This window comes from Benincasa hispida, chromosome 6 (genome assembly GCF_027475165.1).
Source record: "Benincasa hispida cultivar pf3 chromosome 6, pf3_genome.v1.1, whole genome shotgun sequence".
NCBI lineage: Eukaryota > Viridiplantae > Streptophyta > Magnoliopsida > Cucurbitales > Cucurbitaceae > Benincasa > Benincasa hispida.
This window is the reverse complement of record NC_143483.1, coordinates 56,667,829-56,739,917: the sequence shown is the minus strand read 5'-3', so window position 1 is coordinate 56,739,917 and position 72,089 is coordinate 56,667,829. Positions and strand designations below refer to the sequence as shown.

The 72,089-nt window shown below is 33.5% G+C and overlaps 3 protein-coding genes across 5 annotated transcripts; all 3 read left to right on the top strand.

Moving 5' to 3' along the window:
• The first annotated feature begins 38,137 nt into the window (after positions 1-38,137).
• LOC120080255 (uncharacterized) lies at positions 38,138-39,304 on the top strand. Of its 2 annotated transcripts, XM_090314493.1 has the most exons (3): positions 38,138-38,342; positions 38,641-38,777; positions 38,882-39,304. In XM_090314493.1, exons 2-3 carry the CDS (start codon positions 38,660-38,662, stop codon positions 39,142-39,144), a joined length of 381 nt encoding a protein of 126 aa, XP_090170619.1. In that variant the 5' UTR covers positions 38,138-38,342; positions 38,641-38,659; the 3' UTR covers positions 39,145-39,304. The 2 variants fall into 2 exon arrangements, with proteins under 2 accessions (XP_090170619.1, XP_038890799.1); XM_039034871.2 differs by lacking the exon at positions 38,138-38,342 and having other exon boundaries at positions 38,376-38,777.
• Positions 39,305-40,843: 1,539 nt separating this feature from the next.
• On the top strand, positions 40,844-44,203 carry LOC120079339 (uncharacterized). 2 transcript variants are annotated; one of them, XM_039033501.2, is made up of 5 exons: positions 40,844-41,499; positions 42,756-42,970; positions 43,157-43,247; positions 43,539-43,605; positions 43,690-44,203. In XM_039033501.2, the coding sequence occupies exons 1-5, from the start codon at positions 41,441-41,443 to the stop codon at positions 43,741-43,743; spliced, it is 486 nt and encodes a 161-aa protein (XP_038889429.2). In that variant the 5' UTR covers positions 40,844-41,440; the 3' UTR covers positions 43,744-44,203. The 2 variants fall into 2 exon arrangements, with proteins under 2 accessions (XP_038889429.2, XP_038889430.2); XM_039033502.2 differs by having other exon boundaries at positions 41,189-41,499; positions 43,937-44,203.
• Positions 44,204-55,145: 10,942 nt separating this feature from the next.
• On the top strand, positions 55,146-59,069 carry LOC120079691 (EIN3-binding F-box protein 1-like). Its single transcript, XM_039033997.2, has 2 exons — positions 55,146-55,670; positions 56,350-59,069. The coding sequence occupies exons 1-2, from the start codon at positions 55,646-55,648 to the stop codon at positions 58,308-58,310; spliced, it is 1,986 nt and encodes a 661-aa protein (XP_038889925.1). The 5' UTR covers positions 55,146-55,645; the 3' UTR covers positions 58,311-59,069.
• Positions 59,070-72,089: the final 13,020 nt, after the last annotated feature.

Below are 72,089 nucleotides of genomic sequence, written 5' to 3'. Positions count from 1 at the left end.
GATATTTGTTTCAATCAACTTATACGGGAAAAATTTTGAAAAGGTTCTATATGAACAAAGCATATCCATTGAACATTCTAATGGAAGTTCGTTCGCTTGATGTGAAGAAAGATATATTTTGACCTCGAGACGATAATGAAGAACTTCTTGGTCCTAAAGTACTGTATCTTATTATAATTGGTGCACTTATGTATCTTGCTAATAATACAAGACCAGATATTGCATTTTTAGTAAATTTATACTAAGAAATAGTCCTCCAACAAAAAGACATTAGAACGAAATTAAGCATATACTTCTTTATCTCCGAAGAACGATCAACGTGGGTTTATTTTATTCAAATAAATCAAATTTTGATCTAATTGGTTATGTAGATTATGGATATTTATCTGATCCACACAAAGCTAGATCTCAAACAGGTTATTTGTTCACATGTGGAGGAATGACTATATCATGGCAATCGGTGAAACAGACCATAACAGCCACTTCTTCAAATCATGCTGAAATTCTTGCAATTCACGAGGCTAGTCGAGAATATGTTTGGCTATGATCAATGACTCAGCACATTCATGGAACACGTGAATTGTCTCCTAGTAAAAATCTTCCAACAATATTATACGAAGGCAACACAACATGCATATCCCAAATCAAAAGGATATAATATAATAAAGGAGATAGAACAAAGCATATCTCACCAAGATTTTCTATACTCATGATCTTGAAGAAAATGGTGACATCACTGTACAACAAATTTGTTCGAATGATAACCTGACAGACTTATTTACAAAATCATTACCAACCATAATCTTTTAAGAATTGGTGCACAACATTGGAATGTGGCAACTCAGAGATTTCAAGTGATATTTCCACAAGGGGGAGTAAATATACTTTTAAGAGTATGTTATAGTGTCCATTAGTCATTTATCATTTATCCATTACCCTATATGTTGTCCACGTGTCTCAAGATTACACACTATTAATATCTATGTAATCCACCTCCTCCTTGCTGAATTGCCTATAAATAGTGGCATTTGGTGAGCTTTGGAAAACACATACACATTAGGCAAATTCCATGGAAATTGGAGAAAGCGGATGATTTCGAGAAATTTCTTATTTTATATTTTGTTAATTTACATATTATGTTTAATTTATTTTATCATTATATTACATTATATTTATTTTAATATTATATTTTATTGGTATCAGTGTTCCCGTTGTGCTTCTTAAGTTCACAATATAATTTAATTAATTAAAAAGATAACTCCTATATAGGGGAGTTATCTGAATCGTGGGTTCTTCTACGTTCATGCTCTCTCTTTCTTATTGGTTAAGTTTTGTAGGTGAATTGTGATTGATTTTAGAAAGCACATAAAGGTTCTGGGAAGCTTTTTCTCTCTAGAAACAAAATTATTCCCCTACTCTTCCCAATCAATTTTGGTTCCCACAAAACAAATTTTATCTAAAAAAATCTCAGAGGATAGGGAGGCAACTCTTGTGCTGTTGTTCGTGAAACCAATTGAAGATTTGAGTTTTGTTTGATTCTACAAAGGTAAGGTTTCCTTTCCCGTTCTCTATAGAATTAATTTGTGCATGTTTAACCTAGATTAGAATTATTTTACAGTAGGTTGTAATTTTGTTAGTCCCTGTAATTTTCCAGTGTGTGGGTATTTTAGAAATCCCAACTCAATAATGAGTTTAGTTCTGTGATTTTTGATTTGTTAGGGCTTTCATCCCTATAGTCTAAATATCAAATAAAATACCTCTTATTTTATTAAATAAATAATTTGTTATTTCAAAATACAAACTATAAGATATATGAGATTTAGGGCATTAAATCCAACATATAGTTAGTTTGCCCTCTTTCATGGTGTTCATGAAGTCATTTGTGGGATTTGTCAAGCTTGAAAGCAGATTAAAACCTCTCATAAACAGGTTCCTCATACTACCACTGAAAGAGTATTAGAGCTTCAACACATGGATCTCAGGAGTTCCTCATACATAAACAAGCTTGAAAGCAGATTAAAACCTCTCATAAACAGGTTCCTCATACTACCACTGAAAGAGTATTAGAGCTTCAACACATGGATCTCAAGGGTCTAATGCAATTTATAAGTTTTGGTGGGAAGCGTTATGTCTTTGTGTGTGTAAATGACTTCTCAAGGTACACTCGATTCAATTTGTTAAAGAAAATTCTGACACATTTTTTGTGTGTCAAACTTTGTGTATTCAACTTTAGAGAGAAAAAGAATTTAAAAATATGTTGTTTGTTAAATTTTGTTTTTCTGAAGGAATACATCATGAGTTTTCATGTCCTATTACTTCCCAACCAAATGGTATTGTTGAGCATAAAAATAGGATCCTCCAAGAGATGGCTTGTGTTATGTTACATGCCAAAGATCTTCCTCTTCAGTTCTAGGCTGAAGCTCTCAACACTGCATGTCATATTCTCAACTGGATTTTTCTTTGCCTAGGTACGACCTATACAAATTATAAAGTTTGGAGGGGGAGAAAGCCAAATGTCCAATATTTTTTATATCTTTGGGAGTCCATGTTATATTCCAACAAATCGAAAACCTAGGCAAATATGGGATTCAAATCGTGATGAAGGTATTTTCCTAGGGAACTCTATAAACAGTAGGGCTTATAGAGTGTTTAATAAACGATCTTGAAATGTAATGGAGTCAATCAATGTTGTGATCGATATTGTTATAAATCCATCAGCTTCTACTATTGAGGAAGATGAAGATTTCAGTATGCTTCCACTTTTCAATATAGATGTCCCTAATATCTCCTTTGACATGAATACTAAAACACCAATGGAGCATAACTAGTCGGTTTCTGAACAAGTTATGCATTCAGCAGAGTTCATAAAAATCATCATCTCTCTAGCAATATCATTGGTAATCTTGATGCATGAGTGACTACCAGAAAGAAGGATATGGTTGACTATCTCCAAATGATTAACAATAGTTTCTTTACATCTTCAATTGAAATTAAGAGTGTTAATAAAGCTCTAAGGACTACTTTAGACATATGCAAAATTTAAATTTAGCAATTAATGAAATTTTCTGTTTGGGTCATTTGCTGTTTGAAGCCATAACTGAAGTGGTTGGTGTGTCTGCCTTAATTGAGAAAATCAACCTTCCTTGTGTAGGTTGTGTTAACTTCTCTTGTGATCCCTGAAAATGTCATTGCATCTATCTTTGGCTCTGCTGATGATGTTTTTGAAGCAAGTTTTTTTAAGTTTGATATTAAATGGAAGAATCTTGAAAATAGTGTTGTGCTTGATATGTTTGTTGTTTGTCCAGAGAGTCCTATATTGAAAATATTGTTTTGTCTGATTTCAACCACTCCTAAAGTCTTGTTTTTTTTTTATTCCGTTGAAGTTGGCTTTAGTTGTTTTGTAAGTCAAACAAAAAGGGGAGAATAAGTTTGGCTCAGCGCGCTAGTCTCTCAACTCTTTATCTTTTACCGACGTGCTTTGTTATTTGGTTTGTTTTGCCTTAAAAATATCAGCCAAATGGGGAGTGATAACTTGTTGAAATACAAGTTATTTTACCTATTTTATCTAAAACAATAAGAAAAATTGTGGACAATGCAATTCAATTGGTAAGAAATTCATGATTTCATTATATTAAGCGATCGCATATGTACAACATCTAATAACCCTTAAAAGTTATAAAATTGTGCTTTTTGAAATGCAAAAATCCTATCATGCGATCAACAGTTTATCGCGGAGGAAATTCCTGACGCCAGCATTAAAACCTTATAGCTGGAGACACATAGACTCATACGATGCAAAAAAAAGGAAGATGACATGACACATAGGCGGTGGAAGTCAAATCAAAGATCAAGTTGGTAGCTGACAAGAAAGGTTCACGACAGAGCCAATGAACTTCTGATGCGAAGTAGACGGCGTGTCAAGATATGGAATTTAATGCATGCCATCATAATAATCATTAGTGAGAGATGGAAAAGCTACCTCGTGACACATATAAATACCCCACAAGATTTCCATGCAAAAGAGAGTAAGGAGACGTCGGAAAAACTCTGCAAAAATCTTCACTTCACATATTTCTTTTAAGCCCTCGTGAAATCTTGAATGAACGCTCAAGAGCTCTCTTGGAGTTGAAGGGAAGCCATCTCCTTCAACACAATTCTCAAGAAACAGTTGTTTAAAGAGTCGAAATGAGCAAGAAACTGTCACCTATGGTTTGACTTTCTATCTCTATCTCCATATCTTCTTTTTACTACAGTTGTTTATATTGTGTAAAACGTTGAAAACTCATTTTATCAATATGAATGCATTCATAGTTTATTATTCATCTATCTCTTCACCTTTATCCATGAGTAACAAATTTCTATATGGGTTGAGAATCATTGCAACTAGTGTGAACTAAGTAAATCCTGATCATGAGTTCAACATGTTTTATGCATGCTTTGTAAGCTATTTGAATCTGTTGAAAGATTGCTTTAAATAGACTGAATCTATACTTGAAAAAGTAAAGGATTTAGACTGCATAAAACAAGAAGAGATTACCTTTAGAAATAAAGAAATATCTCTTGCATTAAAAGCTCATTGCATGCATCCTAGAAATAGACTGAGAAATGTAGTTATGATTTGCGACTGATTTGTAAGTAATTTTCTTCAATGCATGGTTTGTGCATTTACTTAAGGAATGTTAGCGAATATATGCCTCAACCCTAATTCATTCCTTAGAAAACTCCATCGCATTGCATAAACTGCTTCCGTTACGATTCTGATTTCCAACGCATTCATCATCTTCCATTTCAACACTTAGGAACATAAACAAATCGCTTTTATTTTGTTAGGATTGGTGTCCTAATTCTCCTGGAGTCTCGTAGTTTGTAAACTTTGTACACATTGTTATAAATAAAATAAGAGTTATTTTATTTGCATTTACTCATATCCAATAAACAAAGATTTGTGGTTATTGTATGTAAACTTAAGTATGTATATGAGATATACAAGTGGATCATGCTTTAAGTAATAACCTAAAAGGTTTGTAGTATAAGGGTAAAGGAGGGATACTTTATCCTTGTGACACTACGAATACGACCCGTTTTGTAGAGGTTTACAAGTGTTGTGAATTACTACAGATGGTCTGATCCTGACCATTCATGTAGAGACATGTGAGCGGGGGTGTTCTATACAAAGAGTTTGTATAAAATCGGACCACGAGATGATTCGTCTCTTTATATAATGACGTTAATAATTAAGACTTACATCTCACTAAAATGACCATACGTGACATGACCTTAATCCTGAGTGTTTTGGGAACTTCTGCCGATGAGGGCAATCCTTTGACTAGTATGGGTGAAGGTGACCAGATTGCCAACTCAATAAGCCTACCTTTTCGGGGATTTATCTGATTGGGGAGCTGGGAACTCAATTACACAAGACGGAGTTCACTTCTTCCTCAAAGCAGGGGTAAGTAGATAGATTGTTCCCTTAAAGGCTGATTCCAGGTCTTGAACATAGTGGCCACATCATCTCTTTGTAAGAGAGGACCCAGTCATAGTAGGACTATGACTTATTGTTCATTAGACGATCAGTGGTATTTAAAGAATTAGATGTAACTACAGAGGCAAAATGGTAAATTGGCCCAGCTGTACTTACGGGCGATCTGTGAAGGGTTATCGCACTATTGTTTGGTTGATATGGATAAAGAAATATATCTGTAATGAGAAGAGTGCAGTGTAGGTCTTTAGTGGAGTGCCCAACAGTTAACGGATGGTGGATCTCGTGACTAAAGAGTTTAGTCAACTATTCACATCCCATTGGAGCTTCAAGCTACAAGTCCATAAGGTCCCCTTGGTAGCTCAATGGATTCAAGTTGAGAATAGATTTTGGGGTTGATTTGAAGTGTTCAAATTAACAAGAGGAAATTCGATTATATGTGATATAATTGGTGTGATGTATGAGATACATTATTTGGAGGAATTAATGTAAATATAATTTACATTAAGTACCATAAAATAGAAAAAGTACTATGGTTTATATGTTTCATGAGATGAAATATTAAAACTATAGGTTATAAATATAATATGATAAATTGGTTATCATATATATTTATAATATATTAATTATATGATAATTAATTTCCTTTTCTCTGATAACCAATTGAGTGGGAGGTTATTGGTGATTTTATGGTAACCATGAGATAAAAGGAAATTTGTTTTCCTAATTTTAGGAGTTTCCTCTTCGGAAAGTTCTCACAGAGACAAGCTATCAAGTGAAAGAATTTAACTAAGCGATAGCAATCAGAGACTAAACGATCGTGTAGAGTTGACTATACGATAGTCATTCAGCTGATCATAACTACAGGTTCGAGTTGCTAAGTCTATATGATAGGCTGCCGTTTACTAAACTATCGAGCACATCGTCTATACGATAGACAATGTCATACCTCCTACTTGCTCGATCGTCTACTCGATCGTAGACCTCTAATCTCTTCCTCAAGCCAAGATCAGACAGAGCCCACAACCCTTGGATTCTCACACCGAGAATACCAAGGTAACCATTGTGGTGGTGTTTTCAATCAGTTTGTGGATCGAGTTGGACTCGATTGGGTTTGAGGAGCTGTTGACCGTTCGTTGTGTTCGTATTTGTTGGTTGTATCAGTCGTTGCATTCGAGTGTGCTGTTCTTGGACGCTTGTAGATTGATCGAGGGATTCGTGAAGAATGGTTCTTCAAATGTATGCATCCTTTATCCCTTGTATCATCGTTTAACATGCTGTAATTTCTATGTTTGCATGATTTGTTAGTTTCCATTTAGACTGTAATTGTTTTGTATTCAATTTAAATGGAATTTGGAACGACCCCTTACGCTGCTCATGGAAATCCTCGTGTTTGATTTCCTTCAATTGGTATCACAGCCAAGTTGTTCTGATATTCCAAATACCATTTCTGTTTTGAACTTCTTCTAAAGTCGTGGTGGGTTTTAAGTTTCCTGCATTGCATTTAAGAGTTAAATGCGTTTGTGGATGTGTTGATGAATGTTTACAGGATGATTGCCTCTTTTTAAATTTATCTTTACGATTACAAAGTGTTAATTTGTAAGGGCCATTGCGTTTTTTGGGCATAATTAACAAGCAATCGAGTCAATATTCAAAGTGTTTGATGTTGTTGAGTCGTTCATGATGAAGTTTTAAAGCAAAGAGATGTGGTTCTCATCGAGGAAGAAGACCAAAGGTTGGTCGTATAGTGTAGCCTAAGGTAAACGATCGTTCAGATTTGGCTAAATGATCGTGTAAAAATGTTCTGCCCAATTGTGTAGTATTTACTAAACGATTGTTTAGCTAATGCTAAACGATGGGGTAAAGTGTTTACTCTATCGCATAGCATTGGTTGCTCGATTTCATGGACACTGGAGGTAAACGATCGCATAAAGTTTTTTAGACTCATCGTTTAATAAAAGACGCACACACTAAACGATCTTGTAGTTCAGCATGCCTCATCGCATAGTCACTGACTACACGATCACGCGGTATACGATAGCTTACATTTGCTCAGCATCGTTTAGACGATTGTGCTTCACCGCATCGTTGTCGTTTAATTGATCGCTTAAAGCTTCTGTTGCAACATGTACGCTGCATGATCGTGTGCTTTCATGCTTCATCACATAGGCAAAGGTACACGATCATTTAAGCTTAGGAAGCGTTGCTAAACGATTGAGTAAAGAGGTTACTCTCTCGTGTAGGCAATCACAAGGATTTGATACACGATTAAGGAAACGCGAGCTTCGCCCGGACGGTTCAAGACCCAGTTTGTCTGTTTGAACCGGAGACTCATTGCTCTTTGTAATACTTAGCTTGGTTTTTAAGGATTTTGAGGCTAATTATCCTGGTTCATCAACTTTTATTTAATATACATGAGATATATGTTGGCTTATGATAACTGGCAGAAATACTAGTTATTATAAGCCTTTTATTTAGAATCATGAGGGCTAATAAGTAGAAAATACGGTGATAATACTTAGCATTTACAAAAAATTGAGTTTTGCGTCGATTAGCACCTAAATCCTCACTGACCCCAAGATCATGCATTACTTCAAGCCAAAGTGTCTATTTTTGTAGCTATCGTAGGAATCAAATGCATACATTTTAAATAAGCAATCGCAAAGAAGAACGCATGCGCTGAAGCCAGGCGATTGCAAAGACAAACGCATGCGCTGAAAGTTGGATTGCATGTGTCCATCGCATGGAAGTTTTGGTGATCGAATGTGTCCATCACATGGAAGTTCCGATGATTAAGCAGATGCGGTGATCATTTGGGAATTGCGGCCATGGAGTGACAACTATAATAGAAGGACGATCGCAAGATGGGTAGGACGCGTTGATGCTTCAGCTAAATCAAGCACGGACGCATACCTTGGGAGTATCAACGAGATAAGACGATGTGACTTTGCCCATACCGCGACAAAAGCATCAGTGAGCCATAACGCAATCATGATAGCTATCGGCGTTTAAACTCTATAAATAGCCTTTGGACCTTCATTTCAAGACATTCGAACTTCTGCCTCAAGGCAGAGGTTTGCGATCACAGATGAGAGCTTGAGCAAGATTTTCAGTGAGAATTCTTCACCTCCACAAACCAGACCGAGTGACGATCGGAGCTTTCGCCGAAGTTAGAGCTCGAGAGAAACATCTCCACCATTCATCCATGGTACCACTGGCAGCCTTGACATAGAGTCCTTCATTTCTCTTCTAACCTCTGTATTATATTATATTTTAAGATATTAAGACATTTTGAAATCAATGTATCTCTTGATTCCTTCAATACCATCTTCTTCATCAGCTTTATATTTATCATCATTTACCTTCATCGTTTATTTATCAAAGGCGATCGCATACTTAATCGTGTAGCCTAGAGATAGGACGCATGTAGCAACCCACCGAGTTGTGTGCGTTGTGCGAGTATAGTGAGTTAATCATTTTTTCTTGATGAAAGGTTGTAGCAATGCTTGTCTATGGGTTGTTGCATTGCTTGTCTATAAGTTAAATAGCCGCGTCTAACTGCCTGAGAAGGTAAGAGATGGAACGTACTAAAGTAAAGTATGCATTGTTCCTAGAGATAGGCACAATCTTATACTCGACGCAACCATACACTATAGAGATATAGTCATGCGGCTGACTACCGAAAGGTGTGCGATGCATTAGTGCAATGAGCTGAGATTACTTGGGCGATTTAAGAAAATAAACATCACTATGCGTTAATGGTTGTTGTGTATCTATCTATTCTCATCACAAGTCTTCTATTGCTCAATCTGTTAAACATTAGTGTTTAACGCATGATTGCGTGCACAACCCCATCCGTCCCTAATAATAAAATTTTCCTGCCAACAGTTTATGTGCCGTAGTGTATGACATGTAGATTTGAAACCCACCTTAGGTTATACATTTTATTCATGCATCATATATTATAAGTGTTATAATATAGTTTCTGGCATGATGAAATTATCAGAAAGCATGCGCCTGCATCATGAAATATAAGAGTTATATTTATGCATGGATCATCTTTATATTATAAGAGTTATAGTATAAGGGTGTATAGAAGCATGTATGCTTGGTTCGTTGCTTTGATATATAAGTTTTATATAGTAGCAATGAATGAACAATACATGGAGCATGACACTTAGGCTTATTTATAAGAGTTATGAATTCCTTGTATATGTAGCTTCGCATCATGTTGGTTTTAGTTGTTTCCTGTTATAAGTGTTATAATGAAAATTAAACTAAAATCAATAGGCGAACTCATGTTTTAAAAGGGTTTAAAATTGGATTAAGATAGACCTAAGTTCAAGGTCCTAATGAGATTAGAAACCTACGTTTAATCCTTTTGAATCGGTTTAATATGATTAAATTGATTAATTTCCATAAAAGATTAAATTTGTATTAAATCTATCTAAAAGGGACCTTTTGTCTAAGGCGTGTTCTATCTAGGCTGGGGTATTTAAGCTGACGAAAACAGAACACCCCTACCTGGGAACCTACTTGGAAAGGTGAATTTGATAGATTTGCTACAAGCATACGACAGTTGATCAAAGACTTCGTTAAAGAGTTTAATGAATGATATTCAAAAGTTGTTCAATTTTCCAAAGTAAGCGTTACTTTGGCCAACCTAAAAAGTCACTTAGTTAAAATCCTTAGCCATGCTTTTTCTAAGTAAACTAAACCCTAGGTTATAAAATAATCAGTGGAAGGAAGAGATATATATAATATGTCAATGATTCCCCTCACGTTTCTCCCTAAATGTTCACGTCGTGATACTCATGCTTGGCCTCGTGGTACCTTGGGAGCATCCCCTTTCGGATGGTGTTTACATGAGTCAATATCAAGGTGACGAAGAGTCTTTATAGTAAGTGGATGAAGGATACGTGTCAACATGTTCTACGGTCTCCTTCATTGGTTCGCACCGTGAGATCTTCTTGCACTGACTCGTGGTGCCCTGGGAGTGTTCCCCTTCGAATGGCTTTTGTGTAGTTGGTCAATATCAAGGTAAACTCCAGAAATGGATAGAGTCACTTTAGTTGTTGCCCCAATCAGATTTTTCCCTTCGGATTGGCTGCTTGGGACGAAACTCTAGGGCCTAAAATGAAGGGTCACATTTATGGGAAATTGTTAAGCAAGTTAATGATTTCTTGACCAAATCAATGGTGGCTAGTCGTTATAGGAACACAAGTTGTTCTAGTATTACTGATTGGTTAAGAATGTCTCAATTCAGAGGAGGGATATATTGACTACCCTTTGGTGGATTTTGTCCTAAACCTTTGGAGCGTCATTGCAAAACTAGATGTCATACGGGGTTCATTTTAGTTTTGCGAAACCGTATTGGATGTTGCTTTTTTAATGAGTATTTGCTAAAACCTAATGTAGGTCAATGTGTTTGTTTTTTCAACACATGAATAATTGTCCATTAGTTGCCTCAAATTTGACCGATTACTAACATTGGAAAGAGTCCATTAAAACATATTTTGTGGTAAACGACCTCGAGTTTATCATGGTTGAGGAGTGTCCTTAAGTCTCGACCTTTGATACACCGCAAAATGTTCGTAATGTATATGAGGTGTGGATGAAGGCTAACTTGTTGGCTAGACTTCACATTTTGGTTAGCATACCTGATGCGTTGGCCAAAAGGGTTAAGAACATGGTCATTGCATATGAGATCATGGACTCATTGCAAGAATTGTTTAAACGTCAGTTCTCACTTTTCGAGAACAAAGGGATGGATGACAAAGAAACTAGTCATATCAGTTCCCAAAAATAGTCTCCAGTCTTTCTTGAATGTCAAGGTACTAAAAGAGAGAGCAATTTTTGCTGACTCAAGTGAAGTTCATCGACGAGAAATGTTCTCTAAAATGGAACTTGGAGAATATTTAGGTTCTAATACTGATCCCACTACTCTCAAGAAAAGAAAGAAGTCTAAAGACAGTAAATGTGACTTATTTGTCTTGGAGATGGGTTTGGTAGAAAAAGATGATTCGGCCTGAAAACTTGATTCAGGTGCTACTAACCACGTCAGTTTTTTCCTACCAAGGATTTAGTTCTTGGCAGATGTTGCAATAGGGAGAGTTGACTCTTCAAGTTGGTACTGGTGAGGTTGTTTTAGCTATTGTTGTGGGTAGGCTGGATTTGTTTTTGGACAAGAAATGTTATCTATTACTGGATAATGTTTTTGTAGTTCCTCATATCAAGAGGAATTTAATCTCAGTTTCTTATCTCATTGAATAAGGTTATACCGTCTTCTTTTCTGAAAGTAAAGTGTTTATTTTTAAGAATGGTTTGGAGATTGGATCAATGGAAAATAACTTGTATGTACTAAGGCCACTATTCATAAAAGCCTTGCTTAACACTGAAATGTTCAATATGGCGACAACTACTAAAAGACCAAAGGTTTCTACTAAGGAAAATGCCAATCTTTCGCATCTAAGGTTAGGTCACATCAACCTCAATAGGATTGAGAAGTTGGTGAAATGTGGACTTCTAAAGAGTTTAGAAGAAAACTCCTTGTCAGTCTGTGAATCATGCCTTGAAGGCAAGATGACCAAACGACCTTTTACTGGAAAAGGTTATAGAGTCAAGGAAACCTTGGAGCTTATACATTCAGACCTCTGTGGTCTGATGAGTGTTAGAGCTCAAAGTGGATATAAATATTTCATCTCTTTCATAGATGATTATTCAAGGTACGGGTATCTCTATCTAATGCAACGTAAGTTTGAAGCTCTTGACAAGTTTAAGAAGTATAAGGCTGAAGTTGAAACCTTGTTAGGTAAGAGGATAAAAACACTACGATCTGATCCTGGTGGAGAGTATATGGACCTCGAATTCCAAAACTATGTGATAGAACATGGAATCACATCCCAACTCTTGGCCCCAGGTACACCTCAACAGAATGGTGTATCAGAAAGGAGAAATAGAACCTTGTTGGACATGGTTCGATCTATGATGAGTTATACTCATCTTTCAAACTCATTTTGGGGATTTGCAGTGGAGACTACATGTTACATTTTCAACATTCACCCGAAAAGTTTTTCTAAAACACCTTTTGAGTTGTGAATAGGCCGTAAAGGTAGTTTACGCCACTTCAGCATTTGGGAATGTCTGGCCCACGTGCTTGTGGCTAACCCAAAGAAGTTGGAACCACGTTCGAAAGTTTGCCTCTTTGTAGGATACCCTAGGGAAACGAGGGGTGGATACTTCTATGATTCGAGTAAGAATAAAGTGTTTGTGTTGACAAATTCTATCTTCTTGGAAGAAGACCACATCCGGGATCATAAACCACGAAGCAAGCTTTTTTTACATGAGATTTCTAGAGAGACCACTGAGGGTTCAACAAGAGTTGTTGAACAGACTGATAGATCAATAAGAGTTGTTGACATCGGTTCATCTAGTCAACCATCTCAAAAGTTGAGACTGGCTTGACGTAGTGGGAGGGTTATAAACCCACTGAAACGCTACATGGGTTTAACTGAAGCCCAAAACATCATGTCCGATGATGGGGTCGAGGATCCTTAAGCAAGCAATGGAGGATGTTGACAAAGATGAGTGGATTAAAGCAATGAACCAGGAAATGGAGTCTATGTACTTCAATAATCTCTAGGAACTTATGGATCAGCTGATGAGGTAAAACCTATAGGGTGTAAGTGGATCTACAAGAGAAAATGAGGCATAAATGGAAAGGTGCAAACCTTTAAGGCTAGACTCGTGGCAAAGAGTTATACCCAGGTCGAGGGAGTGGACTATGAGGAAACTTTCTCACCTGTTGTCATGTTGAAGTCTATCAGGATACTCCTATCCATAGCCACATTTTATGATTATGAGATATGGCAAATGGATGTCAATACTACCTTTTTTAATGGTAATCTTGAGGAGACCATTGATGCGTGCAATTATGATGTGATTTTGTAGTGATGTGTGTTATGCGGTGATCATGCAAGTTTTCCTAACAATACCCAAGTATAAGCCTTATTAGGTTTCCTAGTAAGTCCAGGGTCGAACACAGGGACTACTAAGTAAATATGCGACAGTCACTTTGATTCTCTTGCGGTAGTAAAAACAAATGAAGTGGATAGTGTTTAAGAATTTTTCCTATGCGACAGAGTTTGAACGCAGAGTTGATGAACGCGTAGAGTTACAATGAGTATGCGATGAAGGGGTTGAGAATGGGTTTAGCTAGCATTTCCTAAGATTATGCACAATTTATGCGATCATGCTACACACAAATAACAACACGTCATCTCTCAATTCAAAATGCCATAACTCCTATTTCTAGAACGCATGCGATGTGTATACGAAAAAGTAGATAGGACTTATGTTTAAGCCTCTATTCTTGTCTATGCGATGATGAATAATGCACACATAAAACAAGGTGACCGCATACAATCATTCCTATTTCTAGGGTGCATGCGATGCGTTATAGCAATAGAACTTATGTCAAAGTTTCTATTTCTTGCTTATGCGATTTTAATCTGACTCTCTCCAGCCTAGATTCTAATCTGATTCTCTCAAGTCTAGATTCTATCTTTAGACTACTCTCTCAAGTATCTCTAAAGGGTGAATGACGCATACATAAGACAAGATGATCGCATAAAACGTAAATCTTAAGTCATGTTAGCTAAGTACTTCTCAACCCATTCATAAATTTAGCTACTCATGCGAAGTATCGAGAGATTGAACATAGAGTGAAATGAGATTTCCATTTTTTGTAAATAAAGTATTGAATACAAAATAACAAATGGATTTGAGAGATAAGAAGCCTGATAAGCATTGTCTTGCTTCTCATGGCCTTTTACACTGTTCTTTTTCACTCATACTCTGTTCTAGATATGTATTCTTGCTCTCGCAAGTATTGGCCCTCTCTACTTTGTAACACTTTCCGGTAGCCTCTTGATCTATCCGGGAATGATCTCTCGGCTTCCTCGTTACCTTGTTCGTCTTCGTCTTCTAAGTATATCTACGAGTATGTGCATGAACAGACTAACTAACTCTCTAATTTGTTGACTCTTTTATACTGGTGGCCTTCGGTATCTATAGAGCTCAAGGTGAAGTAGTCTTTCTTTCTAATGATTGCAATGATGGGCGATATTAATTTTTCTGCTCTGATGCGTCGATTAATGGTCACCGAAAGTTGAGTGTACTTGCTACAGTGTGGCTTTAACGACTTGTCAACTAAATTCGGATTCGACCGTTACCAGCTTTCCATCCCATCATGATTTATTATGTTGTCACCTTGATGCGCAGGCTTTATGCGGCCACCTTTGTAAGAAACTTCTCACGATCGCATACAATCGCATGACTTGTGATCGCAATCTTCAAGCGCGCTGACGCCGTGTTCCTTTGGATCGCAATTTCACTTGCTCATCGCATTTTTTCTGCACAAAATAGGTAAATTAACTGCTTTTATGAGATGGGCGCTTGCGATCGCAATTCTTATCAGTTTAGCACTTTCCGACATGATATTGCTTATTTTATCATCGCATTCTCTCATTGTTTTACTTATTTTAGCTATAATAACTTGTATTTCTACCAGTTATCAACCATCACTTGGCTCAACCAAAGGAGTTCATTGTTCTAGATCAAGAGCAAAGAGTTTGCAAGCTTAATAGGTCCATTTATGGGCTGAAACAAGTGCCTAGATCGTGGAACATTAGATTTGACAGTGCGATTAATCATTTGGATTTGATCAGAACGTTGATGAGCCTTGTGTTTACAAGAAAATCATCAATAGCTCATTAGCTTTTCGGGTACTGTATATGGATGATATCCTACTCATTAGGAATGATGTAGGTTTTTTTACTGACATTAAGAAATGGCTAGATGCCCAATTCCAAATGAAAAATTTAGGAGAGACGCTGTATGTTTTAGGGATCTAGATCATTCAGGATCGTAAGAACAAGAGGTTAGCTTTGTCTTAGGCATCGTATATTGATCAAATATTGATCAGATATAAGATGTAGAATTCCAATAGGGGTTTATTATCTTTCAGGCATGGAATTTCTTTGTCTAAGTAGCAATGTCCTAAGACACCTCAAGAGGTTGAGGAGATGAGACGGATTCCCTATGCTTCGGCTGTTGGAAGCTTAATGTATGCAATGTTATGTACTAGACCTGACATTTGCTATGCAGTAGGGATTATCAATTGTTATCAGTCCAATCTAGGATTAGATCACTGGACAGTAGTCAAAATGATCCTCAAGTATCTTTGGAGAATGAGGGACTACATGCTCGTGTATGAAGATAAAGATTTGACTCTTATAGGATACACAGACTTTGACTTTCAGACTGATAGAGATTCTCGGAAATCGACATTAGGGTCAATGTTCACTCTAAATGGAGGGACTGTAGTTTGGTGAAGCATCAAGCAAGGATGTGTCGCCGACTCCATTATGGAAGCCGAATACGTAGCCGCTTGTGAAACTGCTAAAGAGGCTATTTGGCTTAGGAAGTTCTTTACAAATTTGGAAGTTGTTCTAAATATGTCTTTGTTGATCACTCTCTATTGTGATAACAACAGGGTTGTGGCAAATTCGAAGGAACCTCGGAGTCATCGTAGAGGTAAGTATATCATTTGATCAGGGAGATTGTGCATTGCGATGATGTGATAGTCACGAAGATCGCATCGGAGCACAACGTTGCTGATCCATTTACAAAGGCCCTCACGGCTAAAGTGTTTGAGGGTCATTTGGAGAGTCTGGGTCTACGGGACATGCGGCATCTTGTCTAGGGAAAATGGGAGATGATACTGGGGTATAGAGTATGCCCTAATTTATTGTATATTATACTTGTTTTTCATGTATTGTACATTAGTCTCTCGAGGCATTAGGACAAGTAGGAGATTATTGGGATTGGTGTCCTAATTCTCCCGGAGTCTCATACTTTATAAACTTTGTACACATTGTTATGAATAAAATAAGAATTATTTTATTTGCATTTACTCATATCCAATAAACAAAGATCTGTGGTTATTGTATGTAAACTTAAGCATGTATATGAGATATACAAGTGGATCTGCCTTAAATAATAACCTAAAAGGTCTATAGTACAAGGATAAAGGAGAGATACCTTATTCTGGTGACACTATGGATACGACCCGCTTTATAGAGGTTTACAAGTGTTGTTAACTACTACAGATAGTCTGATTCTGACCATTCATGTGCAGACATGCGAGCGAGGATGTCCTATACAAGAGTTTGTATAAGATCGGACCACGAGATGATTCATCTCTTTATATAACGCCATTAATAATTAAGACTTACATCTCACTAAAATGACCATAGATGACATAATCTTAATCTTGAGTGTTTTGGGAACTCCTACCTATGAGGGTAGTCCTTTGATTAGTATGGGTGAGAGTGGCTAGATTGCCAACCCAACAAGCCTACCTTTTTGAAAATTTGTCTGATTGGGGAGCTGGGAACTCAGTTACACAAGACGAAATTCACTCCTTCCCCAAAACAGGGGTAAGTAGATAGATTGCTCCCTTAAGGGCTGATTCCGGGTCTTGAACATAATGGCCATATCCTGAAAGAAGGGACCCAGTCATAGTCGGACTATGACTTATTGTTCATTAGAGAAATCAGCGGTACTTAAAGAGTTAGATGTAACTATAGGGGCAAAACGATAAATTGGCCCAGCTGTGCTTACGAGCGATCTATGAAGGGTTATCGTGTTGTTGATTGGTTGATATGGACACATAAATATATCTGTAGTGAGAAGAGTGCAGTTGTCGGTCTTTAGGGGAGTGTTCAATAGTTAATGGGTGGTGGATCTCGTAGCTAAAGAGTTTAGTCAGCTATTCACATACCGTTGGAGCTTCAAGCTACAAGTCCATAAGGTCCCTTAGGTAGCTCAATGGATTCAAGTTGAGAATCAGATTTTGGGGTTGATTTAAAGTGTTCAAATTAACAAGAGGAAATTTGATTATATGTGATATAATTGGTGTGATGTATGAGATATATTACTTGGAGGAATTAATGCGAATATGATTTACATTAAGAACCATAAAATAGTAAAAGAACTATGGTTTATATGTTTTATGAGATAAAATATTAAAACTATAAGTTATAAGTATAATATGATAAGTTGGTTATCATATTTATTTATAATATATTAATTATATGATAATTAATTTCTTTTTCTCTAATAACCGATTGAGTGGGAGGTTATTGGTAGTGTTATGATAACCATGAGATAGAAGGAAAATTGTTTTCCTAATTTTAGGAGTTGCCTCATTCGGAAAGTTTTCACAGACACAAGCTATCAAGTGAAAGAGTTTCACTAAGCGATAGCTATCAAAGACTAAACGATCGTATAGAGTTGACTATACGATAGCCACTCAACTGATCGTAGCTACACGATCGAGTGGCTAAATCTATATGATAGGCTGTCATTTACTAAACGATCGAGCACATCGTCTATACGATAAACAATGTCATATCTCTTACTTACTCGATCATGACCTCCAGTCTCTTCGTCAAGCCAAGATTAGATAGAGCCTACAACTCCTAGATTCTCACATCGAGAATATCAAAGTAACCATTGTGGTGGTGTCCTCACTCAGTTTATGGATCGAGTTGGACTCGATTGGGTCGAGGAGCTGTTGGCCGTTCGTTGTGTTCGTGTTCGTTGGTTGTACCAGTCGTTGCGTTCGAGTGTGTTGTTCTTGGACGCTTGTAGACTGATCAAGGGAATTGTGAAGAATAGTTCTTCAAAGATATGCATCCTCTATCCTTTGTATCATCGTTTAGCATGTTGTAATTTCTAAGTTTTCATGTTATTTTGTGTTCAATTCGAATGGAATTTGGAACGATCCCTTGCGCTGCTCATGGAAATCCTCGTGTTTTATTTCCTTCATATTTAACAACAAATTAGCGTCAAGATCAAAACAATAGTGTCATCACATCAATAGCAAGCAATCCTTGTGTTTATTCTTGACTCACCAGGCACCTAGTTAGATTTATATTTGGATTTAATTAGGCAAAACAATGTGTTCTTAAAGACATCATAGAGCATCTAATCATCGCATATATCAAAACACATCAGGGATCTTGTTGGAAATTTGATTGGTTGGCTTTATATTTTTATAAGGCATTGATTTCTTCAGTTGTCTCAAATAAAATCTTAACATCTGTTTGTGACATCAGAGCATTTTCCTACAGAATATTTTTCTTATCTGGAAATATTAGGCTATATTATTCCATCTGACATTTTCCTTTACCGAGGCACAACTTTTCTTTTCCAAATGGGAATTTGTTTTCTTTCCTGATTCGATTATTAAAGGAGGATTATGTTAATCATTTAAGGTTGCCACTTTTGTTAATCAAGCAAGCCATTTTCTGTTTTGTGACCAAATTGTTCATCTTGGTGTTCTTGCTCTTTGCTCACTACATTCCACTGTGCAAGTTCTTCATCGTTGTGTGGACCGTCGTTGTGTGAATCGTTCAAGAACGTAAATATTATTATGTATTAGGGGGAGCCTAAAGCACAATTGAAGAGAAGGGATTCTCGGTCTTAGGGGGAGCCTAAGACTTAGTTTTGGAGAAGGAGTTCTCCATCTTAGAGGGATCCTAAGATTCATCAATGAAGGGAGTTTGCTGACTTTAGGAGTGTTGAGTTTTATGTTCTAAAACTCGTGGTTTATAAACAATAAAACTTATTCTAAAAATTTAATAAGTTGTTATTGAATATATGAATTACTTATTTCGTTTTAGAAATAAATCCAATAAACTAAAATATCCATGACTATTAAATGAATACTTGAACTTTATGTGGGGACATAAAAGTGGATCAGGTTTGAGTAAATAGTCAAAAAGATCTATAGTATATGAATAAGGTTGGGTGCCTTATTCTGGTAACATTATGGGATGTGGCCCACTATGTAGATGTTACAAGGAGTTGTAAAGTGCTACAGACAAAGTGATCCTGATTCGTACATGTTATGATATGAGGAGTTAGGGCATCCTGTGCAATGGGTTTGTACAAGATCGGACCACAAAATAAGTCACTCTTACTTTATAACGTTGTTTACTCTTTAAGATTGACTATTTCAAAGCAATGACCAAGGTAACTTGACCTTAATCCTGAGCTAACTATGAACTCCTATTTATTCTAGATTATCCTTAGATTTATATAGATGAGGTTTGGCTCAATAGCGTCGGCTCAATAAACCTCCATTTCAGGGGTAAGACTGGGTAGATAGTTGGGGACATAGGGTGCAATATGGAATTCACTCCTACCCGCTTTCAGAGATAGTAGAGAGATTGTGCTCTTAAGTACTGACTCCAGGTCTTGAATAAGGGGTCCACCTTCTCATTGGCTTGAGAGGAACTCGATTTGTTGATCGGATCATAAACCAATGGTTCATTAGAGGATCAGTGGGATTTAAGGAACAAGAGATAATCTTGGAGGTAAAACAGTCATTTGACCTAGCCGTTATTATGAACAACCTATGAAGGGTTAACTTACTAATCATGGTTATATCGAGTGGACATAATATATCCATAGCGAGGAGAGTGCAACTCTAGGCTTTAGTGGAGTGACCCAGTAGTTAATGAATGGGGGATAATTCGGTGTAAAGAGTTTAGTCAATTAATCTCGAATCGTTGGAGCCCATGATCTGTATGTCCATGAGGTCCCCCTACTAGCTCACAAATAGATTAGCTTTAAAGTAGCATGATAAGTTAATTTGAAACGTTCAAACTAGAATTAAGGGAATTAGTAAATATATGTGATATAATCACACGTTTAATTTTTTAATTTTGAAATTAAACGAAATTGGAGAATCAATTAATATTTGAATATGATTTAAATATTAAATTCATGAATAGGGATTCTTAATTGTGGAATTAGTGTTAAATTAATCTAATATTTGATATTGAATTAACTAGGATTAATTAAATTGTTTAATTATTTATTTATTATTAATTTTATTAAAAAATTAATTATTGAATTAATTTTGCAAAATTAATCAAGATTTCATTTTTGAAATTAAAAATTGATTTTAGAAATCAATAAGAAAATCAAATTTGAAAAAGATGGAAAATGAAAAATCTCAAAAGTGAGTTTTTTCCACTTTCCATTTCAAGTAGCTCACACACATTCCACCATAAACTTGAGTCAGTCTTCCAAGCATGAGTTGCAATACATGTAGCAATGGAGTTTGCATGATAGTCATGCAATAAATGAAGAAGATTGGGTTGAGAATCGAGCATGCATTTTGATAGTTTTTTTGTTGAAAAAACTTAAGGTTGAAGAAGGTCTTCAACCATGGTGATGCAATAACCTCATCTCCAAATTCCTTTAATCCAAGTTTATTTTGAGTCCCACAACTCAATCTAAAGCACCAAGAGGATAGTAGGGAAGGCCTTGAGGTGGTTCACAAGCTGATTTGGAGAAGATTTCCAGCTAGGTTCGAGCATCAAGTATTTCTTCAAAGGTATGTCATGAAACCCTCTTATTAGTTTATGAGCATGCTTAATTTAAAGCAAAAATTAATGAATTAGAATGTTTAGTGATCCGTTTTACTTCCGTTGTATGTTTTCTAATTCTAACAAGGAGAAGATAACAATGTTGACAGGAGTCTCACACACTGTCGAAAGTCGATATGTTCAATACTAATATTACCAAACTTAGGGGGGATCTAATTATATTTAAGAGAGAGTCTCACATCTAGGGGGAGCCTAGGTGATCAATGAGTTGAGCTCTGTGTAAGTCGTTGTAGTAGTTGTATATTGCACATAAGTGCAGCGTTGTAAACTGCTTAACTCTTTAATATTAGTGGATTATCTTTCCTAGGTACATTGTCCCCTAGATGTAGGTGGATTTCATCGAACTGGTTACTAACTCCCGTGTCTCTTTAACTGCTTACTTATTGTTGGTATTTTGTTGTTACATTTGTTGTTAGTGCTTTCCTTTTAACATCTGCGTTTGTGTGACAAGTCATCTCAGTGATTTTTCAAAAGAAAATATCTAATGGGTTTTTAAACCTTCATACTCATGTCTATCAATCCGTGGAATACTTTCACTTTTGTGTTTAGCAATTGATCGAATTCTTTTCAAAACTTGAGTATAATTCAATTAATTAAGACACTAATATTCTATTTTTAAAAATAAGAGGTTTAAATAAGCTAAATAAATTTCTAATATAGATGTGTGTGGTAGATATTTAATATTAATTAAAAGAAATTGTCAGTCCAATCGACATAATAAATATATTTAGAAAAGATATCAATCTTAACTATAACCTTGGTTAATAATTTTTATCCTAAACATTTTATTTGATTAAATTATACCTAAAATTTTAATAAGTATTGTAATCTTCATCTTAAACTTGTATATGCTGTAAAAAAATTCGTACAAGTAAACTTTCATCTAAAAAACTATTAATTAATAAAATATTCTCATGTGTATTCAATAAATATAAAACATATGTAAAATACGAAATTAATGTGAATTAACTTCAAATACAAGGATTAGTGTTTAATTTAATTTAATTGAATGTTTATGGTGAAAACAATATAAGATTAATAGTACAAGCTGGCACAAATTGAGTTAAGCTCTTTTTGCAAGCATAATCGAGTTTTATTTTAATACTTTTAGAAAAATGAATATTTTTAAATATTAGAGATTAAAATTTAAAAAAAAAAAATAGTTACCGACAAAAAGTTATAACCAGCCGACAATAAAGAGAGAGAAAGCTTTTCCAATTGACATGTAGACATTTTTTCCCCTTAATCTAGAAAGTATTAAAAAATATTTAATTATATTTAATCGCTAATTTTTCCTTTTATTATAACACTTGATTTGGTGTCCCTTTGTATTATTATTGAAATGTGATGATTAACTTTCAATAATGTTACCAAATTATTATAATCATGATATATAGGAACATGTGTATATATTGTCTAACATTCTTAGTTTAAATCTTAATTTCATATTTTAAGCTAGAAGTTAGACTTATATAGGCTAAAATAAGTGCAGTTTAATAGTTAAACTAGCTAGAGACATCTACTCGTAGTCAATTTTTTATGTTAATTGAACTATACTTATATTATCAATAACATGTAACTCTATTGATATTAAAAAATTTCTAAATAAAATTTTGAATCTTTAACTTTTTAGATTATAATATCATGAAGATGAAAAGAAAAATTGAACTTTTAATCAATAAGTGAATCAAGTTCTAAGCCTCCAATCATTTGAACTATCTCAAATCTACGTTATATTATAGATTTTGAATTATGAACAAAATTTATTAGGTGTTAAATTATAAATTTAGTCCTAAAATTCGTAATTTATATTTATTTGTGAAAAACAAAGATAGTTAAGTTATAACACCACAAGGCCAGTCATGAAACTGTTGACAAAACAGCCAACACAGAGAGATAAAGAGAGAGAAAACAACTACAAAGTGTTAACCCAGTTCGGAGTAACTTCACCTACATCTGGGGGGCTAAGAGCCCAATTGAAAAGGAGTATCAATGATGTTCAAAGGTTTACAAGTAAACTACTTATTTGATAGATACACTATCATGTGGTACAATGAACTGAAGACCAATATTCTATCTAGGCTCCCCTTAGAATTCGTATTGCTTGTCACAAAATATTGACCCACGTTAAGCTCCCCCTGAATACCAGGCTTCTCACTTGTTCGATCTTGTAAGTTTAGGCTCCCCCTAAACTCAATGTTCCTTATCAAAATTCACAAAGATAATGTCAACAATGATGATAGCGCTTTTCTCTTTTTCATAACCAAAAACATGATACGGTACCGCACATCAAAAGAACAGTCTCTCCAATAAAATTATAAAAAAAAAAAAAAAAAAAAACCTACCGCAACAACTTCAAACACTTCCTTTTATATCACAACCCAAAAAGGGAATAAACGGAAAAGGAAACTAGCGCCATAACCAAAAAGGTAAAAGAATAAAAACATTCCAAAAGAGCATCAATACACTGAAAACTGAAGTCATAAAGAAGAAGACCAATATTCCAATAAAAGAAAATTTACAGACCAACCAACTGCAATAACAAGCTCCCCCTTTAGCAAAAACATTTTCTTTTATTAGCAGACAAAAAGAACTGTAGAAGAAGCAACCAACCATACACAAACCAAAAGAAACTAGCAACAACCTAAACCCATTATAATGCAGCAACAGCCAGACACAAACCCAAAAGAAAAGAATCACAAGGGAGACAACCACATACACCATACAAGCAAAACCAACTCCCCCTTGGTTGTCATAAAAAGAAAATTATGAAGTAGGCTCCTAAGAGGTAGAGACACCATCAGATGTGAGAGAGTACAAGTTCAACAAATGCAGCAAATAGTCCACTATGGCACGACGATCAGTAAGAGAATGAATAATTCCACTCAAGGTTCTCGATTAAGAAGAAAGAACTTTAAGAATGTGATTTCCAAGATTAGGTGGAATCAAAAGACCACCCTTGGGTGCATGAAGATCAGTAGGTAACGACATGTCATCAACCTTGGGAGGTCGAATGTTGTAAATAATGTTAAACACATGTGACCCTTGAAAGAGCTTATAACTGAGATTTATACAACAAGCATTAGGACCAAGAGCCTCATTAATGGACAGAATCATGGGGCACTGGGACAACATGATACCATTCAAAAGATGAGGAAAGCAGATTGGGAACTTAATGGCATAGAAATCAACGTGGCGCAACAACTGGTTTTAGACAAACACTCTAAAATTAAACTGTGAGCCAATCCCAATTTGATACAGCAAGCTAGCACAAAAAGGAGACACTCTAGAGCTATGAGTAGAAGGGCACCAATTAGCAATACTGATCTTATGGAGAATAACATACTTCACACTCAAGGCAGCAGCGAGCAGTTGATTAGCTTTCAGCCAAGTAGAGCAAGTTCCTTCAATCAATTTAGACATTAGATCCTCGGTAGACGGGTGAGGCTTACTGAGAGAAGCACCATCTTCACGATCTAGAAAGCATTGATAATGGCAAGGAAAATAGTAAAGCAAAAGCCTCGAACATGCACCTTCCTGTACTCATCACTGTTTAGATTATCAAATGAAGAAAGAAGATTAACAAAAAAAAAACTCGTGAATAAGACGAGGATAGAAAGGACCAAGTTGGGTGACAGTCTTCAGCAAGCTAGCTTGATTAATGAGCTCCATTATAGCCAGACAAGGCTGAGTTTTATTAGAGACATTTTGTTCATCAACAATTCTTCATCGAACAACATATTTCCATTTGTACACATTTTCCTCCCGATGGAAGGATACCCAATCGATAGGAACGGAGGGAAAATTTTGAGGGATCTTACAGTGACTGGTTCTAGTATTAACCCTCGTTAGAGCCACTGCAATATCTTCTTCACCAGAGATTGAATGGAAAGATACAACTGAGTCAGGACAACCAGGATTTTTAGGGAAACGCGACTATCTAGAGCGAGTCTAAGTTGAAGAACCAAGATGCTAATGTTGGGATTGGTGTCCTAAATCTTCTTGTAATCTCGTAGTTTGTAAACTCTGTATAAACATATTGTTATTAATAAAATAAGTGTTATTTTATAAGCATATACTCAATTCAATAAACTAAGATTCGAGGTTATTTTATGTAAATTTAAATAAGTATGTTGAGACATACAGGTGGATCTTGTTTAAATGATAAACTAAATAGTCTGTAGTAGATGAATAAGGTTGGGTACCTTATCCTTATGACACTATGGATACAACTCGCTTTGTAGGTGTTACAAATGTTGTAAAGTGCTATAAATGATATGATCCTAATAATTCATGTGAAGATATGCGAGCGAGGGTATCCTATACAAAGAGTTTGTATAAGACTGGACCACGAGATGATTAGTCTCTTTATATAACACCATTGATAATAGAGACTTACATTTCACTAGGATGACCATAGGTGACATGACTTGAATCCTGAGTGAGTTGTGAACTCCTACTTATGAAGGTGACCTTCGATTTGTATGGGTGAGAGTGGCCAGATTTTCAACTCAAGAAGGCTATTATTTTCGGGATTCGTCTAATTGGGGAGCTGGGAACTCAGCTACATAAGATGGAATTCATTCCTTCCCCGATGCAGGGGTAAGTAGATAAATTGCTCTCTTAAGGGCTGATTCCAAGTTTTGAACATAGTGTTCACTCCCTCTTTTGGCCAGAGAGGACTTAGTCATAGTGGGACTATGACTTATTGTTCATTAGAGGAATCAATGGTACTTAAGAAGTTATATGTAACTACAAGAGAAAATGGTAATTTTGTCCAGCTGTACTTACAAGCAATTTATGAAGGGTCATCGCACTATTGATTGGTTATATCCAATGGACACGAAAATATATTTGTAGTGTGAAAAGTGCAACTATCAGTCTTTAGTAGAGTGCCTGACAGTTAATAGTGGATAATGTAATAAAAGAGTTTAATTAATTATTCACATACCGTTGGAGCTTCAAGCTACAGATCCATAAGGTCCCTTTGGTAGCTCAAAAGGATTATGTTGAGAATCAGTTTTTGGGTTAATTTGAATTGTTCAAATTAATAAAAGGGGATTTAATTATATATGATATAATTCAATTAATTCAATTATAGATGATATAATTGATATAATATATTTGTTACATTAATTGGAGGAATAAATATTTGAATGAGATTCAAATAGTTCTAAATTATATAAATATGATTTATATTAAATGCCATAAAATAGAGAAAAAGAACTATAATTTATGTTGTATGTGATGCAATATTAAAACTATAGGTTATAAATATAATATGATAAGTTGGTTATCATATTTATTTATATTATTTATTATTTTGAATAATAATCCCTTTTTCTCAAAAACTACCTTAGTGGGTGGTTATGAAAATTTTATGACAATTGTAATAAAATGAAAAAAAAAAAAGTTTTCCAATTTTACAACTAAAACTAAGAGAAAGAGAATTACTAAAAGATCTTAAAGAATAGACTATGCGGTAGTCTACATGACAAACATAGAGCATATATGATAGGCTCTCTTTGTTTATGTGATAGTCTATGTGATTGGAAGACTTTTGCTATGTGATAGCCTAAACGATTGAAGCAGTTAAAAAACCAAGCTCTTTAAAAACCGTAATAAAGTGGACGTCCATAAGGGTTGAGAAGTCGAACTGACGGCCCACATTCTCCAATATGTCATAACTAACACTAATTGCTATAAATTCAATTTATATAAACCAAGAGTAGTCCTCGAGGATTTAAATGTAATGGTATCAAGGGGTTTTGTAAAAATGTCGGAAATTTGGTTATTCGTCAAACATGTTCAAGAGAAATAACTTTATTGTCAATCAGTTCCTAGATAAAATGATGTTTTACGTCGATATGCTTGGTGCAACTATGTTGAACTGGATTTTTTGATATGTTGATGGCACTCATATTATCCCAGTATAATGGCATGACATCTTGGAAAACATTGTACTCAGCAAGCATCTGTTTCATCCAAAGTAATTGAGCATAACTACTCGCTGCAACAATATATTTAGCCTCGACAGTAGATAAAGATACACGATTCTGCTTCTTACTAAACCATGATATAAGATTATTTCCCAAGAAGAAATAGCCTATTGACGTGCTTTTTCTATCTTCTGTGCACCCCGCTCAGACAACATCACAATAGCCTACTAAAACAAGATTTGTATCCAAGGTATATAGAAGACCATAGTCATCTATCCCATACACATATTTAAGAATTCTTTTCACATTTATCATATGGTTGGTTCTAGGGTTGGATTGATATCATGCACAAACACCTACGACAAAAGCTATATTAGGTTGACTTGTGGTAAGATAGAGTAAGCTTCCAATCATACTCCTACAGAGACTCTCATCGACACGTTCAATATCGAAATCCAGTGTAAGTTTGGCATGAGTAGCAGTTGGGGTATGCTTAGGTTGAGCTTTATCCAGACCAAATTTTTTTACCATATTTTTAACATACTTATCTTGAGATAGGAAAATACCTTCTTCCATTTGCTTAATTTGTAACCCAAGGAAGTATGTAAGCTCTCCCACCATACGCATTTCAAACTCACCCTTCATTTGACCAACAAAGTTGTCTACCGTGCTCTAGGGAATTCCACCAAAAATGATGTCGTTAACATAAATCTGGGCAATAATGAATTTTTCAGATTTATGTTAACGACATCATTTTTGGTGGAATTCTATAAAGAATAGATAAGACTTTGTTTATAAAAAGGGTTGTTGAAAAATTCATTATTGCCCAGATTTATGTTAACGACATCATTTTTGGTGGAATTAGAAGTGAAAGTTGTCCCCACAAAAACCAACACGGGTCATTTCAACATGCTTTGTCCTTACTCACATGCATCCTAGGAAAATTCCCAGAAGGTCACCCAACATAAGATTACTCCAAGCTAAGCACGCTTAACTTTGGAGTTCTTATGATTGAATCATCGAAAAGAAAGGTACACCTTGTTAGTATAGGTAATAACTTTCAATTCTTTTAAGCTTTTCTTGACCATACTTTCATGTCCTCAGGATCCCTCTCATTCAGATGTGATATCGGTTCATTCATGTACCCCTCCTGAACTTGGGTCATTACAATAACCATTCTTAGTTAGAAAATTTGCTAATCTATCATAACGAGCCCGTGGAGCTTGTTTAAGACCACATAGAGTCTTCTGAAGTCGGTACACATGTTGCGGATAAGATGGATCAATGAATCCTTTGGGTTGTTCCACAAAAACTTGAGATGTAAAGCATATGTTACCAATCGTCTTCAAGTAGTCAACTCTATCTTTTTTACGAGTAGTAACCCAGAGTTCATATTTTTTATGATACTGATAGGAGTATGAGCCTTCTGTATTCTAATGGATGGGCTTGGTTTACAATATTCCACTCTAAACTTATTTGACTCACTATCTTCTAAGACACTAGGTACCAAAATGTTATTACTCATGTCAGAAGCATCTGCCAGGTCTGTTTCATCCTTATCATGATCTGATGACTCTGAGCTTTCACTTTCAACATTTTTTACACTCTTAGGAAATATTTGATTTTCATCATCAACATTTTCCTTTATTAGTGTTGAATCATTTACAACAACATTTATTGATTCTATCACGGTTTGTGTCCGTTTATGGAAGACCTTGTAGACTCTATTATTTGTTCAGTATCCAAGATAGATACCCTAATTTGACTTAGAGTCTCACTTCCTTCTTTCCTCACGATTAGATAGGATATAACAGATGCTACCGAAAATATAGAAATATTTCACATTTGGTTTCCTTCCTTTCCAAAGTTCATAGTTAGTGATATCAGTGTTTAGGCAAAGAGAAACCTTATTATGAATATAGCTGTATTCAAGGCTTTTGCCCATAAGTGTAGAGGAATCTTATTGACATGCAACATGGCATGGGCCATTTCTTGAAGCGTACGGTTCTTCCTTTCAACAACTCCATTCTGCTGAGGAGTAATAGGAGCTGAAAACTCATGTAAAATCCCTTCAGAGGCAAAAAAAAATTAGAAAATGAGAATTCTCAAATTCCTTCCCGTGGTCACTTCTAATTCAGATAATATTCTTCTCCTGTTTGCATTGAAGTTGTAGACATAATGTCTGACATACTTTGAAGGTGTCTAATCTTTCTCTAATAAATCTGACCCATGTAAGTTGAGAGAAGTCATCCACGGAGACAAAAACATACTACTTTCGACCCAAACTCTCAACTTGCATAGGACCCATCAAGTTCAAATGCAGTAATTCTAACACTCTCCTTGTACTGCACTGAGCAACTTTGTTATGCGAGGCTTTGACTTGTTTTCCGACTTGACATTCACCACAAAACGACTTAGCTTCAAGATTCAAAGGTGATATTCCACGAATGGCTTCCTCAGTGATGGTTCTTTTTATTGATCAAAGGCTTATGTGACCAAGATGTTTATGCCAAATTTTAGCTTCACTAGTTTTAGATGAATGACAAACATCTGTAGACCTATCAGAAATCCAACGATAACAATTTTCTAAAGATCGATCACCCCACACAGTCATACTTTTATCATCTTTTAGTAAGCATTTGTCTTTGGAGAAGCTCACTTGATACCCCTAATCGCTTAATTGACTAATGCTGGTTAAGTTTGCCGTTAATCCTTATACCAACATAACATCACGAAGAATAGGAAGGCCAAGTTTTGATAGATCCCCTTTACCCAAAAACTTTCCTTTTGCCCCATCTCTAAAGCATGTCAAGATCTGCAAGCCTTTAACTCACATATAAAAGATTTTTCACCTGTCACGTGTCGAGATCACCCACTATCAAAATACCAATCTTTCTAAGATGAAGTGTGAAGAGAAGTGATAAATGGCAGAAATGCAAGTTATTATAAGCCTTTTATTTAGAATTATGAGGGCTAACAAGTAGAAATGCGGTGATAATACTTAGAATTTGTGAAAATTTTAGTTTTTGCATCGATCAGAACCTAAATCCTCACTAACCCCAATATTATGCGTTATTCTGTGTCAAAGTGTCTATTTTTATAGCTATCGTAGAAATCAAACTCATGCACTGGAAATAAGCAATCGCAAAATCAAACGCATGCGCTGAAGCCAGGAGACCGCAAAGACAATTGCATTCAGTGAAGCCGAGCGATCATATAGATGAACGCATGCGGTGATCGCATGCGTATATCGCGTGGAAGTTACGGCCATCAACCAAATGCGTCCATCGCATAGAAGTTGCGGCCATCAACCGAATGCGTCCATCGCATAGAAGTTACAGCCATCAACCGAATGCGTCCATCGCATGGAAGTTGTGGCTATCGATCGAATGTGTTCATCACTTGGAGATTGCAGCCATGGAGTGATAACCTTAAATAGAAGGGTGATCGCAAGATGGGTGGAATGCATTGATACTTCAGTTGAATTAAGCTCGAACGCATACTTTGGGAGTATCAACAAGATAAGATGATGTGACATTGCCCATACCGCGACAAAGGCAGCAGTGAGACATAATGCAATCATGATTCATGTCGGCATTTGAACTCTATAAATAGCCCTTGAACCTTCACTTCAAATCATTCGAACTTCTACCTTAAGGCGAAGGTTTACGATCACAGATGAGAGCATGAGCGAGATTTTCTGTGAGGATTCTTCATCTCTATAAACCAGTTCGAGTGACGATCGGAGCTTTCGCTGGAGATAGAGCCCAAGAGAGATGTCTCCACCATCCATCCATGGCACCACCAGCAGCCTTGACACAGAGTCTTTCATTTCTTCTCTAATCTCTATATTGTATTACATTTTAGCTTTAGATATTAAGACATTTTGTAATCAATGCATATATTGATTCCTTCAATGTCATCCTCTTCATCATCTTTATCTTTATCATCGTTTACCTTCATCATTTATTTATCAAGGGTGATCGCATACTCAATCGTGTAGCCTAGAGATAGGACGCATGTAGCAACCCATCGAGAGGTGTGCGTTGTGCGAGTATAGTGAGTTAATCCTCTTTGCTTGGTGAAAGGCTGTAGCAACGCTTGTCGATGGGTTGTTGCAATGCTTGTCTATAAGTTTATTAGCCACATCTAACTACCTAAGAAGGTAAAAGATGGAATGAACTAAAACAAAGTATGCATTATTCCTAGAGATAGGCACGGTCTTATGCTCGACACAACCATGCACTATAGAGATATAGTCATGCGGCTGACCACCGAGAGGTGTGTGATGCGTTAGTGTGATGAGTTGGGATTGCTCGAGTGATTTAAGATAATAAACATTAATATGCGTTAACAGTTGTTGCGTATCTACCAATTCTCATCGCAAGTCTTCCATTGCTCAATCTGTTTAGTTAGGAGTAGGAGTAGTGTGTAATCCATTAACTTCTTCTTGTTACTTTAATTCATCACCTCAAATGCATTGCTTCACAAGCATTATTGAGTTACAAGTCCCTGTGTTCAACCTTGGATTACCCGAGAAACTTGCATTCCCGTTATACTTGGCGAGAGGGCAAGAAAACTTTTAATAGGAACGCATGGTCATTGCATACTAGATTAACGCATACTTTCCATTCCAACACATAACATCTGATGCATGGGCATAAATGCATAGTTTAAGACATGCAACACACATAATTGCGTTCAATAATTTTCATCAATAAGTTTTTGGCACCGTTGCCGGGGACTTGGCAGCTAATAGTTTGTTAAGTTTTGTGTTTTTGTAGGCACCCCTTTTAGTTTCAGGCGTATTGTAGCTTGTGCGACCAAGTTGCAAACAATAATTGAATGAAGGCAATGTGCCGAAAGTCAATGTTGACCCTGAGATAGAAAGGCTATCTGTCGCATAAGCTGGAAGCAATCTTAGGCACATGTCAGCCAACATGCGTTCAACAATTGTTGGAAGCTCCAATGGTCAGGATAACAAGTCTCGACCTAAGCAGTTGAAATCAATCTCCTGCATGGAAGACTCCTTGCGGTAGCTTCACTTCAATTTCTCCAGGGATGTCTTCTACTCTATCTTTACTTTGCTTTCCTAGTTAACTTTAGATTATTTATTTGATTATTGCCATTTTGGATTTGTGGCTGCTTTCTTGGATGAATGTGCGTTAGCTTTATGTAGGTGCGTTAATAATTCCACTCGATGCCATGGTTCTGAAGAAGAATCTTCTCCATCATTCAATGCATGGCTATTTCTCCACATGAGTTCTAAGTACCGACAAAATTGATATTCTAGTTAAGGTTCTTTTCTTGTTATCCTTTATGCATTATCCTTTTGAAATTCTCCTTGTCCGATTGCGGTTCTTTATGATGCATCTATGATGGTATATATAATTCACCGCATCCGCTAACTAAGCATCACAAGGCTCTCTATTCGCTTGTTATCGTGAGATGCTTCAGGAGTGTGTAAAGTAAAATAGATTGGAAGAATAAAGTCTAAGTGTTGCGTTCTGCCTTGATGCGTTTAAATGAATGCAACGCGTTGGGCGTTAGTATTATGCACAGAAGGCACACAACTCCTTATAATAACGTTCAAATTTTCCTAGATTAAACCCAAGTATAAATCTAATCTAAGTTCCTGGCAAGTCCAGGGTCGATCATAGGGATTTAGTTTCACTAACACAAATTATGCGTTGTACTTGCAGTAGGAGGTTTTTCCTAAATAAATGTGAAAGATGTATTATTTACACTAACATGCTAGGCCTGTGCAAGACAATACAAAAGATTTGAGTGGAAAATGAAGGATCATGTGAAAATGGAATTTAAGTAGGTGGACGCGCCGATTAATATAATTGCACACAACTGATGTATTGTGGATGAAATGGGATGGGTTGCTTATCTTTCTGTTCATGCATTAGACATCATTCAACACTTCTCAATGCGAATAATATACAAGTCTATCTCTAGGGTGCATGCGTCTAACCTAGAATGCAAGAAACACCAGTAAGTCTATCTCTAGTTGTACTAGACATTCTACTTAATGCGGCTTAGCTATTCTTTCGAACAACTAAGTAAAGAAGCTTTCACCAAGTTTTCACGTTGGTTTAGGCGTTGGAATAGAATTATGCATGAAGTTCTAATGCTTTCAACATAAACAGAAGATAAAAAATAGCAAAAGTGATGATCAAATATATGAATTTTATAAAGGATCAATGAGTCTTTACAAAGAACTATATTCAATCAAAATGAAATGAAAATGATATTAAGAGAGAGACTGAGTCAAGCCAAAGAATACAATCTCTTGTAGTTCTTTGGCTCAGTCTTGTTGTGTACAATCACTTTAAAGAACCGAGGACAGAGTATCTTTCTCAAGAATAAACTTTCTCCACTCCTTGGCCGGCGGTGGTGGTGGTTCTCAGCTCCTTCGATCATCTTATACCTCGGCACAACTTGTACAAACTAAAACTAAGTCTACAAATTTACAGAGAGTATGGAGCTTTTAATTGTCTGAACTCTTAATTCTGGAGGGTCTTCAAGTATTTATAGGCGTTGGTCTCATCCAATAGGAGGATGGGTTGCATTTAAGTCCATGCCTTGGTCAGCATTAAACTCCATGTCCTGTTGGTCGCCTGACCTCTGGAAGCTTTTCAGACGTTGCTTGCTGCTGGAAGCTTTTCAGACGCCGCCTATTGCAGGTGCCCATGCTTCCAAGTGGTGATGTGACACAATCATCCCGGAGCAACGAATCTTCTATGCGTTGAATTCCTCCGACGCATGGCTCATGCGTTAGCGAGTTTCCTGTGGCACTTGTCTAATGCGTTATTGTTAGTTCTTGCATTGAAATCCTACAAAGTAGTGCGTTAGCGCCGCGATTTTTAGTGATAAACTTCTTTTACATGAAATTGCTATTGTTTAAGTAAACCCATGCGTTTCTATTAAAAATGAGGAGAGTTTATCATTAAAAACCCTTATTGTTCTAACTTAAGAGCAAAGATAACTTGTATTTTTACAAGTTATCACTCTCCTTACTTTTAATGGCTTCTTCAAAAATTTGACAGTCTAAGTTTTGTTATATGCAAACCTTTGCTCAAACATTTGTTACCGCATTCCTATTGAGTTTGTTTTTAGCTTTGCGGTGAGAGTGCTGCCAACCTCTAAGTTTGGGAGTGGCAGCAATGCCAGAGATTTGTGTTCACTATATTGCGATCATTGTAAAAAAAAAATCAGAATAACAACTCCACTGTCAACGCAATGGGGAAACCCAAGTTATAAGAGTTAAGTTGTGAAAGACATTTACCCGTAGTTGGATTTCCGCATGACACCCGTGGAGGCAAACCAAAACGAAGATAACTTGCCAGGATCAACGCATAAGCACAACTCCTCTGTCTGGCGCAAGCCAAATTAAGCAAGACATGGGTTGAGTTGAATATAAAACAAAACCGAAGTTGGATGCTCGCATGACACACGTGGGGGCAAGCCAAAACGAAGAGCGTAACTAGGTTCAACGCCGCATTTGAATAAGTAATCGCAGTCTTGAGTTGTTTTGAACGAATACATTCTCAAGAGCTGAACGTAAAGTTGCGGAGAATGAATAAAAATTATTTGAGCAAAGGCTTGCCCAATTTAAACTTAGAAAAGATCTCTTTGAAGAAGCAGCCGAAGTGGAGGAGAGCATTGCGGCCATGGTTAGAGATACGAGTAAATTATATTCTAAGAGGTTGGTCATCGCAAAGAAACGCTGGAAGATGAGTTAAAAATTTCTTGAGTATAACGTATGCTTGAGGACAAGCATGATTCTAAGTTTGGGGGTGGATAAACACAACATTACAGGTATGTCTTCTCGGGATTTTTCTTTGATAAGCCATACAAGTTTATTTGAACGAACACTTCTACTTGGATGACTTATGGATTACATTCTAAAGAAGGAGTGTCCAGATGGTTTATATGTGTTTCTTCTATAGAGATACAAACAGAATGGGCAAATATGCCCAGCCCTTCCATAGTAGTGACAAACCCATTTCTTCTTAGTTCTACTGATCACAGGATTTGACATTGACATAGGGTCATTTGGTTCAAGTTCAGACTTATGCGGCTATTGGGCAAGAACAAAAATAATTTTTCAAGAGGAAGACTCAACTTTATGAACAGGATTCCCATGTCTACTGCAATTTTCTTTCCTATGGTAAGAATCTTGTTAAGATCATCAGTCCCTGAGTTTAACATGCGCACAAACTTGGACATTGACTCCAACTGTAGTTGAGAGGACTTTAACTCCTTCTTTAATTCAGAGATTGTGCTCAGAAGATGGTCGTTGTCCTCAATCAGTTTCTAAATTCTCTAAATTTGATCTTTATGATGCTCCAAGGCAAGTAGATCTTCCTCCCACCTTTCATAAACTTCTTCAAGAGATAGGTTTCCAAATTGAGAAACATTTGACTGGATTCGTAACATACTTCATTCATCTTCACGTTAGAGATACTGTCCACTGCAGATTCATCAACTAATGTGCAACCAATCAAAGCTCGAATCTCATCATCAAATTCATTACTTATGTCTGAATCATCATCTGATGTCATAGCAGAGTACCCTTTATTCTATCTCCTCAGATAAATGGGATATTTGACTTGAAAATACCCAAGCCTTCACATTCTCATCATCTGAAATTACGATCCCTACCAATTTGACTATTGTTCATTCCTCATTCATTTTCTCTTTTACTACCAATTGGTTTAGAACTTTTATGCATATTAGGATTAATGTTACCATTGTTGTCTCTGACACGAGGTGAGTTGTAATGACCAGGTAACTTATTCAACTGTTTTAGAACTTTGCCAAATAGTTTGGTTAACAATGAAAGTGTATCTGCAAGATTTTCTTCATTATCTTTCTCTTTGCCTTAAGATAATTCATCATTTGTAATCGTCTGCAGAGCTAAGCCTTTATCTTTCTTATTAGTTTTTTCATCAAGCGTCAATTCCAAAGTGCGTAGGGATCTAAATAGTTCGTCTAGTTCATAGTGGAAATATCATTTGCTTCTTCATTGAACATCACTTTCATGTCAAACCTCTTTGGTAAAGATCGAAGAATCTTCCGAACCAATTTTTCTTCAGATATTTCTCACTCAAAGCAAAAGATTCATTAGCAATATCCAGAATGAATACGTTAAAATTAGTTATTGCTTCTTCCTCCATCATCTTTAGATATTCAAACTTTAAAGTTAAGATTTGTAGGTGAGAAATTTTTACTTTAGAAGTCCCTTCATGGGCAACCTCCGGGATTTTCCAAGCCTCTTTGGCAGAGATACAAGTATTGATAAGACGAAAGATGTTCTTATTGACCCCATTAAAGATGGCGTTTAGAGCTTGCAGATTTCCTAAGAAGGCCTCATCCTCTGATTTGGTTCAGTCTTTCTCTAGTTTGTAAATGGCTTTGCCACTTTCATCCGTAGTTTGTGGATGTGTCCATCCGGTCACAACCGCTTTCCAAGTCTTATTATTAATAGACTTGAGGAAAGCTGTCATCTTCGCTTTCCAATAAGAATAGTTAGTCCCATATAGCACAGACGGTCTAGTCATAGATCCACCTTCTCTAATTGGTTCCATAGGAGAGAGCAAAAAGGACATAAAAAATGACAGTAGAACCCACTTTGATACCAATTGAAAAACACGGACAATTAAGTTATAAGACCACAATGTCAGTCATGAAACTGCTGACGAAAGAACCAACACATAGAGATAAAGGGAGAGAAAACAACACACAAAATGTTAACCCAATTTTCGATGTAACTTCACCTACATCTGGGGGGCTAAGAGCCCAATTAAAAAGGAGTATCAATGATGCTCAAAGGTTTATAGATAAACTAGTTATCTGATAGATACACTATCATGTGTTACAATGAACCGAAGACAAGTATTCTATCTAGGCTCCCCTAGACTTCGTATTGTTTGTCACATGATCTTGACCCATGTCATGCTCCCCCTGAACACCAGGCTTCTCGCTTTTTGATCTTGTAAGTTTAAGCTCCCCATAAACTTAATGCTCCTTGTCAAAAGTCACAAAGACAATGTCAATAGGGATGACAATGCTTTTCTCTTTTTTACAACAAAAAACATGATACGGTGTTGTACATCGAAAGAACAGTCTCTCCATAAAAAATAAAAAAAGACACCTACCGCAACAACTTCAAACACTTCCTTTTATATCACAACCCAAAAATGGAATAAACGAAAAAGGAAACCAGCGCCATAACAAAAAAGGTAAAAGAATAAAAACATTCCAAAAGAGCACCAAAGCACCAAAAAACTGAAGTCATAAAGAAGAAGGTCAACATTTCAATAAAAGAAAATTTGCAGGCCAACTAGCTGCAATAGCAAGCTCCCCCTTTGGTAGAAACATTTTATTTTATTAGCAAACAATAAATGACTCTACCAACTTCTTCAAAGTGAGAAAAAGAAGCACTAACAAAACAAAACCCCAAGAATCACAAAAAAATCGCAGCGCAGGCAGTGTGCCACTCCATTGGAAGAGTGCAGGCACCAAACAAAGGATAACACCTAGGCATCCTTTGATAAGAACTCGATCTCCTTCACAAACCTGCTTAACTTAGACAAATCCTGATACTTATGCAAGATGACATAAATAAGATCAAGACAATCAGATTCAACCAAGATAGAGGGAAAAGAAGAAGAACCACAACCAAATTTAAAATAACATCGTTCAACCTTTTAACCAAAGCTAAAGCTTCAAAAATCTTTATGGATCATTTCATTAGCACTTTTTCATCACAGCCCGCAAGAACTAGAGATCCAGAAGAGTCATGCACAATCCTGGGTGCGACTTAAGAATCAAACCACGAAGCGTTAAAATTAACGCACCATTAAATTAAGTACCAATCAACATAAAAACAAATATGAAAATTAGACAAAAGTGGAAAAAAAATATCTACATTATACCGTACTATATATAAAAATTTCAAAATCCTCCTTCAACTAATCTAAGCATAACACTCAATATTCATAAAAATACATTTTACAATAAAATGGACGGTTCAATTTTCAAACCTGCATTTTGTTATACTAAAATAATTCAAGTCACTACCAACTTAATTCTAGCTCAATTATAAGAGATAAGTTAAACTTGAATCTAGGTAAATGGTATCACTTTTTATAGTCATTTAGAACCAAATGGATGAGACTGGACATAAGTCAGCAAAGAAAACCAAACTAAATAATGGATGAGACCAGGGTCAAAGCTACACTCCATGACCTAAATGAGCCTGAGTAAGAGTGGGTTCTACTAAACATGCTCGCCATCGACTCTTTACCAAATGGGACATGAAAAATCATGCTCGGACTTGAGGGATCCAAGGGTTAGACGTGTCCGCAATCCACTTTCATTTAAGTAAATCCTTATGACTTCATTCGAATTAAGTTTATTCACCACTCTTAAATCCTTTTGATTATTGCATTTCTGGATCATTCTGTAATTTAAGCATCAAAGTGCACAAATCTTCTCCATTTACTTGTCACAATAAAATATACTAAAGAAAAAACAAAAAATCTTTCACAATATAATATTCAATTTTTCTCTCTCTCTAGAAAATTACACACCACCAACAAAGTTTCTTCTTTTCCAATTATCTCATTCATCCATTAAACTAATTTCTTCTCCTTTCCTTCTTTTTTTTTTCTCTCTTAAGCCAATAATCATTACAAATCATGTCTTCTTCAATCTTGAGCTCCCAATCCATGGCTATGGCTTTTGCAGCTCTCTCAGGAACCGTCATCGTTATCCTTTCCTTCTGCCTCCATAAATCCGACCCCTCAATTTCTTCTGGTAAGCAATTTCCATCTTTTTTTAATTAAAAAAACCCACACAAAATTTCTTCAAAAATTTTATTTTCTAATTATTTTTTTTTGGTTTTTTTCCCTTCTTTGAAGTGGTGAAGAAGAAAGAGATGGAGAAGAAGAAGAAAGGAAGGAAAAGAGTTCATTTTGCTGATGATTTGGCCATTTTTGGAACTGAAGAACTGCAGATAAAAAAAGGCTTAATTTTGGGTTCTTCGCCGCCGCCGGGAAGAGGTCCGGCGCGGCGTTTGACGAGCACCGGTGGAGGAGGCGGCGGAATGCCGGCAAATAGAGTGGCGCTGTATAATGGAATCTTAAGGGATCGTTTGGTTCACAGGATAGCATATTCTCTTTAATTATATATTCAACAACTTCTATTTTATTTATTTAATTTTCTCTTTCTTTTTCTTTTCTTAGTAAAAAAATGTCTATTGACATTTGATGTACATTCAGATTGTTTCTCCACTTGTGTACATTATCTCTTTGAGATAAGAAATTTGAACTTTTATTTCTCAAGTTGAATATTTTGTTTCTTAGAAAAAAAAAAGTTTTTAACATTTTTTTTTGGATTTTGACACTTCCAAAAAGGGTAGTTTTGTTTCTTCACGAAAATTTAAAAATTGATTTTAAATCAATAATTTTAAATTGATTATTTCATTTGAAACGAGAAAGATTTGAAATGAATATATTTAAAATTTTATGTTTGAATGATGATCGAAAATGAAAAGAAAGTTAAAATTATACTAATATTTTTAACTATGATGTGTTAATTGAAAATTAGAATAGGACAAAATTAAATTAGTAATTTACTATTCAATTCTATAATCTTGCAAAATTTGGTCATTATAGACATGACAAATTTCAAATAAAACAAGAAATTGAAATCACTCCAAGTTTTAAAAACCATTCACTTTCTTGCCGTAATCATTACCAATAAAATTCATTTGAAATTTATTTTGATTTAAAATCTCTAAAAAATCATCCAGTTCCAAATATACCGTAAATGAGGTTGAATAGTTAAAATTAAATATATATATATATATATATATATATATATATGTATGTATTTGGATTTTTTTTTGGGGGGGGTTTTATAGGATTTAAGGCTTTGCTAGTTGAAATTTTAATTTTCTAAAAAAAATTTTTATTAACAATAATGAAATAGATTTTAGAAACTAAAATATTTAAGTATAATAGTAAAAGAAACCAAACAAAACATTAGAAAACGTCAATGCAGGTAAATCTGAAACGCACTCAAAATGTATGGAATGAGATTTTTATTAAAAAAATATACTTTTGGTCATTTTAATCGTTTTATAATAATTTATTTTATACAACGAAACTTTTAAAATACTGAGATAAAACGAATTCAAAACCATATTCAAGTTGTAAAGCAATTGAATAATACAAAAGGGCAATTCCATTTAAAGAAAGCAATCACATTCACAACAAGTGGCAACAAAAATCCAACATTAAAAGATTATGTCTTTCTACTTTAAAATTTAATAAAATAAATTCTTTTAAAATATGAGCTAAAATGTAACATCAATTTGAAATATATGAAAGTCCCATCCTTTGTTTTTCTCACTTCATATTGAAGATGACGGTTTACTTATTTATTTATTTTTTCTTTTTCATTCTTTGTGTAGATTTTTTTACCATAAATTTATAGAATTTGGTATATTAATTAAATGGAAGATCGAATCATCAACATTCAAATTAACTTGTTCATTGCTTTATAATTTTCAAATAAAACATTAAAATTAGTTTATTCGTTGCTTTGTAATTTTCAAATAAAACATTATCAAGAGAAGTCTTATCACACTCGTTAAAAAAGAAAAAGAAGTTATATATATCATACTTTTAATAAAACTCCCACCTATATAATTCATTCATCACAATATCTTAATTACAACATGAATTACTTATCGTCCAAACAAAAAATAAAATTTATTGTTCCACTCACTCTAAGGCCTCTAGTGAGAGTACTCTTCTCCTTATGATTTTTTCCTATGACTTGTATTATTAATAATATTTTTATTTTTTGTTTGGTTTGGTGTGTATGTTGGGTCGTTTTAGTGTTCTAATTGTAACTATGATATTCTCTCTTTGTTTGTGCTTTAACCTCATACTCCTATACCTCTTTTTTATTTGTGATTTAAATTTTTGGTTGCTAACACATTAGTATATCTTGAGTTATACCCGTTTTTGTAGATATTAGATCAAATTTGTGATATCATTACTGACCTGAGTATAACTAAATTGACATAAAAAATTGACAATGTCCTTGTAATATAAGGTAATTTTTAAGTGACATTAAAAAACAAATAAATAAAGTTTTCAAAAGAAAATAATAAATAATTTATATGAAAAGGAGGAGGAGGAGAAGAAGAAAAAGATGAACACGGTTTCGGTTTGTTAATGTAAACTGCTATTAACGGTACGAAATTACTGATTATTAACTGGAGCTGGTAAAGTTTCAATGGAAGTCACAATCATAATAATTTCCTATCAAATCATACCTTGTTTATCCAATTCTATCCTGTATTAGGGATTTTTCGATTCGATTTCGATTTTCCCTTTTCCATTTTTCGATTTCGATTTCGGCATGTTTCTGTGTTTTGATGTTTGTAATTTGATTTTTCGCCGAATATGGTGACGCGAGAGAGCTGGATTTCTGTCTGGATCGATCGACTTCTCTCTTGTTTGGGGTAACTTCTCTCGTTGTGTTAATCACCTCATTTCTGTTCATATTAAGGTTTTTGTAATTGTTTGATAAATTTATAATCATTTTTATGCTACCTAATTGAAACGGGTAGAAATTTAAACGCTGTTCTGGATTTCCTGGAATTGATTAAACTTGTTCGTTTGGGGGAGTTTTTCTGCCTTGTTGCTTGGAAAATAGATGCAGTTGTATGAATCCATTATATATTGTTCTGATGATTGTCATTGTTATTTGAGTGGTTCTAATTTGGAGAGCTGTTTTAACTGATGATATGAAAGATGATATTTCCTTCCTTCATGGAGTGATGAGTGAGTTTGTTGTACAAATACTTTCAGCTTCTCTTATGAATAGGTAGGAGCTTTAATTATTTATCTTCTTTTGGAGATTCTTTTTTAATTGGGAGATTGTATCTATAGACAGAATTTCTTAATCTGCAATTAAGGAACCTTGGAAGTAAAAGAAATACCAGTTGGTTCTTAGTAAGTGTTCAGCTCTAAAAACAGAAGGGGATAATGGTAGCTTCATTTTCCTTCCATGAATTTAACCTCTATAATGATAGATTAATGTCAGAATGGACATATTTAAGTGAAAATTTGGATATTACAGGAAACAGAATCCATCATAATCCAAGCAAAAATATAACCGGAATTTTCTTCGTCTTGGCAATTTCCTGACCTATTGAAGATGGACGCTAGATATATCTCTAAGTATATGGTAGAAGCTCAAAGCTCTTAGATTAAAAGGATGAGTAGTTGTTTGCATCAATCCCAGTAGTAAGCTTCTTAGACCTGAGTAGTTCTGGATTTTGGAGTGCAAGTTTTCAGAGGGCCAAAAGAGTAGCTAGTGGTGAACATGGTCTATGCATATATCCTTAATTTATCAACTGATTGATTGTTTATCTTTCTTCAGTTCACTAAATTAGTTCATCTCTCTGTTATAATTTATGTTTCATTGTCATTGTTTGGGTCCATGACATCGAGGGTTCGTCTTCCAGAGTTATATATTGGAAAATGATCTGCATACTTGGTTTGTTTCAAACTTCACTGGGGTCCCAGAACTTAACCATGTTATTGAATTCTCGTCTCGACTTAAAAGTATGATGAGAGACAATTAGAAATGGCAGTATTGTGATGTTCATGTATGTGCATTTATCATTACTTAAGCTATTACTTGTCTGTTGTGGAGTTATTTTGTCCTTAGTTTTCAACATGCCTCTAAAAGAGGAAGTGTTTGTTTTGGTAGGGGCATCAAACCTGCACCTGCCATCCCCGGGAATAATCTGAATTCTAGGATGCCAAGCATGTCAGATGATTTTTGGAGTACAAGCACATGTGATCCAGACGAGATGCTTACGCTTCAATCTCGACAGAATTCATTTATCAGCACAACAAACCACAACTCTAATCATGGAGGTGGCACTGACAATTTAAGAAATCATTCTGACTTTGTAAATCATGGTAAGCTTAAAGTTCATTATTCACTGCTTGTTGGAAAGTAAAAGAGGCATTCCTTTGTGTACACGTCCATTCTTCATCAAGCGTTAGTATCAATACTTCTTTAGCTGCTTTAGTCTGGTTTAAACTAAATCCATTTATGTCCATGAAAAATTAAAGTTAGTTACAAGTTTTTATTTCAAATTGCAGGGTTTGTTCTTTGGACTCAGACCAGGCTTCGATGGGTTGGAAATTGTGTGCCTGCTAAACGAACTAAAAAAAATCACCTTACAGGATTAAGGTGAGTCTAATTTTTCCACAGATACGTACTTGTTCATGCCGTCAAACCTTGCTGTTATATGCGTCTACATGCTTGTAATGCAAATGAAATCCCTCTCTGCCAATATTTCAAGTAATCAATGAATATTTTTTTATTACATTCTTTAGTTGTCGGAAAATTTGGGTCATCAAAAATCAGGCAGAAGGTTTTTTGAATAGAAGCACACATGCATTTTGGAAACTCAAATTCCCTGAGGATTTAGTTGTTTTCAAATTTTTTATCCCTACCATATTGCTTGGTTTCTGTTTACAGTTGGTATATGACTAAAGAACTCTTGCTGGAAAGCAAAAAGCCTTACCATCGACGCATACCTTTATCCGTAAGTCTGCTCTTGTATTCTGATGTTTCAACTACACATTCGAATCCTCTGCTTTGAATATTTAAACCATGATATAATTAACAGGAAATGGTAGACTTTCTAGTAGAAGAATGGGAAGAAGAAGGGCTGTATTATTGAGCCAGTCAATTGGAAAAACCATCACCCTGTGCATACACTATCTTTGTGACTTTTTTTTTTTTCTTTTCGTGTTTCGGAGTTCAATTCAACGGCTTCCATCTTAACTTGGAATCAATTTGATACAAGTTAACATACAAAATGACACCATTGGTTTGCTAACGTTTTCGATGTTGGTCCATTGGAGATCTCTTAGGGGAAGGGCAAGTGTGAAGTAACACAAAATTGAAGATCTTCCGAGTGACCGGCGAGCTAAATGGTAAGGCCCCCATATACTTTATACATACATATCAAACTTTCTTCATCAGTAGTTTAATATATTCAGAAGCATCAACTTTGCAGTGTGTTTGATGCGATGTTGATGATTGACTTGTAATTGATTTCAAAGGATAGATATATTAATCTCTCTAAAACAAACTCTTCCTTTGTTTTGAATTCTGATAATATTGAGCTTGATTTTGTGGTGATATTGCTGTCAACTGTGTTGGATGATAGAGAGAAAATAATAGACAAATCTATCCCTCATTGTCTTTTTGTCTGGTGGTTGTGCCATTAAAAGACTATAAATTTTTAGGGGTTTATGGTTGGAGATGCAAAGATGCTTTTCAAACTCTTTTTCAGAAGAGAATACTTACTGTTTCAAGGATATGGACCCTACCTTTTGATTAGAAATTTTATCTCCCATTCTGATAATAGAGAATGTAGGTAGGAGAAAATAGAATAAATTTTTTGGTGGCATAACTATTATCACTAAAAATATGTTCTTGCTGAGTCATAATGAGGGAGAATGTTCTTTGATTTGACTTTCAATGGTTGATACTTGATATATATTATAATCTTGGGAAAATATTGCAAAAACTACCCTAAAATATGACGATAGTTGCAATTATGTCATAAAACTTTCAATTGTAAAAATTGAGCTCTTAAACTTATACAAATGTTAAAATTGGTATGTGAACTTATATAATTGTAGAAATTGTAACAATTGTATAAGTTTGAAGGTTCAATTTTTATCATTTAAAGGTCAATTTTTACAACTATTATAAGTTTGAGAGTCCAGTTTTAACATTTATATAAGTTTGAAGACTCAATTTTTACGATTGAAAGTGAGGGTGTATTTGCAATTGTCATTATACTTTAGGGGCGTGTTTTGCAATTTGTTCAATAATCTTAATGTATTGGGATGGGACAAATTTTTAAAAAGGAAAATATAAAGAATTTTAGGCAAGTTTAAATTTAAATTCACCATCTAGATATAATACAACTCATCATGCTTGTTTGAAAATATTAAAAAAAAAAAAAAAAAATCTATCAAGATGATGTAATTTATATTTTAAAAAACAATTCAAATTTCAATTGTTTGGTTAAAGATCATTCAAAGTGATTTGACTATTTTTCTTGTTCAATTCGAAAATCTCAATTGTTAATTATCATTTTTGTTTTCGCTTTACGAAATTTACCATTCAATTGAAAAAAAAGATGAATACATATCTTGGTGGTTGGTTTGGTACTAAAGAGAAATTTGGATGGTAGTTAAAAAAGCTATATCCACTAGTCAAATACAAAATTTAGAATAAAATCGATTTTATCTCTCAATTTGTTGAGCTATATCAAATTAATTAAATCATAAACTTTCAATTTCATCACTTATCTACTAATTTTAACCAAAAAAAAGTATAAAAATCTACCTAAACTCAGCCATTTTAATAAAATAAAGTTTTGCATAAAAATAACTTTGAGTGATATACAAATTATTCATTAAATAATTTTGTCAAAATTCATAAATTTCAAAAAAAGAAAAAAAAAAGAAAAGAAAAGAAAAGAAAAGGCATGCCTTATTACCAGTGAAAAAAAAAAAAAAAAACCTCTAGTGCCACTTTCCTTTTAAGTTTTATCAATTATAATTACGCATACCATACATATGTTAAATAATTTCATTGAACACATAATAGATAACTTTTCTTTTAACCATATTTCGAGCGAGAACTTATCATAAAGTTAAATTCGCAACAACTTGTTAAGTTCAAAGTGAAAATTGAAACAACTAAACAATGGATTTTTTTCCCTTCTAAAATTTAGTTTTATCCCTTTTTCTATATTCAATGGAAATTATAAAAAGAAGGCTGTTCTTCTTGACTTTTAGTGGCCATTAAACTAAAGAGATGAGACATCATTTAAACATGGTGTGAACTGATTTGAGAGCTTACTTTTTCTTCTCCTTCTTCAGGCATATAATTTTAGCTTCACAAGGGACACTTCTAAAGAGATGAACCCAAATTAAATGAATGAATAAAACTTTATGCTCTAAAGTTTGGTCTCCAATAATGTAGAGATTAGATTGTGCTCTTTCATATCAACTATACTTTTTCAAGAGAATTAGTTCATTTATAGTTTTGTTATAATTTGTCCCTTTTTACATATAAGATGCAACATTTTCCACAATATTACGATTGCTGAGTCTTTTTAATTAAAATTATATTCCAATAATGATAACCTTTAATAATATACTAACTTTTTTCTATAATGTAATAAAAATAAATTGTCTTGGATTAAGATGATCCTTCCTTATCTTAAAAAAAAATAATTTGTATGAGAATTTTGTCAAACTTTAGAAATGATCAACTCACATTCCCTAATTTTCCAATTTTATTTTCATATGAGAAAAATCAAAAGAAGCAAAATGGATAAGAAAGTTTATGCGGGGGGATTTTTAAAATAGAAAAATAAGGAAACTATTAGTGTCTAATAGTGATAGAAACCGATAGAAATCTATAATTGATAGACGCTGATAGAAGTCTATTAATATTTATCAATATTTTTTTTTTATTTGTGAAAATTTTCTTAACAATAATATATGATTCAAATGTGTGATCCTAACATGCTTTTTGTTGTCCAACTTTTACTTATGGATTTTTGTATTATAATAATTGGTTATGATGTCAAAACCAACCTTGGGATTCATTACAATGAACCTTGCCCTTTCCAAATTGTATTCAAACTTCAACAAACATATCCAAATTAAAGACCAAATAAAACCATGTGATTCTCTCTCTCCACATGAGAATTTGATTTTTTTTTTTGGAAGATTCAATGTGATATGTGGAGATTGTTTGTTGATTTGATGAATCTTGATCTTTGATATTATAATTTGTTGTTTATGGGTAGATTAGAAAAAAAAAAGTTAAAAGATAAGATAAGAAGATTGTGTTTGTAGGAATATATTGTTCACCTAAACTAAATTCAATGATTTTAATCAATTCTATAACATTGACACGTGCCTTCCTTCCCTAAAGAACTTCTTGCATAGATATTACATATATACATTAAATATACATGTTAATACATATACCTTATCGTGAGAAAAATGATTTTGGAATGACAAATGATAACGTATTTGTATAATACATATATGTATATACATGCATCATAGAATTTAATTTTAGTTATCTTTCAAAGAGATAGAAAGAGACTATGGTTGATATTAATACCTAGAGTTAGAACATTTTTAATCTTCATATTTTTTTTTTATATAATATGTTATATTTTAGAGAAAAAAAAAATCAATAGAAGAGAGAATAAAATTAGGCCACTAATAGTTTAAGGTAATTGAATGTACCCCATGTGACTTTGATTATATTCATATAAAAAGGAAGATGCCAAGGTTAACATTTAACTTTTGGATTTATTAATCAATCCTAACAAAAGAAAGTTTTATGTGGTGTTATACAATAAGTTAAATTTTAATAGGCAATAATGAAATGTATTGATCTTCACAAAAATAATAATAATAATAATAATAATAATTTTTTTGCTACACCTAGGGTCATTATGCTCATCAAACTGACTAAATTTACAAATTTACTACTTGTTTAGATTTTTTTTTAGTTCAATGACATGTGAAATTGAGAAAATTTGAACCTCTTTTGATGATCTTAGAAAATATGCATAAATCAAAAGTTATGCTCAAGTTTGACAAATTCACAAACCTATTATTAACATACATATGAATGAAAAAAATATATGATTTAATCTTAGCATTATGTAAATAATCCTCTTTTTTAGTTCAACAGTTTAAAAAATAGGAATTTGAGCATTTAACTTTTTAGATAAATATATAATATATGCCTTAACCAAGATTTAAAATATAATGTCAATGAAAATATCAAGTTCTTAATTTTACGAAAATTTTGATGGAGATATCAATAAAATATCAATATCTATAAATATTTCTAGAAAATTTATAGAAACAAAAAGTTCAAAAACTAAATTTAAATTAGTAATTAGACATTTTTATAGTTTTTAAACAAGTTAATGTGTCTAATATTTATATTATAAGTATATATTAGTGGCATTTTGATGCTTATTTTTATATGTTTTGTGGATCTTTTTTATGATATAGTGAAAATATCAATTCACCCTTGTGTCGATGTTGAATCCATGACAATATAAAAGTATTGATTAAAATATCAACATGTTAAATTTAATACTATTATCTCAATCACCTGAGGTAGGTTTGAAGTTGTCAACAAATTTTTTTTTTTTTTAAAAAAATAGTTATACCTATAATGTGTTTATTCATCAATTAGGTTTTCTTGAGACTTGAAAAAAAAATAAAAAAAGAACATGAAAGAAATATATATATATATATATGTATGTGTATGTGTCTATATATATATAAAGGATGACAGCTTGATAAAGGGTCTGTTTAACAGGTTCAACATGGTCTTTCCATGGCTCTCTCACGAGTGGCCATTTTCTTTTCATTCCCTATTGAATAATAATAATAATAATAATAATAATAATAATAATAATAACCAATTTAGTTTCGGGTAAAAATAAGCATGATTCAATTAGTATAAAACTTGTACGATTGTAAGATTAAAAGTCCAATTTCTCATCCATGTTTTTTTTTAAAAAAAAATAACTTAACTTATTTTGGTAAAAATAAGCATGATTCAACTGGTATGCAACTTAACTTATTTTATAAAAATAAGCATGATTCAACTAGTATGAAACTTATACTATCAACTATAAGACTAGAGGTTCGGTTTCTCATCCTATGTGTTTTTTTTTAAAAAAAAAAAAAAAATTAACTTATTTTGATAACACCAAACATGATGCAACTGGTATAAAACTTGTACTATCGATTATAAGATTAGAGGTTCGATTTCTCATCTTACAAGATTTTTTTTTTTGTAAAAAATAACTTAGTTTATTTTGGTAAAAATAAGCATGATTCAACTGGTATAAAGCTTCTACTATCAACTATAGGATTGGAGGTTGGATTTCTCATCCTATGTACTTTATTTAAAAAGAAAAAAATTCAACTTATTTTGGTAAAGATAAGCATGATTCAAGTGATATAAACTTGTACTATCGACTATAAGATTAGAGATTCGATTTCTGATCTTACATGTTTTTATTTCAAAAAAAAAAAAAAAAAAACTTAGCTTGTTTTTCATTATTGTTTTCCTGAATAAAAAAAAACCATATTTAGCATGCATATAAAGAATGCATTGTCATTTTCAAAGAAATACATCTAATAATAATAATGATAATGGTAATAAAGAGGTTTTAATATTATTTTAATCCTTATACTTTTGACTATTGTTTATTTTGGTCTCTATACTTTCAAAATGTTCATTCAATTCTTATACTTTCAACTTTTGTTCATTTTAATTCTTAATTTTTTTATTTTTTTTTTAAAAAAGACCATTTTGTTCCCTTACAAAGTAAAATAGAAATGAAAATGAAAGGTCTAAAATAGTCATTTTTTAAAAGTATAAAAATCAAAATAAATATTTTAAAAATACAGAATGTACTAAAATTAAAAGTAAAAGGACCAAAATGAATATATTAAAAATAGAGGGACTAAAATGAATCAAAGTTAAAAGTATAGAGACCAAAATAATATTTAAAATAAATAAAAAAAGAATTATTCATAAAAAAAAAGCCACTAAAAAATACACTCAAGTACAATTTTATTCACATATCACATTAATTTAGTGATATAAAGTCACAACAATAGCTATTATTGTGACAAAGTACTAGAAAGAGTGGGAGGTATAAAACTCGTTTTTAACACGGTTAGAGGTTCTCCTCCTATTTTTTCTTTCTTTTTTTTAATCCAATTATTATTAATATAAAGCTATTTCATTCCAAAATAAAATGCAAATATTAAGTAGAGAAAATTTCATAGTCAAATATGATATATTTTTACCCTATCACAATGAATAAAATCCAAAATAAAAAAAATGTAAAGTTTTTTTTATTAAAAAAATCAAATTAAAAGGATATATATTTGTATAACCTAACGTGGAATGTTATATTATCTACATGTGTATATCTCAATTAGTAAAATTATGTATTGTTACCTAAAAGTTCAGAGATTCAAGATCACATTCGAGATTCCTATAGCGCACTTGTTAAACTAAAAAATATATTAAAAAAAAGTGCTATATCATTTTTTTTTAACCATTATCTAGTTTATTGGAAAAAAAAATGTTAAAAAATGGTTAGATTACAAGTACTAAACTTTGAGATTTATATCTATTTAATCACTAAACTTTAAAATGTCTAATATATCTCTAAACTTTAAATTTTGTGTCTTTAGTATAACCATTATTTAAAAAAAAAAAAAAATAGTCTCATTTTGTAACCATTTGAATTTTGGTTTTTAATTTTTGAAATTAAGTCTATAAATACTTTTTCCACTACTAAATTTCTTGGTTTAATATCTACTTTTTATCCATGTTTTCAAAAACCAAGTAAAAAATTAAAAACTAAAAAAAGTAGGCTCCATTTGGTAATTATTTAGTTTTAAATTTTTTAATTTTTGAAAATTAAGCTTATAAACACCACTCTCATCCCCAAATTTCTTTATTTGTTATCTAGTTTTTATCGATTGTTTAAAAAACCAAACCAAGTTTTGAAAATTAAAAAACAAAGGCTTTTAAAGACTTGTTTTTATTTTTGGAATTTAACTAAGAATTCGATTATTGTAATTAAGAAATATATATATCATTATAAGAAATAAGAAGAAAATATGCTTAACTTCTAAAAATAAAATGGTTACTAAACGGGACCGTAGTTTTTAAAAATTCATTTTTATTTTTGAAATTTAGCTCAAAATTTATCTCTTTTACTTAAGATTGATAAAACCATGTAAGAAAATGGAATGAAATAATCTTAATTTTTTTTTTTTTAAAAAAAGTTACCATCAAATAAACACCAATAGACACAAATCTCAAAATTTGGAGATTAAATTTGTAATTTTTTTAAAGAATCGTATGGCAAAAAAAAATAATAATAAAAAAAGATAGATTACAATTCTCTTTTGATTGGTACAACAATTGTAAGGTGGGAAATTGAACCTCCAATCGCTTGAATCGAAGTGCATGTCAATATCATTGGACTAAGCTCACTTTGACTTCTCTTATGATATTTCAACCATTCACATACTTGATAAATGATATTTTTTTTCCTAATATTTTTATATCAATATCATTCTAAATTCAAATATATAATAATTCAGCGCCATTCTATTTTTTTTTAAAAAAAAATCAAAACCTAATATCCAATTCGTCAATAATTATTGAATGCTACATCTATATATAAATAAATAAACATATTCTCTAATTGATTGTTAATGGAAGGAGGCAAAAATTTTAAAAAAGAAAAGGGGAAAAAAAAAGCCTCCCTAATACCATAAATCTATGTGTGAATCACATGTAAATGATTGAAATGGAACAAAATAATGAATTAGAAAAAGAAGCTAAAAATTTGGATAACATGATAAAATTAAATATAATAACAAGTGGGGGCAGAGAGGAAAAATACATTGAACTTTTAACCTATTATTTCTTTAGTGTCCTCATTCTGACTGGAGTATATTATATTCTTCAGCTCAAAAATGGCCTAATTGGACCTACTAATTGAGAAGAAAAAAATAAACTATATAATAAAAAACTATATAATATCATATTCAGATTCATTGCACATTTAGACTATACAATTGTGACATTTATAATTAAGAGAGCCATCTTGGCTTGGAAATTAAGGCCATTCCCATATGACCTTTGTTCTTCCTCAAAACCCTACAACTTTTTCTTATGTTTTTATAAGTCAACTTCCTCAATTTATTTGTTCTTTGCTTAGTACAAACTGTGGCCAACATTGCTACTACTATTAATTGCTTGGCAAATAAGGATTCATGGCAACATTCATGAATATTCGTTATATAATAATAATATATTACACATACGTGTCATAAATGTTTATATAATAATAATATATTACACATACGTGTCATAAATGTTTTGTGAAAAAATTTATCAATCCAAACATAATTCAGTAGATATAATTACTAATTACAATCTCAAAGATCGATGGTTTGATCTCCCTAAGAGACAATAAGTTTGAGTTATCACATTATCTCTCATTTTAATAAGAATTTAACCTCAATAGATTATGCATCTATTATTATTAGGTTAAAATATCATTTGTCTCTCTCTATATATATTTTGAAGTTTATTCAATTTTAATCCATATATTTTCACTTGTTCAATTTAATCTCTATACTTTCACTAAATTTTAAATTTAGTTACTCGAAGTTAATTTTTATCAAATTTGGTTAAATAATAATAATGATAACAATGATTTTCATGCAAAAAAAAATATATATAATATGTGAAAATGTTATCAAAATTTATAATAAAGATGCTCATTTGTGACAAACAATTTTTTTTAAAAAAATATCAACAATAAACTAATAGTGAAGACTAAATTTATGACATATTAAAAAATATCGATAAAATTAAACAATTGAAAATACAGAAATTCTAACTTGAATAAAACGGAGGTTTGTTCAACTAATAATAACCGTTTCGAAATTTTGGTTAAGTAAATTTCCACTTTTTGAAATTAAAGAAGTTGAGTATTATGATTGATTAGTTCTAAGCTTTTTTTAATAGATGTTTGAAAGATCGTTGTCTATACTAGGCGTCATATGTCAATTTTTCATTAGGTACTTAACAATACTAATTAATGACAACTACGTTTAAAATTAGGTGAAGTCAAATATAAATCAAAAGTAGAATTTTCAAAAGTTACAAGAATGAAATTGACACAAATATATAAGTATGGAAAAAAAAAGGTATAATTTAACATATAATCCTATAAAATGTTTATATATACTAGTAAATATAGATAATGATATGGTTAAATGTGATTTTAGAGAGATAATACACACACATATATAAAATCAATCATTTTTACTCTTTGTATTTACCTTAATTAGTCAATTTTCACTTTAAAAGTTTAATTTTAGTAATTAATAATCACTACAAATTAAGTCAACATAATGAATCATGAAATTCCTTTTTTTCCTTTTTTTTTTTTTTGGAGCTCTTCAAAGTTTAGATTCTAATTCCTATCAACCATAAAATAAAATATGTTTCGATTTAATTAACGCTATCTATTTATGTGCTATTGAAGTCATTGAATGTATAATTTATGCTAAAAGTCGGTTTAATTTAATAAAGTTATTCCTGGTTAATAAAGTTTTTTATAATTAAATTAGATGCTCGTTAGTGATGAAAAGAAAACATCAATATAGATCCAAAAATGAAAACAAAATAAAATCATATCACTATTATCAGATAAAAAATGACTATTTTTAAATATAGGAAAATGAATAAAAATATTTATAAATATAGTAAAATTTCGTTATTTGTATGTGATAAACCGTAATAATTTATCATTATATATTATAAATATTTTCAACAGTTTTATCATTTAAAATAATTTTTCTTAAAAAATTCTAGACTTATTTTACTAGCAAATTGTTAAAGTAAAAGTAAGAAACACACTAGGATAGAATTTAAAAATTAGATAAAAAGTTATGCCTTTATTCTATATATAGATGTCCCCATGAAAAAAGTATTTCATAGATTCGTTTTTAACATTATAATATTTACCTAAATAATGTTCTATTATGGCATAAGTTATAGGAAAATTATTTCAAATGGTAAAATTGTTGAAAATATTTACAAGATAGAGCAAAATTTTAGAACTATCAATAATATATGCTGATGGACACGGATTGACTTCTATCAGTGTCTATCAATGTCACTGATAGACAGTGATAGAAGTCTATCAACGTCTATTATGGATAGTTCTAAATTTGTTATATTTTGTAAATATTTTGGTTTATTTTTCTATATTTGAAAACAACCCTAAGTTATAATCATAGTATTAATATTTTTTACGACATGTTTGATATTTCCAGCAATATTTTTACGTATTTATGAGTTCAACATCAACATAAATGATGCACTGATATTCCATTATATCGTTGGAAAATATACGAAAGGTAAAAAGAATAAGTAACATTATATCATCAATGTAAATACAATATAAATAATAGAAATATTTATATGTTTAAAAATCATAAAGTGATTATTTATTGATTTAAATTTATTTTTTTATTTTTTCGTTTTTATAATTTTTCAAGAAATATCTATCAATATCGATGTTTTATCAATATTTCTTTCAGCATTTCTATAAAATTAACACTTCGATGTTTTCATCCTTTTAGTGTGGAATTTGTATGTATTCAATTCTAATTTTCAAATTATCTTATAGACCCTAAAATTTTTAAGTTTATGTTTAATAAATCATTGAACTTAGAAAAGATTTAATAGGTCATTCATTAGATTTTCAATTATGTGTCTAATAGATAACTCATATGCATATTCAAAACTTTTAAAATTAATTAATCTATTAAATGTAAATGTGTATTTTAGGTTCAATGAAACCCAACTTAAATCAAATAGGTCAGTAATCCATTAGACACAAAATTAAAATTGTAAAGATTTATCGAACATAAAGTTGAAAGTTTAAAATCATTAGACACTAGGGATTCATAAGTAAGTGTTAAATAACCCAACTCCACCAATGTCAACTGTGTTCACTATTGAAGTTTGCACTTGCACATTTATCGAGAAATTTCATCTTATTTTCTCTCTCTCTAATGTTTCCCAACTCCAGACTAAACAATTCTACACTTTGAACATAGACTTCCTAACTCCAGACTTTAGAACTCAATTCAGCGCTTCAAACAACCCCATAAGTTGTAAGATGGAAGAAACACAAAGTTAAAAATTTGAGACACTTTTTAAAATTTAGAAACCAACTAAACTTAATATTTAACACCTTTTCACTCTATATACATATTTATATATGTGTGTATGTATATATGTACATGTATAGTATTTAGCATTTCCAAATTACCATCTACATCTATATTCTATCTACAACAGTCAACAGCTCATCATTCAACTTTTTGCTTGGGATTCATGCACTATTGAACCAAAAAAATATTATAAAAAGGGAGAAAATAAAATGGGGGAGAGAGAAAATAAAAGGAAAAAAGGGGGAAGTTCCGGTAGTCGGTAATGGGAAAATTGGTTGGGCAGTGGCAAAGGGGCAAAGAGCAAGAGGGGGGTCTGCTTGGAATTTGTGGTTTTTTGGAGAGATACATTGCACATTCACAATCCCACCTCAAATTCATATTCATTATATGAATTTTTTTCTCACCCACTATCACTGAGATTGACATCTTCCACCTCCCCTTTTCTTCTTCTTCTTCTTCCTTTTTTTTCCCCATTAATCAATTCTATTAATCCAAATATATATACTCTTTTCATTCCATTTCTTCTTCCCACTTCACAAATTCCCCTTCTTTCTTCCTTTTTTCCCCCTTTCTCTATTGGGGTTTTCAGCAAATGCTCCTCCTCTTCTTTCTCATACTTCTCATTTGCTTTGTGATTTCTGAGTTCGAGGTTTTCTTTGTGGGAAGTTCTTCTTTTCTATTCTTCTTCAGTGTTGCTCTGTTGCTGTCCCCATGCCTGCCCTCGTCAACTACGGTGGTGAGTTCTTTGATCTTTTCTATTTTGATCTTCGTTGATCTGGGTAGGATTTGAATCGGTTTAGCTTGATGGATTTTGAGGGTTTTTTTTTTGTTTATGAATCTGTTTCTGAGGTTTTGTGATCTGGGTTTGTTTGAGGATGCTTGATTTTGATGGAGAAATATGGAATTGTAGAAATCTTAAGCTAATTTGTTCTTTCGTGAGTGTAACTTGAAGATATCTAGTTTATGTATCATGTTGAATGTCGCTGAATTTGTTAGTTAGGTATGTAATGGATCTGTCTTAGAAGTAGCTTCTTTAGAGTGTTCTGAGGATGGAATTTAGTTAGTGATGAACTGAATAGGTGGAACTTTTTGGAGAGGAGGTGTGTGCAATTTGGATGAAGTTTTGTGATCTGGGTTTGATTGGATGTTTGATTTTGATGGAGAAATATGGTACTGTAGAAATCTTAAGCTAGTTTGTTCTTTCGTGAGTGTAATTTGAAGATATCTACTTTCTGCATCATGTTAAATGTCTCTGGATTTGTTAGTTAGGTTTGTAAGTGGATCTGTTTTAGACGTAGTTTCTTTGAGAGTGTTCCAAGGATGGAATTTATTTAGTGATGAACTTTTTGGAGAGAAGAGGCTTGCAATTTGGATGAGGTAGTTTTGGCTGATTTTTGTTGTTATTGGGTTTTCAGGTGATGACGAATATTACCCTGCGGGTTCCTTTTACTCAAACCCCATGGATTTGGATGCCTTGCTACCAACTAGCTCTCATGTTGATCTGTATTTTCGTCCTAGTAAGAGAGCTCGAATCGGTGCACCGGTTGTGTTTGGAGGAAGAGAATTTGAGCAGGAGTGTAAACCGTCCATTGAAGCTCTTCCTGATGAATGTCTCTTTGAGATCTTCAGGCATCTCCACAGTGCTAGAGAGAGGAGCTCCTGCGCTGGCGTTTCGAAACGGTGGCTTATGCTTTTGAGTACTATTCGTAAGGCTGAAATTTGCAAGAGCAGAAGTGCATCGATCTGTCAGATGGTTGAGTGTTCAAATGTTGAGCAGCAGAAGTCTGAATGTAGTGAGATTTCAGTAGTGAACTGTGATAAAGATCAAGAGGATGAAAGTAATGGTTTTCTTACAAGATGTTTAGAAGGCAAGAAAGCTACTGATGTAAGACTTGCTGCTATTGCAGTAGGAACTAGTGGACGTGGGGGTTTGGGAAAGCTTTCAATTCGAGGAAGTAACTCTACTCGTGGAGTTACCAACCTCGGTCTTTCGGCTATTGCCCACGGTTGCCCTTCTCTTAGGATGCTTTCTTTGTGGAATGTACCATCAGTTGGGGATGAAGGATTGTTTGAAATAGCTAGAGAATGTCATTTGCTAGAGAAGCTTGACCTCTGTCACTGCCCTTCAATCTCAGACAAAGGTTTGATCGCAATCGCGGAGCGATGCACTAACTTGACCTTTTTAAATATTGAATCATGTCCAAAGATTGGAAATGAGGGGTTGCAAGCAATCGGAAAGTTATGTTCTAAACTACAGGCCATCTCTATCAGAGATTGCCCTCGTGTTGGGGATCAAGGTGTTTCAAGTCTATTCGCGTCGTCTTCCTGTGCTATAATGAAAGTAAAGTTCCAAGCATTGAACATAACCGATTTCTCTCTTGCTGTGATTGGACATTATGGCCAGGCCATTACACACCTAACCCTCAGTGGTCTTCAGAATGTTAGTGAGAAGGGATTTTGGGTCATGGGTAGTGCTCAGGGCTTGAAGAAATTGACGTTGTTGACGATTGCTTCTTGCCGAGGGATGACCGATGTGAGTCTCGAAGCGATTGGAAAGGGAATTGCAAACCTGAAGCAGATGTGCATTCAGAAATGTTGTTTTGTTTCAGACAATGGACTGATAGCTTTTGCCAAAGCTGCAGGATCACTCGAGATGTTGCAATTAGAAGAGTGCAACAGAATCACCTTATTGGGCATTGGCGGTGCCCTTTCAAGCCATATTCGAAATTTGAAGTCTCTTACTCTGGTGAAGTGCTTGGGGATCAAGGATATTGCTAAAGAAGTAACATTGCCCTCTCCTTGCACCTCCCTTAGATCCTTATCTATCCAAAACTGCCCTGGCTTTGGTAGTGCCAGTCTTTCAATGGTTGGGAAGTTGTTTCCTCAACTTCAACATGTTGAATTGATTGGCCTTTACGGTATTACAGATGCCTCAATGTTTCCACTTCTCGAGACCTGTGAAGGGCTTGTGAAGGTGAACCTTAGTGGCTGCATAAATTTGACCGACGAAACCGTCTCAACCTTGGTTAGGCTGCACGGAGCAACGATCGAAGTTCTGAATCTTGACGGTTGCAGAAAGATCACTGATGCAAGTTTGGTAGCTATTGCAGATGCGTGCTTGTTACTAAATGAACTAGATGCTTCAAAGTGTGCTATCACTGACGCTGGGCTTGCAGTTCTTTCATCTTCAGAGCAGATAAATTTGCAAGTTCTTTCCCTGTCGGGTTGTTCCGAAGTATCAAACAAGAGCTTGCCTTTCCTGGAAAGATTGGGAAAGTCACTCGTCGGCTTGAATCTCAAAAACTGCCACTCAATCAGCAGTGGCACAGTTGGGATGATCGTCGAGAACTTGTGGAGATGTGACATTCTCGTCTAACCATGGATAGTCAGCTCAGCAATGTAGTTATAAAGATACGAGTAGATATCGTTCCAAGTTACAGTATAGGTACATCAAGTTTATATGGTCTTTTTCACACAGATAGCAACATTCAGCAAACTTGTTTCCATAAACAGCGGGCTTCCCGACTGTGTATTCTTTCCGTGGCTCGGTTGTTTTAAGGAGCTATGGCCAATTACCTTCATTTTTTGCAAGCTTTCTTTCAGCTTGTTTGACTGTTTTGAGTCTCCATTGATGGGAGGCTTCCTCTTTGATGGCCATGGCTCCCTAAGAAATACAATTACCAAGTCTCAGTTAAGATTTACATGTCTTTGTACTCCCACTGATCTACCTTCTGGTTTTGTCAAGCTGAATGTTCTATAATTAGCTGTTTTAGCTTACAGATTCATTACTTAAATGCATCTGCCAATAAGCTTTCTATATACTGAGTCATATAACTCTGTTGTGTTGTGTAAAAGTCTTGTTTGGTTTTGATCATTTGGTCAAATGTCCTCGTTCCCATTCAGTTGCAGTCTTTCGTGTTCGTTTGCATATGTTGTGTTTGCTTCGAGTCGATGTTCAGTGTGGATATCTGTTGATCGTGAGTTTCGGCAATGGTATTCTGTTTATTCAGTCTGCCATATCAGCCTATAGGTTGTTTTTTTCCAAAGCCACGGTATAGTCGTTTATGGTTTAATATTTGTACCCTGTAACTTATGTGTTCTAAATAATGAGAAGAGTTCTTCTCTGTTTCATAAACTTCTCCTCTAGTATGGAAATTTGCAGCGGTTTTCTCTATTCTAATTGTTGGTATGGAAATTTAGTTCCGTATGAAAGGGTAAAATTGACCATTCACTAGAAAAGGTAAGATACTCTTCTTTAATAAAGCCCAAAGTCTCCTAAAATTATTTCATTTTCTTGATAATTAGTCAAAAATTAGTCACATGAATCATCAAAACAGAAGGCAAAGATTGACTGCTAGTAATGAAAATACTTTATCTTTATGGGCCACTTTGGGACAAGAAAAGAAGTGGTCTAATAATTAAGGATTTGGGAAATCTTTATGAAAGGCTTAAAAAAGCCCACATTCAAGGAACTATAAGCCTATTTTGGTAATTGACGAGGCTAAAATTCAAATAAGTTGAATTCGTGTCGGATAAATTTATAACATAAATCGGATCATTTTAATTTGACAAATCTTCCACTCGAGCATTTGATAGATATTAAATTTGCATTGACATGGTGATATTTTTATCATGGAAAAAATATCCTTTTGGTTCTTAAGTTTTGGGTATAATTTTTATTTAGTCTCTAAGTTTTAAAATGTTCACATTTAGTTCTTAAATTTTAAATTTGGTTTCAATTTAGTTCTTAAGTTTTAAAATGTTACAATTTTACCTTTGACATTTGAGTTCTGCTTCAATTTGGTCCCTACGTTTCAAGATTTATACTTTTAACTCGATTATTCACTAAATACTCATTTTCTATCTTAGTATTAATTTATGTTAATAAATTAAAAATTATTAAAATAATTATAATTAATTAAGTTTCACTATTTTTTATCTTTTAAAATTAAATGCAAAATTTCAAATCATAATTATTTTTAATTAATTAATAGAAATTGACGTCAATAAATGAAAGTCAGTATTATATAAAAAATTGAGATTAAAAATGTAAAATTTTGGAACCTAGGGACCAAATTGAAACGAAACTCAAATCTCAAGGGTAAAATGATAATATTTTGAAATTTATGGACTAAGTTAAAAGCAAACTCAAAACTTAAGGACTAAATGTGTAACAAAGAAAACTTAGGGACCAAATGAAACTACATAGAGACCAAAAAGTATTTTACCCTTTTATTAACGTTTTCACATTGGGAGTTCAACATCGACATTTGGAAATGATTTAAAAATAATAACAATTTTAATTTATTTAAAAAAGCAGTTATAATTGTAAATATAGTAATCAGACCTAAAGTATTTGCAGAAATAGAGTATAGATTATGCTATATTTTCAATTCTTTAAAAATGTTGCTATATACTTAATTATTATCCCTAAAAGTGCTATGAAATTATCCGACTTGATTTAAAAATGCAGATATTTATTTATTAATTTAAAAATATATTTAGATTTTTTTTTTTGTTTTTATAATGTTTTTATTGATAATTTCATAAAATCAAGATCTCATATTTTCATCGATAGTGATATCGTAAACCTTGAACCTCATCAGTTCAATCCTTTAAATTTGATTACAAAATGAAAAACACTGATTTTGCTCAATTATAACTCCAACCCCTTAAACTTGAGATATATGTCTATTTGATCCTTGAATTTTAAAACGTGTCTAATAGACTCCAAATTTTTTTTATTTTGTGTCATTTTAAAAATGTCTAATAAGTTCTTGAATTTTTAACGTCTAATATATAAGTTCTTGCTATATTTAATATTTTTAATATTAATAGATCAATTAAATAAATATTTGAATTTCATATATTTAATGTAACCTTATAACTTCAAATTTATATCTAGTATAGGTATCCACGAATTCTAAAAAATATCAAATAGTCAAGAATTTAGTAGACACAAAAATTGAAAGTTTAAGGATCTATCGGACACAATTAAAAGTTTTGGGACCTATTAAAACATTTTCAACTTCAACGAACTTAAAAAAATACTTTTGAAAGTTTCATGGACTAAATAAATACAAATCTAAAAATTTATAAAGTAAATTTTATAATTTAACCCATTGATTTTGTCACAAACAAAAGGGTTTTGACCCTTTTTGAAGCAATTTGAAGGGCTTATTTTGCCTATTGACTCTAAAATTTAGGCCCTCAATAACCACTTCGTTTTTTTTTTTTTTTTTTTTTTTTAATTTTTTTTAAATTAAGCTTATTTTCTCCTTATTTTTTTACAATGATGTGTATCTTTTTTAAGTATAATAGTTGAATTCTTAATCAAATTTCAAAAACAAAAATAAATTTTTAAAAGCTGTTTTTTTTAGTTTTCAAAATTTGGTTTGGTTTTTTAAACCATTGGTAAAAAGTAGATAACAAAGAAAGAAATTTGAAAGTGGACGTAGTGCCTATAAGCTTATTTTTCAAAACAAAAACAAAAACAAAATACTAAGACATCATTTGATAACCATTGATTTTTTGTTTTTGTTTTTGAAAATTAAACCTATTTCATGTATATTTTTTTTACAATGATTTGCATATTTCTAAGTACAATGGTCGAATTCTTAGCCAAATTTCAAATTTCCAAAACTTAGTTACAATTCTTAGTTCTCAAAATTTGACTTGTTTTTTAAACAATAGATGAAAAGTAGATATTAAAAAAAGAAATTTAGAAGTGGAAGTAGTGTCCATAGATTTAATTTTAAAAAAAAAAACAAAAAATAAAATGGCGGACCTAAATAATTAGAAATAAGGCCTTAATTTGTCATTTGTTTTAATGAAGAGTGTGAAATGTCTTCTTATATATGGTATGTATTTGAATGCCAACCAAACAGAATATCCTCCATGGAAAAGAAATCAAAACTCGAAAGGGTTTTTGGCTTTGCTTTTTATCACATTCACGAATATTTTGAATATGCTGCAAATTTTGACTCTTCCAACTAGTGAAGAGTCAAGAACTTTCCTATATGGATTTATTAAATGACTATTCTCTATATTTTTTTCAATTAAAAGAAAAATCTATGTGGAAAATGATTTTGTTAAATTGTAATAGATCAATTAATTACTTGAGTTTAAAACCGAAGACCCCACAATTTTGATGGTTGGTGGGGTAGCTCATCCAGAACTTTTTTACTTCTGCGGCTCTTTCTTTGATCTGGATGCATCGTTTGAGAAGACATGTAAAACTACTTGCATCGATGTCGTGTCAAGCCGACTATATTCTGATGCTTAAGTTAAAACATTAAGTATTCAGTTCGATTAAAAGCATAGAGAGAATTGCATGTCTCTTAAAGCTAGTAGTGAGTGGTTATTTATAAGACTTGTTCTTCGACTTTCGATTGGAATATGTACAATATTGGCGGTGTTAAAGTATGTGTGGTCCTTGATGTTGTGAAGTGTCATTGGCAAGCTCAACTTGGTCGTTTTTCTTTTGGTAAAATGAGGCTTGCTCAGCTAGTCAACTCGAGATCCGAGGGTTTGACTACGTATTAGCTCCATGCAGGTTTCAGGACTCTTTTGGGCTTGGACTTTGCCGTGTGCAACCTTCAACATATAATCACAATATTTTATAAAATGTGGGTTTGCATTATTTGTTTTCGAATTTTGCAAATCAAATGAATTACTAGAATTTCAATATGTAAAACATATATTTAATTTGTGGGTTTATAGTATGTGAAAATCAAACATGTACAAAAATGTAACATTCTTCAAACGCTTAAGCCTTTATGTAAATTAGGTCTACATAATTTATAGGGTAACCTGTAAACTAATTGTTTTCAGAAAAAAAAAAAAAACCTGTAGACTAATTAAGAATTAGGGTAAATGATCTCACATAATAAACATACACTTTTTCCTAATTAACAGAGTCAAACATCTTTTTCATTTGAAAATTTTCACACTATCAATATGGTATTATATTAATAGTAGGCATGGTAATTTGTGGAAATTGTATAAACTTATTATCCTAAACTTTTTATTAATCATTTTACAAAAAATTCTATTACATGTGGATTTCTTGACATGTACTTCAAAATGTAAATAAAAAAAAAAAAGGTTTCTCTTAAATGTAGGGTATGAATATTCTTTTTGGTTCATGTAAATTTTACTAAAAGTATACGTGTTATTTTGATCATTGTTATTAAGTTTGAATTAATTTGGCTTATATATGTTTTATTTAACCTGTATATATGATGTTGTTAAAGTGAGCTTAGTTCAACAATCCTATATAACTTGGATAGCAATTGCTCAAAGGCACCAAAACATCCTATGGATCCAACCAGAAGGCAATTCTAATGCAGTTTCCTAGCTCATATGTAGTCAAATTATCCACTTTCATCAAATTCATAGAGATACAAATCCAAGGACTTCTCAAGGTGTTGCTATTTTTCCCTACCGTGTGCCAATTAAAATAATCCTTCCCACGAATACTTCGAACAACCTGACACTAGAAAGAGTTCTCCTCATTGAAGTACCTCTAACCCTATTTAGCTATAAGTGCTAAATTCATAGCTCTTAGCCTTGTAAAACCAAGATCCCTGATAACTTGAAGAAATGCAAGACTTACCTATTGGTTATCTGGAACTAGGTATATTATTCCAGCTTCAAGGATTTTGATGATTTCCTTATGAACTATTTCTTTCGGTGTTGGATCAAGTCTTTTTTAAGGTTAGACGATGGCCTTGGCTTCGTCTTCTAGAACAATCCTATGCATATATAAGGAAGGACGTATCCCTTTATATCATACAAAGTCCACCTGATTGCCTTTTTGTAGATTTTCAACGTTTCCACTAAGGTGCATTCTTGAGAAGACGTGAGTTCTTTAGAAATGATAATTGAAAAATCATTCTCATCTCCGAGAAAGACATACTTAGGTGTAAAGGAGGAGCCTTAAACTCAATCCCTTGTACCTGAGATTCAACAATATCCTTATTAGAAGAATTATTATTCAAGTCAAAATCATTAGAAGTAAGTAAAAAATTAATTGAAGAGTCATAATCATCAAGATCAATAGAGAGGGCAACCAAACAATCAAAATTTTCATCAATAGACAGTAATAGTTCATCAAACATATCATATGTGCCTATGGAGCAAAGAGAAAACACTCCTCCGAAAATTTCATGGCATCATATATATTGAATGACTTTACTTCTCCATCAAACTAACAAAGACCCTTTATCTACATCAATTCTAGTTTTTACAGTTTCCATGAAGGGTCTTCCAAGTAAAATATTAGAAGAAGAAGTAGTGTAATGTTCATCTATTTTCAAGATATAAAAGTCAATGGGAAAAATCAATTCACCTACTCTCAACAAGACATCCTCAACTATGCCTAGAGGTTGTATGTATAACCTATCGATAAGTTGTATGCAAACATTAGTTTTTTTATAGGCCATTCAATTTTAGGTCTTAATAAACATGGTAAGACATAACATTTATTGAAGCACCTAAATCTAGCATAGCATGAGTAATAACTTTATCTCCTATTTTGTATGACAAGGTAAACATTTCAAGGTCTCTACATTTTTTAGGCATGTCTTTCTTTAATAGAGTAGATACATTTTTACTAACTGTTACTCTCTCATCTTCCTTCCCTTATCTTTTCTTAGTACATAAATCTTTCAAAAATTTAGCACACCTAGGTATTTGTTGAATATCATTAAGCAAAGGGATGTTGATTTGTACTTTTTAAACATTTCAATAAGTTCTAAATTTGCATCTTCTCCCTTAGGCTTTGCTAATCTATTAGGGAATGGTGCCTTAGGTACATACGGTTCTACTTTAGGAGGGGAGTAATCACATATCTTGGGAAAAATTAAAGTTTCCTTTGGTTCACTTACTTCGCTCTCTTGTTCATTCAATATCTTTTCTTGCTTCTTAGAAGATGATTGAATTGGGTTTGCATCTTGAGAGGAGGAGGAGGAGGAAATCTCCTTTCCACTTCTGAGAGTGATTGCACTTACATTTGTGTGCTCCAGTTGGGCGGGAAGCTTTTTGGAGGACTTGCTCTCAAGTTTGCTTACCATGGTCGCTAGTTGGATTATTTAAGTGCCCAAGTTTGAGAAGCCTTATCTTGTTTCTTGTTGAAAGGATTTGGTTTCTTGTTGGAGTTAAATTTGTCTTTTTGCAATCGATAGAGTTCCTGTTGAAATTTTAAAGAGTGCTCAGCTAGGGATTTTACAACATCCTCTAAAGACATACATGAGAAAGATGATGAGAAAGAATGATTCTGATTTTCAATTTGTCCTTGAGATCCCCACTTGAAGTTAGGATAATCTCTCCACTATTGATTATAGGTTTACCCATGCAAATCGTACTTCCTTTGGAAGCCTCCTATTGCATTCACTTGAGTTTGTGGGCAAGCCTCGGAAGTATGTCCGACTACTCCACATGCTCCACATGTCTTAACTTGAGGGAGGCCGCCTTGGGCAACTTGTGTAAAAAAAGAAACTAGGTTAGAAACTTGTGTTCTGAGCTCACTTACCTCATTGGATTGAGCAACATTGTGATCGAGAGTCCTTATCCCAAAATTTTGAGAGTTTTTCGTCATAGTGGATATGAGTTGACTAGCTTCAGTGAGCATCTTGTCAGCAAGAGCCCCTCCGGTGACAACATCAATGTTGCTTCTCTTCAATGGAAGTAAATTTGAATAGAAATATTGAATTCGATTCTATTCAGAAATTTGATGATGAGGAAATGAAGTACAAAGTTGTTTATATCTTTTCCAATATTCATAAAGTGATTTTCCTACAACTTGCTCAATGTCATATATTTCTTTTCTTATATTATGAGCTTTAGATGCTGGAAATTTCTTTTTCAAACCACTCTAAGTAGTGATGGGTCCCGTCGGCAAGTAGTACAACTAATCTTTGGCCACATCCTTCAAAGAGAATGGAAATGCCCTAAGATTAAGTTGTTCTTGAGTTACCCCGTGCGGGCCATTCCATCACATACTAGATGAAATTCTTTCATGTGTTTGTGCGGATCTTCGCCGGGTTGTCCTCTAAATGTAGGCAAGAGATGCACAAGTCTCAGTTTAAGTTCGAACAAAACGGTAGTCTCCGGGTATACTATGCACAATGTTTGTTGGTTGTAATCTGGCTTTGCAAGCTCGCGCAAGGTTTGCTCCCTTGCTTCTCTCATGATGTTTGTTTGTGTTGGTTCCTCTTCTCGATCCTCAAAAGCTTGTTCTTCAAGTTCTTCTTCTCTTCCTTTGTTCTTTTCCTTTGAAATCGCCTTTCCTCATGGTCAATATCTACAATTAAATCACAAAGTATACTCTGAGAGGAGTGGGTCAAGCGCAAAAGGAAATCTAATCACACTAACCATTTTTGGGTTTATTATTTCCATTCTTTCTTTTTAAAATAGGATTCAAAATTCAAAAGCCAATTGATCGATTCCCCAACAACGAAGCCAATTTGTTTTAGCTAAAAATAGTGTCATTAGTTCAACTTAACCAAAAATAAATAAAATTTGTAAAGCACGTACAACAACTAATACTAACACGTAGTAATAGTGGAAACACGAGCTCGATCCTCAGGGAACCTATATTAATTATCAAATGAGTTTGTTGGTTTTAGAAAAACTAAGTAAAAGTAAAAGCAAGAATTTATATGAATTTTTAGTAATGGGATTGATATGAGAGAGAGCTTTGAGAAATTCAATGAAAAATAATCTTGGGGATTTTATGTTGAATAATCTAATTCCATTATTGACTTAATTGATTCTATCTAATTTAATTGTTCCATAATTCATTAAAGGCTAGGTCCTAATGCCCTATTGTCCTAATTAATTAACTAACCCAAATTGGTCAATTAATAGCCAATTAACATAATTGATCAATTAACCCTAATTTGGTTCATAATTGCTTCCTAAAGACATTTCAGAATTAATCCCTAAATTGCATTAATTTCTTGGGTTTTCTTAACTATGGAATTCTTGAAATTAAGAAGACTAAAATCAAGATTGATTAATTTGAATGTTCTAAACTAGCAAATCTTTTCAAGAAAATAGGAAAAAGTCCAAATTCTCATTCAAGATTACTAGTTCTTGCAACCTAATTAAAATTTGCTATAGAGCTATGTAATTTTGCATACAAAAACCTAAAAAAATTGAGTTGTCAATTCAATCTTTAAAAGATTTTATTCAAATTTTAGCAATAACATTCAAGAACAACAAATTGTAAGAAGAAAATTAAAGAAACGCCTCAAGAATTGATTAATCAAACATAATCCCCAAGAAAAGAACTTACCTACTCATGGAGAGGGTAAATATTCAAGCAATCTATTGAATCTTACATCAAAATGTACATAGTTTGAAGGATTAAAAATAATCTCTCAAAAAATATACAGAGAATAGCTCTCTAATTTCATCAAAATTGGTATCTCTTTCGTTCTCCACACTCTAATCTCACTTCCAAAACCAATCAATCTCCCTATTTTATTGAGAAAAATTGAATTTTTAACCTCTGCAGGTCGCAAATTTGCAGCGCTCAATGTCAGCGTTGCAATGCTTGCTTGCGCAAGGTGCACACACGCTTTTTTTTTTCTTTTTTTTTTCCCCATCAACCTACGTAACATTGTAATGCTTTGGTATACCGTTACAACGCTACCCTGTTTTGCAGCAAATTGGTATTCTCTTTCTTCTAGCATCGAGACAGTATCAAGTCTTCACAAATTCTAGCATTGCAATGCTGCTTTGATGGCAAAATGGTAATTTTATTGACTTCTTCTAATTAGGTGATTTTTGGCTTGTTTTTGCTTCTTTTAGCTCTAAACTTCTTCTAATTATTCCAAAGTACTCTTGGGACTATTTTACCAATAAAATTGGGATTTAAGAAAATTAATAGTATAAAATGAGGGAGTTAATATGTAAAATATAGCTCTTTTCAAAACTAGCTCATGAACGACCCAAACTTAAAATTATAGACTCATTTGCAGAAATAAATGCCCAAAACAACTAGGCCCTTAAAATTTGATCAAATAAAACAACAATTTAGTAAATCATGAGTGCCAAACTTCGAAAACATCTATTATGGAATTTCCCAAAAATAAAAGTCCACTAAAGACCCGCAACTGCACTCTTCGCGTTGTAGATATATTTATATGTCTATGGATATTACTGGTCATCAATAAGTCAACCCTTTACAAATTGCTCGTAATTACAACTGGGTCAAATTATCGTTTTACCTCTGTAATTACTTCTTTCTCCTTAAGTCCCACTGATTCTTTAATGAACAACCTATTTATGGTCCTTCCATAAACAAATCCCTCTTGGATCAATGAGAGGGAGAGACCCCTTGTTCAAGACTTGTAGTCAGCACTTAGTAGACATAAACCAAACAACAAGCATGAAATAGCAAACAAGCCTCTTAAGTAGAAATCTAATCACTCAAGCGTTCTAAAGCTCTTCTAAATGAATCCTAAAAGTTCCTTAGGCAGCCTTAAACCTCAAATAAAGCACTTCAAATAAAATATAACAAAACCAAGTATGTTGGTGAGTTAGAACTGATTTTACAGCACCCTAAGTCAATTCGAAAAGCTCTAAACGGAGTCCTAAGGTAGAGAACTCACCAAGACAACTTTGTTTCCTTATCAAAAGTGTCTGATTAGTTCTGATACTCTTCCAAACCTACAATATAAGCTTCCAAATGTTAAAGACTAGTCTAAGCAACCTTAATCCAGTTTGAAAAGAAGTTCAAAGTCTCCAGGGTTAGAGAATTTATATAGTGCATTACTCTAAACCCTAGAGTCATAATTGTAAATAATGAAAAATAAATAAATATGCTAAATATGAATTCTGAATAGGTTGGTTGTTCGAAGCGCCAATAAATATATTCAAGGAATTCTCTCCCAGATAACAGATGTACCAGATGCAACATAAATCAACATTGCCAGACGTACGCAGACTTCTTCCTCATGCCTCAAAGTATCCCACAAAGGGGACCAATAACAATTTAAAACATTCAGCAAGTCCAAATAATGTTGAAATTTGCATTGTGGAACTGGTTTGGTGAACATATTAGCAAGGTTATCAGCAGTACCAATTTTCATCACTTTAACTCTTTGCTTACCTCTTAAGAAGAGATATCTTACATCGATGTCCTTAGTTCTCTCATGATGAACTTGATCCTTGGCTAGGAATATTGCACTCAAACTATCACAATATATAATAGCTTGACCATGATGCAAACTAAGATCTCCAACTAACCCCGTCAGCCATATTTCCTCTTTAGCAGCTTCTGTCAAGGCCATGTACTTTGCTTCAGTAATAGAAAAAGTATCTATAGGCTATAAGGTTGCCTTCCAACTAACAACAAAACCATCCAGAGTGAACATATAGCCAGTCATAGACCTTCTATTGTCAACATCTCCAACATAGTCAGAATCAGAATAACTGTTCATCAAACACTTTATGTCATTCCCATAAACGAGACCAACATCAGACGTATCTCTAAGGTAACGAAAAATCCTTTTAACAACTTGCCAATGCTTCTTCCTAGGTTGGCCCATGAACCTGCTAACAACACTAATATCATGGGCAAGATCAGGCCTAATACAGACTATAGTATACGAATAAGGGTGGATACCTTATTATGGTAAAACTCGCAGTTTGTATTGTTAAACATATTATATTATCAATAAAGATGTTATTGACGTTTATTCAATAAAACTGTTGTTGAATATGTAAATTATATTTGTAAAGACTGAATCTAATAAACTAAATATAGATGACTATTATATGAATACTTAAACTTTATGTGGAGACATAAGAGTAGATCAAGTTCAGTAAATAACAAAACGGTCTATAGTATATGAATAAGGTTGAGTACTTTATTCTGGTAACACTATTGGTTGCGACCCACTTTGTAGTTGTTACAATTTGTTATAAGTGCTACAACTGAAGTCATCCTGATTCGTTCATGTATTGACATGAGGAGCGGGAGCGTCAAATGCAATGAGTTCGCATAAGATCAGACCAAGAAATAAGTCACTCTTACTTTATAACGTTGTTTACTGTTTAAGACTAATGATAGCTCATAGAAATACAAGCTATTGTAACCTTTTACTTAGAATTATGAGGGCTAATAAGCAGAATATGCATTAATAATACCAAGGGTTCATGTGGAAAAGTGAGCTTGCGTCGATCAACACTGAAAATTCTCACTAACCTTATATCATGCATTATCATGCATCAAAGTGTATTTTTGTAGCCATTGTAGGAATCGATCGCACGCATTGATCCTAGACCATCGCAAAGTTGATCGCACGCGTTGATCCTAGAACATTGCAAAGTTGATCGCATGCATTGATCTTCATGAAGACCAGTTCGTTGCATGAAATGCTATAACTACAGAATGATAGCCATGATAAGAGGACGATCGCAAAGTGGGTGGAATACGTTGATACTTCAAGAAGAAACAATCATGAATGCATATCTTGAGAGTATCAACAAGATAAGTTGATGTTGACATTGCCCATTCCGCGACAAAGGTAGCAGTGAGGTAGAATGCAATCATGAACCCTGTCGGCGTTTAAGCTCTATGAATAGCACCTTGTACCTTCACTTCAAAGCATCCGAGCTTTTGCCTTAAGGCAGATGCTTGCGATCACAGATGAGAGCATGAGCGAGATTTTGTTTGAGGATTCTTCACCTCCACAACCCATTCCGAGTGACGACCGGAGCTTTCGTCGGAGATAGAGCTCGAGAGATACTTCTCCATCATCCATCCATGGCACCACCAGTAGCCTTGATGCATTTCGAATGAAAAACAAGAGATTGTTTTCATCTAGCTTTCCATTTCTCCTATTGTCTCTATATTGTATTACATTTTGGCTTAAGACATTAATACATTTTGTAATCAATGCATATCTTAATTCCTTCAACGCCATCTTCTTCAACTTCTTCATCTTTGTTATCGTTTACGTTCATCGTTTAGTTATCAAAGGCGGTCACATACTCAATCGTGTAGCCTAGAGATAGGACGCATGTAGCAACCCACCGAGAGGTGTGCATCATGCGAGTATAGTGAGTTAATCCTCTTCGCTTGGTGTGAGGCTGTAGCAACGCTTATCTATAGGCTATTGCAATGCTTGTCTATGAGCTGATTAGCCGCAACTAACCGCCTAAGAGGGTGGGTAGTAGAACACACTAAAGTAAAGTATGCATTATTCCTAGAGTTAAGCACGATCTTATGCTCGACACAACCATGCATTATAGAGATATAAGCATGCGGCTAGCCACTGAGGGGTGCGCGATGCGTTAGTGTGGCGAGCTGGGATTACTCGGGCGACCTAACATAATGAACATTAGTATGCATTAACGACTGCTGCATCTCTATCAATTCTCATAGTTAAACTTCCATTTCTTAATCTGTTTAGTTAGAAGTAGGAATAGCACATAATCCTTTACTTTTATCTTTTTACTTTTATTCATTGCCTCAAACGCATTACTTCACAAACATTGAGTTACAAGTCCCTGTGTTCGACCTCGGATCATCCCGAGAAACTTACGTTCTCGTTATACTTGGTGAGAAAGCGAGAAAACTTATGGCAGGAACGTATGGTCATCGCATACATGCTTAAACGCATATTGTATATTTTCTAATCCAACACATGACCATTGACGCATGGAGATCAACGCATAACATAAGTTGCAAATTTATTTTCCTCTCTTTTTCCAACGCATCAACTGACTATTTCAAAGTGATAATCTAGGTAACTTAACCTTAATCCTGAGCTAACTATAAAGTCATGTTTATTCATGATTATCCTTAGATTTTCATGGGTGAAGATTGGTTCAACAGCGCCGGCTCAATAAGCCTCCCATTTCAGGAGTAAGATTGGATAGATAGCTGGGGACATAGGGTGTAAGATAAAATTCACTCCTACCCACTTTTAGGGATAGTAAAGAGGTTGTTCCCTTAAATGCTAACTCCGGGTCTTGAACAAGAGGCCCCACGCTCTCATTGGCCCAAGAGGGACTTGGTAAAGAGGTTGTTCCCTTAAGTGTTGACTTCGGGTCTTGAACAAGAGGCCCCACCCTCTCAGTGACCCAAGAGGGACTTGGTTTAATAATTGGATCGCAAGCCAATTGTTCATTAGAG

Bases quoted from the DNA above. Each gene is read 5' to 3' on its own strand.
- LOC120079339 (XM_039033501.2), top strand. From the start codon at position 41,441: ATGGTGACGCGAGAGAGCTGGATTTCTGTCTGGATCGATCGACTTCTC. The intron at 42,971-43,156 runs GTAAGCTTAAAG...TTCAAATTGCAG, and splicing joins TTCTGACTTTGTAAATCATG to GGTTTGTTCTTTGGACTCAG. The intron at 43,606-43,689 runs GTAAGTCTGCTC...TATAATTAACAG, and splicing joins ATCGACGCATACCTTTATCC to GAAATGGTAGACTTTCTAGT.
- LOC120079691 (XM_039033997.2), top strand. From the start codon at position 55,646: ATGCCTGCCCTCGTCAACTACGGTG. The intron at 55,671-56,349 runs GTGAGTTCTTTG...TTGGGTTTTCAG, and splicing joins TGCCCTCGTCAACTACGGTG to GTGATGACGAATATTACCCT.
- LOC120080255 (XM_090314493.1), top strand. From the start codon at position 38,660: ATGTCTTCTTCAATCTTGAGCTCCCAATCCATGGCTATGGCTTTTGCA. The intron at 38,778-38,881 runs GTAAGCAATTTC...CCTTCTTTGAAG, and splicing joins CGACCCCTCAATTTCTTCTG to TGGTGAAGAAGAAAGAGATG.